The sequence below is a fragment of the Ambystoma mexicanum genome, chromosome 5q (assembly GCF_040938575.1).
Source record: "Ambystoma mexicanum isolate Mex_15411 chromosome 5q, UKY_AmexF1_1, whole genome shotgun sequence".
In the NCBI taxonomy this organism is placed as follows: Eukaryota; Metazoa; Chordata; class Amphibia; order Caudata; family Ambystomatidae; genus Ambystoma; species Ambystoma mexicanum.
Window position 1 is genome coordinate 782,451,700 of NC_090933.1, and position 72,089 is coordinate 782,523,788.

Consider the following 72,089-nt stretch of genomic DNA (forward strand, 5'->3'; position numbering starts at 1 on the left):
GCCCCTGCCATCCCCCACCCTCATATCAACTCTGCCCCAGGCTCCCATGACCAAAAATGCCATGGCAGGCATTTCAAAGAGAATGTCGGCTATGGAGGCAGCCCAGGCATTGGAGGAGAATGGGTGGGAACTGGTGGATGCCTCTTCCTTGATGGCTCAGATGCTGGAAGAATGCCTGCCTGGTCTGAGAGCGACCTCCAGGCACAATCGGACCATTTGCAATCCCCTCCAAAGTCCAAAGTCTCTTCTCTTCTAATGGCCCACTTCCAATGTCTCCCACTGCCACCATATTGTTGAGGCCAACCAACTGCATGCTTAGCTCCAGCTTACCTTGCCTGAGCTGCTGACCCTTCAGAAACAGTCCCTCTCCCATATACAGATGTTTGTGGGAAGGGAATCCACAACTCCCTTACCCCCTTGCATGCATTCACCCCTCCAGCCCCATCATTTGTATGATCATGTACTGTGCTTCAACGCTGCACCCACCATCCTTTGCTTGATCACAAAGGGACAAGTGACTCTTCCTTCTCCCTGTTGTTGAACCAGATATTTGTTTTTGGTTTCTTCTGAGCTGGTCCTTCTATGTACATTTGGTTTGTGTACACACTGCCTTCACCTTAGATTATATGTCCAACTCCCTTACCCCCAAACACTGGTATGTGTGGTGACCCCCACTTGGATACTGGAAGGTAATTGGGCTGTCTACCACTCACCACCCTTGGATACTGAATTATATGTGGACACCCTCTTGGATACTGGATTTCTTTTAATTTTACACCCATTCCCTTTTGGAGCTGCAGCAGCATCCCAAGTCTGAATAGTTACTGGTGTCATTTGATTACATGCGTTTTCACTGAAATTATAAGGAGAGGAGGCGTGCGGGGCGTCTATTTTCTGTTATTGTAATGCACTCACCTCTATCTAAAGATATCAATGATTTCTTGGTGCTGCACAAGGCCATCCATGTTTTCCCAATGGTGCCCAAGCCTGGTGCCCATCTGCAATGGCCATCCGCACCATCGTCCAACTCTTCATCGCCCTCTTCTCACATGGACACATTGTGGCTGATGACAGCCTGCAGTTTTATGGTCTTTCCATCGAAAGGGTTTCGTTCGAAACCATTTCCAACGAACATTTTCCATTGAATTTGTTTGCATCGAATGCATTTTTTTGCATTTTTTTGGGGGGTCCCATCTAACCCCCCCGTTTTTTACCCTTAGAACACCACCCCAACGAAAAATAACCTTTTCTCCATCCATATATGCATTCGATGCAAAATAATGTGGATTCGATGCAAATAAAATTTGATGTAAAATTTTCGTTGGAAAGGGTTTTGATGGACACCCTTTCGATGGAAAGACCAGATACCCCAGATACCCATCTTGCACTATGTGGAACATACAACATGGGGTATGGGGTGGGCACCACTCTATTGATTCATAATTAATGTTGTATTGATATATTAGTAATTCATATGATCAATATAATTCGTCGTAGGGTACAGGGAAAAAATCCTTAAGGCACAAGGGTATGAAGTACATGAAGACCAAACACACTCGTCTGGTTCTATAAACCAGTTGCACTATATATATATATATATATATATATATATTTCACAATAGTGTAAATTCTTATGATTCTTAGTAATCTGGGATCATAAATTGTACGTGCTTTTACAGTGACCCAGTGTTTTTTATTGGTTCTTCGTAAAAAGCAGTGCGGATCCAAAAGGTATCGTGAACGGCCAATTAATTTTGGACCCAACTCCATCTTCAGGGCTAAACACTGTAGGACATTTTCAGATAACATCCATAACACAGCAACCACATAAACAGCACAAATGTTTATATACATACCCAATGATTGTGAATAACGCAACACAAACAAAAAGACAAAAACATAAAGCCAAGAGACAAAAGTTGATAATTACATTTTTGAGTTGCTACATTCCTTTATCAACAAATAGGTAAATAAGAGGTCTCTTTTACCTGCCTGATTTAAAAGTAATGCACATCTCTAGAGATAAACAAAACCAGATATTATATGTATAATTCCATAACTGTACATGCTTAAAAATGGTCAGTCATACTTCAAATGCATCATCCAAGGCAGTACTGCCTCGTTTCACCCAAGTCAATCAAATCATGTTAGACGCACAGGAAGGCATGTACAATCTCTGGGATCTACATAGATCCGATGGAAAATACATAAACTCTTGAGGTCAGAATCCAATTATGTAATCCTTCTTCCTGTGAGATATCTTAACGTCATAAAATGGCTTACCTTAGGTCTCAAGATCTGCTCCAGGCGTGTAGAACACTGAATGTATCACGGCCGTGTGGCAAACACAGTCGCCTCCTAACCTGTTCAAGTTGTAAAGGCGGGCATTGGGACACGTGGCATCATTTCATATTGTCCCGAACGTCTCGCGCGGCCTGTGTAAACTGACTGTACGGGAACATCCGAACAGGCAAGCGTAGATTGTACATAGCAATGAAGTGTAATGACACAAGTGGCTTACATCATTCTCAGGGCCCCCGCAGCCCCCGCGGTGCGGGGGGGCCCACGGTGTGGGGGGCCCCACCAGCACATGGCTGGGAGGGGGCCCCATTAAAAAAAAAAAAATAAATAAAAAAAAATAAAATAAAAAAAAAAAAAAGTTTCTTTTGAAATTCACTCTGCATTCATAAAGAACATTTCTGTAACAGAAATAATTTCTTTATGAAGGCAGAGTGACTACAAAAAGAAACTTTCTTTTTGAAGTCTGAGGGCCCCCGTAACCCATGACATGGAAGACCCTAGTCTGGAGGCCTCCATGTCATGGGGTGGGGGGGGGGATGGGGAACCCTATGCCTTCAAAAATAAATTGTTTGTTTTTGAAGCCACTCAGCCATCATAAAGAAATTATTTTGATTATGGTTCGGTCCTTAACTGAAATAATTTCTTAATGAAGTTATAGTGACTTAAAAAAGAAACAATGGGGCTCATTCTGACCATGCCGGTCCGGAAACAACGGTGCTGGTAAGCTTACAGGCACTGTTGTTTCCGGACCGGCATATTACAGGTCTGCCTGGTGGGGCTGCCGTGCCCGACAGGTCTGCCCCTGCCAGGCACAGCAGCCACGGTAGGCAGACCTGTCACGGAAGCACCGGCACCGTTAACAATGGTGCAGGTGCTTCTGTGTCCCCATTCCCGTGGAGTCTGGGGTTTAATGAAATTACCAGCACCTGATTTCCCAGCCGCCGGACTTGAAATAGCACGGTGGCACCGGGAAGTCAGGCCATAGTAATTTTTTATGGGTCTGGCGGCAACCCGCCGGTAGCACCGGCACGGTTACCGCTGGACCCGTAATGAGCCCCAATTTCTTTTTTAAGTAATAGGGCCCCCCCTCAACTCCATGAGGTGTGCGTGTATGAGTCTATGGTGAAAGGGTGCACACTCAAATGTATAGCCGGCTGCCTGTGTGTGTATGGTGAAAGGGTGCACACTTAAATGTATGGGTGGCTGTGGGGGTGTGCCTGCATGGTGAAAGGGTGCACACATAAATGTATAGGTGGCTACCTGTGTGAGTGTATGGTGAAAGGGTGCACACTTAAATGTGTGGATGACTGGGTGTGTATAAGGTGAATGGTGTGTGTGCTTGTGTACAGGGGCACAAGAAAACCTTCATTTCGGGGGGGCTAACCCTTCAAATGTTGGGAGAGGCGCTAACTTCACATGCGGTGGGGAGGGGGAAACTTATTTGTGTGGGCGCATCCAAATTATTTACGCATTTTAATGAGACTATTCTAGTGCAGATTCAATGTTACAAGCAGTTAACTCTCTCCTATAAGTCTCCTGTTCCCTTTCTACCCTTCCAATCACTCCCCTGGCATGCAAGTACTAAACCCACATCACGATTTCAATCGCCTAAACAATGTGGAATTTGAATGCAGGTACTAACAGTGAAATGCTTTACGTTGGTAATTGCTGGGTTCTTGTTAACAGCAAAAACCAGGTGCCGTTTAAAATCTGTGTCCTGTTCGGTCTGGCAACTGCTCTAAAGGTTAGCCAAGTTGAGTCAATATAGCCCAAAATGTCAGGGGGGGTAGTGCTGAAGCCCAGTCAACTCAATGGTGTTGCGCTACTACTTGTGTTTAATGCCTTGCTTACTCCTAGCCCTATTCTTCCTCGTCCCAGTATATATATAGGAGGCAGTACGTGTGTTTGAGGCACTCTGCCTCATACAAAAGTACTGGGAAGAGGTAGAGGTACATGGAGGTAATGCCTGATTTAGCTACCTGTAATCTTCATCACTCCTAGTCCCACTGTTCCTCATCCCAGTACTTACCTATGAGGCAAAGAGCCTCATACGAAAGCTCTGGGACAAGGAAGAGGGACGCAGAGGTAATTCTGGGCCAAGGAGCTGATTGTGGAGGTTGGGGTGGTGGGTAGGAGGGAGAGTGGATGTGTGGGTGGGCAGGATTGTGTGATAAATCATAATGGTTGTCCATGTCCAGGCTAAGCAGGCATGATATGTGGTATTAGTGGCTAGAGAGGCATTTTGATTTAGCCAGTCTAGTCATTCCTCAGTTTGGTATGACTTTCTTTTAACTGGACATTTCTGATAAAGTAGTCCTGCTAACTTTAATTACCTGGCTAGATTGGCATTTGGGTGCTGCCAGTCTAGCCATTTCTTACTGTGGCATTGTATATTTTTCTGGGCATCTGTGATAAAATGATATGATGTGATTCAAGTCATTTATAATGCGCCTGTACACAAGTGTACACAAGAGAGGGATGATAGAGGACAAGACAAACGATCTCACTAGGCCTTGTGTCATTGTGAGAACGAGAAGTGCAAGGGAAAAGGGAGCAGGGAAGGGCAAGTGAGAGGGGAGGGGAAAACAGGGCAGCAATGCTCACAGTAAGTGCAGCCAGGGCAGAGCAGCTATTGGTTGTGCAAGGAGAACAATGGACTGCAGGGTTACAGTTACAGCCCCTAAGTGCATGGTAGGCCCGGAGGCAGTGCAAGGGTGACCAATCAAGAAAGAGCCTGGACTCAGAGAGACTCTGAGGGTAGCCAAGCAGCCAGTCAGTACAGCAGACAGGTAGGTCAGGTAGGTCAGCAGGGGGGGAGAGAGAGCGAAAGCAGCAGAGAAGAGGAAAGCTTTTAGCTGCTTCCGAAACTTCAGGTTGTCCGCCTCAAGTTTGAGAGGGGCAGGGAGGCCATTCCAGTTGGAGGCACCAGCAGAGGAGAGAGGTCTACCCCCACTCTCTGCCTGGAGAAATGTCTAAGCCTTAGAGAGTTGGAGGTAGCTGAGTGAAGGGTTAGAGAAAGAAGGTATTTTGGAAGAGAGCATTGGATTTAGTGTTGGCACTGGCCCCAGAAAGCCTTGTGGGCAATGCAAAGGTTCTTGAACTTGATCCTTGCAGCCAGTGGAGAGATTTCAGGGCTGGAGAAATACAATCCCAGGGCTTGAGGCCAAGGCTAAGTCTTGCAGTCCTGTTCTGGATTATTTGCAGATGACAGAGACTAGAGGAGGAGCAGCTGGTAGTGGGACTTCTTGGTGATGTCCGAGATGTTAGGAGAGAAAGAGAGTGTGGCGTTGAAGATGACACCAAGGTTTTTTGCCTCACAGGAAGGCAAAGGAAGAGGACCCAAGGTTGTCTGCTATAGTGAGAGAGGAAACACAGTGGCAAGGGTCCCAATGAGAAGGATCTCTGTCTTACTGGCATTAAGGCAGAGATTGTTGGAGGCGCACCAATCCTGAATCGTGGATAGACAGTCAGGAATGAGCAAGAGAGGAGAGGAGGATGAGGGGAGCCTGAAGGAAAGCTGAGTCCTCCGCACAACACTGAAAGTTAGAGGATAAGGTAGAGATCAGGGAGGCCAAAGTGGCCAAGTAGAGGTTGAAAAACCAGCTTGAGAGGATAGAGCCCTGGGGAATGCCACAGGTAGAGAGAGGTGGCGGAGAGAATGGGACCACGATCGACCTGGGAGCGGAGTGGCGGTCCAAGTGGAAGTAGGTCAGTCACTCTAGGGTCTGATCTGTGATGCCCAGGTTCTCACAGAGTCGATTGATCAGTATGGCGATGTTGACCCTGTCGAAAGCAGAGGAAAGATGAAGGATGAGAATAGAAGGAATGCTGGAATCAAGGTTAGAGAGCAGCACAGGTGTTAAGGAGAGCAGTTTCCATGCCTCTGGCAGCTCTGAAGCCAGACTGATGGTCATGGAGACAACCAACAGATTCAGTGTGGAGAGTAAGCTGGGAGATGGCAAGCTTTTCCAAGAGTATGCTCAGGAAAGGTGGAGATTGAGCGATAGTTTTCCAGCAGGTAGGATCAGCAGACTGCTTCTTGAGGAGTGGGTGCACAAGGGAGGGCTCAAAGGGAGAGGGGAACATTGCAGTGGCGAAAGAGTGATTACAGAAATCGGCCAAGGCTGGAGCGAGGGTGTCAATATGGGCTTTGATGGTTCTGGAGGAGCAGCGGAGCACCTGTTTGGACGACACTTTCATAGATCGGACTTGTCTAGAAACCTCGTCAGGTGTTGTCAGAGAGAAAGAGGAAAAAGGAGGAGGAGAGAAGAGATGGCCAAAATGGGCCGAGAGAGGAAGAGGACATAGAGGACAGGATGTCCTGAGATTTAGCAGAGAAATGAGAGGCCAGAGCTGTACAGAGGGCATGGGAGGGAACAGAAGAGGTATAGACCACAACAGGATTGACCAGTTCCTTGCAGATTTTAAAGAGTTTGGCCGTGTTGTTCGGGGCCATGGAGACACATGCTTTATTGTGTGCTCTCTTCTTGATGAGTGTTATTGCTATGACGGGCATTTTGCTGAAAACAGTCTAGGTATGTCTAAATGTGGCCTGGCATTCTGTACTATAATGTTATTACGTGTTTACACTGGTCTACATTGTGCAGCCAGTTGGAAGCATTAATGTTCCTGTGCACTGTTGGTGACTTGCATGTATTGGATTGTGTTACCCTACAAAACAATTGCAAACACTCTGGCTTTATAGCCAATTTATCTCAGAAAGTGTGCTGTATATTGCATTAAAACACATATTTATATCTTTTTCCTAGTGCAGTGTGCGGCATACCCCTTCAGCAGCACGTTCATGCGTATTGTGCAAGCGTGACAGTCTAGGCCGACCCAGAGTGTGGCGCAACCCGTGATTTGTTGCCGAGTTGGGGGGCCCCCTCAGCATGGCTCGCAGGGGGGCCCCCACATTTTGTGTTACGCCACTGCAAAGTGCATCTAATAAAGTGGATATATCCTTTGAAAGGAATGTTTCAATGGTAAAGATGTATTTAAACAAAATTACACATTCACAATAGTAGCCGAGCAAGGGTGATATTAACATAGGTTGCTTAAGCAAATGTAACAACGAATTGAATTCCATAATGTAGAGAATATGCACAGTGGATCATTCAATGAACTACTTCGGTCCATAACAAATGGCTCACAATAAGGTAATACTACCAGGCAGCCAAAAAGGCACTAAGAAGGGACTAAAATAATACAGTGTTTACACGTGAGTTATAATAGGAAACTCACGCGATGCACTTAGCGTCCCATGGATGTGGGTTCATCAGGAGTAAATCATTCAGTGCATTTCCTCTGTCCATAACCAAATGACTCACAATATGGTGATAATGTTGGGTGGTTAAACGGCCCATGGTCGGGGCTAAAATGATACATCCTGTACATGTGAATGTTAATGGGAAAATTGTGACTGACCCAGATATATCATATATAGCACATGTAGTTAATACCTTCATTGATGCCACCAGGGGCCATGGCATTAGGTCTTTCAATCAAGAAAGTTCCCCTTCGATCTAACCTTAATGTAAGATCTTCATGGGTGTCCTTTCTAATGATCACATCCACCACTTTAAGCAAATCTGAGATATATTGTGCTTCTTTTCGCATCATATCGTGCTTCTTTTCGCACCAGTGTCTGGCTACCGCCGAGTTCATGTTCTTGTTTCTGATGCATGAACGGTGCACATTCCATCTCAGTTGCGCTTGTCTTTTAGATTGTCCAATGTAATAAATACCACAGGGGCATTTGATTGCATAGATGACATTTGTGTTATTGCATGTTGCAAAGCTGTGGATTTTGATTTTCTCGCCTGACCCTGGGTGGTTAATAACGTTGCCCTTCGTGACAAACCCACAATTACTATAGTGCAGGCATGGAAAAATGCAGGTGCGGGATGAGATAGATCTTTTCTTTTCTGATCTGGTTTTTGCCAGTTGATCTCTGAAATTTGTTCCATGAACCACCCACATTTGCATATACAAGAAGCACCAATTTCAGAGACGGACTTGAGTCTGAAATGCATTGGCTTTTTATGATACCTTTTGGATTGACACTGCCTTTTATGAAGAAACAATTAAAAAAAAACACTAGGTCGCTGTAAAAGGACCTACAATTTATGATCCTGGATTACTAAGAATCATAGGAATTTGCACTATTGTGAAGTGTGTATATATATATATATATATATATATATATATATCTTCAGTGAAAAAAACTTTGTTAAAGGGACGTTATGGTTAAGTTGCGCTACTAAAAACCTATGAAATTCAGTGAAAAAACTTTGTTAAAGGGACATTATGGTTCCAAGTAAAACCGAAAAACCCTTGAAATACGCCAGTTATGGTAAGCTAAGCAACCATAACTCGCGCCACCACCGTGCACACCCAGGACATAAAAGATGACATCACAAATGTCATTGATGACATCACTGATGACATCACATGTCTGGCTCACTATTTTTTCTTTTGCTGACATATCTAGGCCACATGGTTTTCTTCAGTAAGTCAGAAACTAAGAATTTTTATTTTATTTGTAGACATATCCTTCTAGCAGGTTCTTACAGTAATTCCCTTAGAGTACAGTCACATCATATGAAACATATACATATGGGAAAACACAAGCTTGAAAGACAGCAATCCTTTTTGTGCATAAAGATAATCACTAGACTTATGAGCACTTTCTGATAGTTCTATTGTTTTTTTTATGGCTGTACTTTCCCTGTATATGGTCATATTTGTATACATTGTATTCGCACTACTTTCCTTAGGGTCCAATCACATCAAGTGATACATATACATAGGGTAAATAGCAGCTTTGAAACAGAGCAATCATTTATTTGCATGAAACTAATCAGTTAAGTTATGAATTGTTTCTGCTACTACTTGTGCTTTTTTGCTAACTTCACTTTCCATGTATATACCCATATTGGTATGTGTTCTTGTGTCTTTGTGTTTTGTATATAGTAATGCACTTATGTAATACATGGGTTTTATTAGCTACTTATTACATATTTCACAGTACACAAAAATCTATTAAGAAAACAATTATCATTTCATTATTCAACATATTAACATTACGGATATCATACCTTCATCTTGTACGCTGCACACAATGTTATGTTTCTGTATGAGTAGCTTAGTATACTAGATAGAACCCCATAATAGGATGCTATTTATATCAATGCATCGTTCAATGCACTTATTAGGGTATATTTCTTGCAATGATTCTTGACACTTTTTTCGCAACATAATAAGAATCCCTTCTACACATATTTCATGAGAAGTACATACACATGTGATGTCATCAGTGATGTCATCAATGACATTTGTGATGTCATCTTTGATGTCCTGGGTGTTAGTCTTAGCAGTGCACGGTGGTGGCGCGAGTTATGGTTGCTTAGCTTACCATAACTTGCGAATTTCAAGGGTTTTTCGGTTTTACTTGGAACCATAACGTCCCTTTAACAAAGTTTTTTCACTGAATTTCATAGGTTTTTAGTAGCGCAACTTAACCATAACGTCCCTTTAACAAAGTTTTTTTCACTGAATTTCATAGGTTTTTAGTAGCGCAACTTAACCATAACGTCCCTTTAACAAAGTTTTTTCACTGAATTTCATAGGTTTTTAGTAGCGCAACTTAACCATAACGTCCCTTTAACAAAGTTTTTTCACTGAATTTCATAGGTTTTTAGTAGCGCAACTTAACCATAACGTCCCTTTAACAAAGTTTTTTTCACTGAATTTCATAGGTTTTTAGTAGCGCAACTTAACCATAACGTCCCTTTAACAAAGTTTTTTCACTGAATTTCATAGTTTTTTAGTAGCACAACTTAACAATAATGACTTTGACTTTATATACATGTCATATGGAACTGACTAGATCTCTTCTTATGAACTTGATGTCCGCGAACTTATTTAATGTTCGCGGACATGTTACCACCTAAAAACTGTGGGGGGGGGGGTGGGGTATGTTTGATTGTTATATCATAATATAGGAACATTTAACAAATTCAAAAAGCAGCACACAAACACATTATATATAGTAATATATAAGAAATGTAACCCATATATGTAACACACTAACCATTCATTTAAATACAATATGTTCTGAAATGGAATATACCACAATAAGATAAATTGGCTTCCAACATAATTACCTCACAGACACAACAGAACTGAGAACAAGACCAGACCCACTGAATACATAGGACTTATCTTACCAGAAATAGTAAGTGTACTTCATTTTACTCATATATTTATGAACTTTCTGTATTAGATTAAAAAATATATTATCTTTTTTTTTTCTCACAGAAATGTCTAGTACTCTGGAATGGCTAGAGGACAATTTCCCACATGAAGAAATGTCACAAGATAGTGAAACTAATGGTAAACACTTTATAATTTAAACCATTTATTTATTATTTTTTTATATACATTTAACATATATATTATTTTTTTGTACAGAGCATACCAAAATAGAAAAAACTTCAGAAAACCCTGTTATGGATAACAGTCTTCACAATATAGAAGAAAAAATGGATGTATTGTTGGCTAATTTTAATAATTTAAAAACTTTTGTAGAAAATCATTTCAAACCAAAAACCTCGTACCATTGCCCCACATGTACTTGTCCCTCCTCACCATATCCCAGTCAATTATCCCCAAACCCTCTCCATAATCCAAAACGTTTTGATGATATTTCCATCCCTTCTTCACCTAATACCAATCATGTTGAAACCCCAAATTCTCCTGTTTTTGTTTCTGTTTCTGCCTCACCTTCTCTGTCATAAATTATTAATATATTTTAAATAAAGTTTAATTTTTATATTGTATTGTGAATAACTTCCGTTTTTTTTAAAAAAACAATAAAAGTGTCCGCGGACAGTGCGAGTGTTCTGAAATGTTCGTACATAAACGAAAATGGAGGTGTCCTGAAGAACACCACACCTGTTCGTACTGTTCGCTAGCAAGTTGAAACTGTTCTAAGAACACACGTGGTGTCCTGAAATGTTCGTAAAGAAACAAAAATTAAAGTGTTCTAAAGAACACTATATCTGTCCGTAATGTTCGCTATCAACTTAAAACTGTCCTAAGAACACAATTGGTGTCCTGAAATGTTTGTAAATAAACGAAAAGGATGTGTCCTGAACAACAGTACAACTGTTCGTAGTGTTCGCTAGCAACATGAAACTGTACTAAGAACACACGAGGTGTCCTGAATTGTTCGTAAACAAAGAAAAATTAAAGTGTCCTAAAGAACACTATACCTGTCCGATACTGTTCGCTAGCAAGTTCAAACTGTTCTAAGAACGCTATTGGTGTCCTGAAATGTTCGTACGTAAACGAAAATAGAGGTGTCCTGAAGAACACTATACCTGTTCGTAGTGTTCTCTACCCAATTGAAACTGTTCTAAGAACACATGCGGTCTCCTGAAATGTTCGTTTCACGTGTGACGCACTTTTAATTACTTCAGAACCCGAACAGTGTCCGTAGGACATCAGTGCGCATGCGCTAACCAATCTCCGTGCACTTGGCGTCCTGCGGACAGGCGCTTCCTTCGCGGACTAGTTCGCGAATGGATCATATGACCGCGCCCACGCTCATCGTGTGTCCTGAAATGCGGACACTGTTCGTGTCCCCGAACAATTTAAAAGTACATTTTCAGTTAATCCATAATATTTTTCAATAAAATCTCACCATGGCACAAGTCCCACATAGCAATCTTGAGTTTCTATATACCTTTTGAAACTTTCCGATCCTTTTTTTGTGTTCGATCTGTCCGCGGACAGTGCGCATGTCCGCGAACCGCGCACAAGCACCCCTATAAAAGACCACACTCAAGAGCTTATTCCCATTGTGTTTCTGGCTATTCTTCAGAACACAGTGATTTTTGCTGCCACCTGCAGACTACACCATCATCGAGATGGCATCCTTGGCTGCTGAACTGCCACTTGGTGCTGCACCTGCTTCAGCACCACCCCCACCCCCACCCCCTCCACCACCTTGGGTGTGGCGGTTATTTACCATTCATGGTAATGTTCCTAAGGCTCGTGCGAACCGTGTTACCTGCAATGAGTGCAAAATGATACTCAGTCGCGGGAAGCACGGTAAGTACAGCTTTGGGACCACTACTATGAAGCGACACCTGAGGTCATTTCACTCTGGGGCTATTTGCAGGGTTATACCTTGCGAAGAACGTAGCAGGTTGATTTCCTCTACTTCATCCTCTGTTTCTGATCCTGTCACCACAAGGACCACCTCTGTGGGACAGCGTCTTCCTCAAGCTGCCTCACAGGCCATACAGAATGCTGATGACCCTTACCTTTCGAGGGTCACAGTTGTATGTATGTACTGTGACACAGTACTCTGCAGGGGGGAGCGACTTCGGAGTGCTTTTGAGACTATCGTCTCAGAGCACGAGAAGACCTGCTCACTACCCAAATAAAACCCACTCTACATCTTCCTCTCTCAGCTCGCCCTTTCTTATCCCTGTGGTTGGTGTCCCCCCCTTCACCCTCCTTTACCCTCCTCTCCAAGTGTGTCGTGTCTGAAAAACCAAAAAAAATACAAAATTACAAAAATCAAAAAAAATAAGGCTCTTTTCAGATCCACCTTTCCCAGTTAAAAAATAGAAGTGAAAATAAATGAAGCAGGGCTCTTTGTATTTTTCAGAAGTCCGCAGACAGTTCGCGAACATTAAAGAAATTGGGTTGCTACTCGATCACAAACATTGTAATTTTCTCTGGAAAGAAGTGGTGGCTCTGAAAAGAGCCTTTGGGTGGTGTTTGTAAGTCAAAAATTGAAAATTCCTAACATCTACTTCAAAATCGTTGTTGTAATTCCAAAAAAGGTTGCAATGCACTTTGTACATTTCTCAGAATAATCTGATTGCCAGCATAAGTAAGATGGACTCCATCTCTGCGAAAAATGTATGTACTACAAAACATAATATTTTCATTGTAAAAAGAAGACATGCCAAAATCTCTTAGAAAGGCACAAACAGCCTTATTAACATTGCGCCTTGCTTTTTCCATTTGTGGACCAAATAAAGAAGAAAGAAGCCACATTTGTCTCTGCGCAATCCGTGAAAATATCACTTGAGAATTAGGAAACATGTCGATAACCTTCCTAAGTCCTTCTTTCATAGCAAATTGCAAAATAATTCCAGTCACATGTCCTAAACTGTTCCCTCCACAATGAATTACAATTATGTCTGGATGTTGCTCTGTCTCCAAAGTAGCACAGAGAGGTAGCAAGTCCAACCACTTCATTGCACGTACTCCATGCCAGTGTACTTCCACATGTGGGAATCCAAGATCTACAGCTACTCCACAGCTTTCTGCATGCACCTTCAACCAATGTATCCACGAATCTCCTAAAATCCAAACAATCTGTTTTCTGAAACACACAGCCATAGCTATCTTTTGTTCTCTCAGCAAAAAGAGTATCTGAGAAAATCTCTCCTGGCACAATACACCCACCAAACGCTCCTGACCAATCCCTTTCAGTGCTTATTCTCATTTGCATGACTTCTGAACCCAAAAATCCCCGGATGTAACTCCCGATGTCCGCGAACTACTGCCATATCCGCAGACATATCGTAACATGAACAGCCCTCTACCATTTCCACTACACTCTCTCTGCCATTCCCTCATTGGATGTACCTCAAAAATCACATGACCATACACCAATCACATTCAAGACCTCTACATCTAACTGCATCATCATAGATCAGCACTGCAAATGTACTCTGAATCTCTCTGAGTACAAGTGTCATATCATTGGCAAGCACCATCGACCAGAAATACTGTACAAGTCTTCAAGATTTCTACTTGCAGCTCCATGCATATCCATATGCATGAACACAAACTGCAGGTATGCATATTTTCTGTATAGTAGATGAACACATTTTCAAACAGACTTTTACCTTGTAAAATCTGTAAAATGAATTTACTGTACTTTTTCAATTTCCTAAAATCAACTATCACTTATAAACCTTTATATTATTTACTTTCTTTATACACACACACTAAAAACATTTTTTTAATTAAATATATAGACTACATATATTCAAACAAAATTGCATGCAAACACAATCTATGTTTAAAACTTTATAAAAATACTTATACAATTTCATATTTTTTGTTTTTATTTATTTATTTACTTAATTACTTTAAATTAGACATGACATTGAGGCGCTATTTCCTAGAACAGTTTACTTACAGAAATAGTGGTATTCACTAATATATTATAAATTTCACAAGACATAGTAAAGATATTTTTTTTGCTACAGTTAGTCATTCAATACAATTTGTTCATTAAGAACATATCATATGTACTGAACTGATGCAATGTATCTTATGTAAATAAATTAGTTTAATGGTTTTACAGAAGGCACTGAGGATTTCAATTAAAAAAATCAATATCTAAATTAAAAACAGTGCTATATACAAACAACGTTACTAATTTGAAGCTTTTACAATTGCAGTGAAGACCAGTTTCCTGAAAAGAAGCAGCCGAATTCGAAGAAGAAAGAAAAACTAAGAATTTACCTGTTAATTTAAAAAAAAAGTAAGTAAAATATCACCATAATATTTGTATTATCAATCAAATATACTATAACATTAATACGAGTTATTTTGGTTTCTAAAAATAGAGATTTTGTACCATTTTGTCCAAAAATGTCCATGTCTTAAACAGCGATTTACAGCCAGAATGGGCCACACATTTCTATTTTTGGACACACAAATTACCCAACTGAACCACTACAATTTTCATATTATAGAACAAACAAGTGTTTTAATTGTATACATTAGATTTACTATTTGTACTTTTCCACACCACTAGCTTACTTTTTTTTTGTCATCTGAACCCCAGTTTAGTAACACATAAATTCAAGAATACCTATCCCTACTAGTTTTAGTTCCCAATGCACAATCACACACCATTACATACATCTTTATCATCTTACTCAAACACTCATGCACACAGCACACATACATTCCAGAACACCCCAACCCATATCTTCTTTATTTTTTTCAACAGACCCTAAAGAATGCCTACCAAAAGTCAAGTCCGTAGAAAGCAACGCAAAAGTAGAGAAAATGAAAATAAAGGTGTCCAACATAAGCATCCATCTCTAGCAGAATTTGTAAAAAAAAGTAGAAACAAAACAGCTAATACAATCATTTAGTGAAACACAAGAAGTTTCAAGTACAACAACTTCGCTTCCTCTATCAAAATGTAAAACAAACCAAAAACAATTAACAGAAAATCAGCTATCAGTACAGATAAAACTACTTCTTCAAATTTTAATATAGTGCAAAGTAAGCATACCAAGAAAAGTATTTTAGCCAAAATATACCGTCACAAAGTCCTTCAAAATCTTATAAAAACAGGAGAGAAATCAGTTTCAAAGCTTAAAACCTATCGTAGGAAATTAATCTTAGAAGCATTGATGGACAGTGCAATTCTTCTCAAAAGACATTTATTTATTTTACTGTTAAACAAAATGAAACCACTAACAAAACTAATAACTAAATCACAAAAAAAGACTTCTCAATAAGCGAAATGACAACAGAAAGAACTTCTTAAGTATCTGCGGAGGTGAATGGAATCACACTACGAGCACAGGACCATATTTTAATGAAGAAGCGTACAAACAAAAGCAAACAAATACAATTGCCATAAATAGCAGTGGTCGAGGTTATGAAAAAGTGAATAATACCATAATGGAACAAGAAGTACTCCTTACAAAAATATGCCCTGAAAACTTAGAATTACCCCTCCATTCAACTGAATCAGAACATCTTATGTACAAATGGCCATGCACATCAATGTGTAACATTCCCAAACAATGTTTCAAATGTTTACGCCAATTCCTCAAATATGTAAAAAGCAAAGACAAAATCAAAATTAAATTACTGCAAAATATAGATACCTGTCCAGTGCGCAAGTACACAGGACTACAAGGACATTCATTGGCCTGCATTACAGGACCTACTTGTAAAACCACTTTCCATGATATCAAAAGGATATCAACACATCATTCAACTATAAGAAATCTAGTCTATAAACTGTACTATGCTAAAAGTCCTGCTTTAGCACTAGCAAACGTAAATAACATCCTTCTACATGGTACAGCAAAAGACCTACTTGAAGAAATTCACTATATCCAGAAAAAATATTTTGGAAGTGAAAGCCATTTACAGAATGAAATAGCTTTAAACCAATTAAGCAACAATTCTACACATGGCAACCTTTTGCTAAACACATACAAAAAAGAAATACTAAAATTTAAAAGTAGATCAGCTGAAGTACCAAACCATGTATGTGTATGTTGCCGTAGAATTTTTTATAAAAGTAACACAAAAACTGTGGACCTATCATACAAAATAGAAGACAATGAAGATTCTAAATGGTTTGAATTAGCTCTCTACCTTGTAGCAGAAAACAAATATGAAATAACTGAGCCCTTAATACTTTGCAGTTATTGCACTACAAAACTTGACAACAACCAAACTCCTTCACGTTCTATCACAAATAATTTGGAATTATACCCAGTACCAAAACCTCTACAACAACTTAATTTATATGAGAGCATCATAATTCAAACAGTACACCCATTTCAAGCAATAATACGCCTTCAACCAAAAACAGCAAAATTACCTCCCTCTGAATTGGTAAAAGGCATTCGTGGAAAAGTAGTTTATTTAACATTAAATCTAAAAGAAATTGTGCTTACTCTAGGAGTGCAACGTCCAATGCAGCAATCTTTAATTATATTAGTAAATGGAGTACCTACAAAAGACAAAAAAATATGGCAACAGCTGGTAGATTTATATAAAGTTAGACAAGCCTTCCAATATCTTAAAGAGAATAATGAATATTACAAAGAAATTAATATTGAAGAAAACTTGAAAGATACAACTGAAATAATTCAAGAAACACAAGAAGCTGGTCAATTTGAGCTACTAGATCCTGCTACAATATCAAATACTTTAGACCATTATACAATTCATCCTTTGCACTGTAATGACACCGTACAAGATGTACTGGAAACTTACCAAATGCGTCAAACAAAAGGATCGCAAATCAGTATATGGGAAAAAAGTATAGAAGCACATGCTTTTCCTCTACTCTTTCCTACTGGCAAAGGAGGAAGGTATGATGATAGACCTATTCAAATATCAGCTTCAGAATACCGCTCATTACAGATGTATTCTGAAGATCCCAGATTTAGACAAAATGTGGAATACATATTCCACCTACTCTTTGAAAGTGAACTAGCAACTTTATGTTACGGAGTTGCACACATATTAAAATAAGGATCACACTTTCAAAATATGACAGCTACACAATTATTAGAGAAAGTGCAACAAAAGGATGAGGTTTTACAATCAAATATTACAAATCTATTAGCAAATATGCGTGGTACTAAAGAGTACTGGTTTCGACGTCATGGGGATGTACAATGTATGATCAGAAACCTTGGCCCACCCACTTGGTTTGTTACATTAAGTTGTGCAGAATATGCATGGGAAGATTTACATGATTTCCTATGCATATCAAATAAAAACAAAACAAACATAGATATTCTAACACCTGGAGAACTTTGTTCTTTGGATCTTGTTAATGTTTCAAGATATTTTCACCATCGCTTCATAGCTATGCTTGATTTTATTTGTAATAAAACTGTTCCTCCCCTTGGAGAAGTGCAACACTTCTTTTGGAGAAAAGAATACCAAGCCAGAGGAGCACCACATATCCACTTGCTTTTATGGATTAAAGATGCTCCTAAATTTGGTCAAGACAGTGATGCCACTGTTTTACAGTTTATTGAAAAATATGTCACTTGTGAAATTCCATCAGAAGCCACAAATAGTGATCTTCATGCACAAATTTTATAATTTCAAAGACACAAATGTGGAAAATATTGTCGTCGCAAATACAAAAACAAAGGCAAATACTACACCAAATGCCGATTTGGTTTCCCTAGACCAGTTACAAATACAGGTCAAGTAAACAACCTCATGTCTTCAGTTAGACATAGTGTTAAAGGTAAGTCACCTAAAAATACATATTACATAAAAAGAAAAGAAGAAGAAAAATATATCAATGATTATAATGCAATCATTGCCCACTTATGGAATGCAAACATAGATGTGCAGTACATTGCAGACAATTCTACTGCAGTTGCACAATATGTCACAGCATACTTAACCAAAGCAGAAAAGACAGAGCTCCAAGACCTCTGGAATGACCTGTCATCAGATAAAACAGTATCTCAGAAATTATACAGCTTGGGCATAAAAATGCTCACCCATAGAGAATGTGGATCTTATGAAGCAGCTGATCGTTTAACTGGTACTTCATTGTATGGTAAATCTGAAAATATAGTATGGCGAAGTCTTGGTCCAGCTAAATCTAGAAAAAGAGTTCTAAAATCATATGAAGCTATAGAAACAATAGCCAAACATGATCCCAACAGCCAAGACATTTTAAAAAACAATTTATTGGACACATACGACCCAAACAGAAGTGATACTTTGGAAAACATGTGTCTATACCAAATAGCCCAAAACTACACATACAAAAATAATATGAAACCTGATGAAAAAAAGGTAAATATAGAGTGACAGACTGTGAAGGCAGCTTAGTTAAACTCACTAAACCAAATTTAATTAATCATATCAAATTGTCATTGAAGACTCCTCAACATAAAGAAGTATATTACATGTCCCTGCTACAACTCTTCAAACCATGGAGAAAGGAAGAACAATTACTAGATAACTATGACTCATATGAGGATGCTTTCAAAGCAAATGAAAGCACTATTACTGATGTAAACTTTACACAGTACAAAACAATGTTGCACAATGAACAGCAACATGAAGAAGAACTCCAAGCCCAACTAGATAAGGATACTCCTGACAGTAGTCAACCTTCTGTAACAGGAAGCCAAGAACCACTGGGAGAACCACTAATAACAAATGAGGCAGAATTAGCTATGATAGAAGTAGAAAACACCATGTGTCAGTATGAAGATAAGGAAGACTTAACTATACTACAATCAAAACTAAACAATGAGCAAAGTAGCATTTTTCAAGAAATAACAAAACAAATTGCACATGGTGTAAAACATGAAAATAAAGAATGTTCCTGCCATAATTATAAACCTATACTACTGTACGTCAGTGGTGAAGCTGGTTCTGGCAAAACATTCCTAATCAAAATCATTAGTAAGTTCCTTCAACAATTTACAAACAACAAACTGTCAGCTGTTGTCACTGCCCCCACAGGTTTAGCTGCCTACAACATAGTTGTTGTTACATTACACCGATTACTACTATTACCAGTAGAACACCAGAACAAATTAGACTATTACAAACTTTCTGCAGAAGCTGCAATGGAATTACTCAGAGTATTGAAACAAATGAAAATGCTACTAATAGATGAAGTGAGCATGGTCTCCAACCTGATGTTAGCTTTGATTCACCTCAGATTACAAGAAGTACTCAAAACAGACTATGAAGAGCTCTTTGCAGGAAACACATTATTGTTTTTGGAGATCTGCTTCAATTAACACCAGTAAAAGGTGAACCTATTTTTAAAACATTAGGGCACAAACTCTGCCTTAAAACTGTTGGCAGCATTGGAAATGTCAACCTTTGGCAACATTTCCAATACAGAGAATTAACAGAAAACATTCGCCAATCTGCAGATCTAACTTATGCCAACATTTTAAAAAGTTTGAGAGTTGGTATACTTTCTAAAGAAGCAGAAGCAACATTGAAAACCCGGCACATTAATGCACTTTATGGCGATAATGCATGTGCTACAGATGTTATGGAACAATTAGCCCACATAAATGTCAATTGTATGGCCTTAATGCCAACTCTTGCAAGCTGTCTCAAATTCAATGAAATAATGTTAAGTAAAGAAATGCAACCAATAATGGAAATTAGCGCCACAGACAAACTAGATGTACATGGTATGACACTACCCATGTGTGACCAAGCCACAACAATCTCAAACACAGCAGGCTTAGAAAAGATGTTAAAATTATCCTTAAATTGCAGAGTAATGCTTAAACGTAACCTTGACGTGGACCAAGGACTAGTTAATGGAGCACTGGGTACAGTTGTTGGCTTTCAAACATACCCACGTGACAACAAAATTCAGTTTGTCAATATACCCTTTGACAAACTTTCAGAAGTAAAACGGATAGGACGCTCAACAGCTAGATTCCTTCTCTTCAAAGATATGTATGTACGCAGAGAACAATTTTCTCTAACTCTTGCATACGCAGTCACGATTCATAAATCACAAGGTCTTACCCTAGACAAAGCAATGATAGATATTGGTAACACAGTCTTTAAAGAAGGCATGAGCTACGTAGCACTATCACGCTTACGTACACTTGACGGTCTATTTCTAATCAACTTTGATGCAAGTAAAGTAAACGCTGATATTCCTTGCATTTTAGAATATAATAGACTTCGCTCACTATACACTCCCCATCTAAACACATATTCTGTTCCACAAAAACTAAAACGTTGTAAAAGAAAACTAAATCAAACAGAAATGCAACAGGACGTCACTGCAAATCCTCCAAAGAGAGTAAAAGAAACTAATACTTCATCAAGTACCACAAACAAAAAAAAATCAATTAGAGAAAGTAAACCAGGTACTTCTTTAAAGAAGGAAGACAAACTCCAAAAAAAGCAGTTAGATACAGAACTACCTGGACCATTTAAATTCTCAAATATAGTTGGTGTAAATTGCTATGCAAATGTAGCAATGAATATTCTATTTCAATTACAACCAATTGTTGACAACATTTACTTACACAGTACAGACCCTTTGTGTTTGCAAATGTTAGTACTTCACAGAAATGCAGCAAACAATCCTGACAACACATATACAGGCTAATTCATAGAATTTCGCAGAAAAGTGTCGCAAGCGGCTGGCGCAGACTGTCCGCGTGCGATTGACTGCGCCAGGCACGTGCGCTAAAACCGATTTCCGCGCACAGCGTATTCATGGATTTCATGCTCCCAAACCAGCCGTGGCGCAGAGTATCGCAGCGACCCTGCAGCAGCGCCAGTAACGCCCCCAAGAACGCCCTTGCGCAAGGAAAAGCCATCAAAATCGCTAAATCATCGCAAAGGGCTGCGCTAACCCTGGACCAGTTTACAGGGCTGCCAAACAAGGAACGCAAAGCGGGTAACGTGCATATCAGGGGTACGCGTGAAGTTATACACGCGATTAGCCAGGGTACGTGTATTACAGGGGTACGCGGGAAGTTTAACACGCGATTGGCCAGGGTACGTGTATTACAGGGGTACGCGTGAAGTTATACACGCGATTAGCCAGGGTACGTGTATTACAGGGGTACGCGGGAAGTTTAACACGCGATTGGCCAGGGTACGTGTATTACTGGGGTACGCGGGAAGTTTAACACGCGATTAGCCAGGGTACGTGTATTACAGGGGTACGCGGGAAGTTTAACACGCGATTGGCCAGGGTACGTGTATTACAGGGGTATTCGGGAAGTTTAACACGCGATTGGCCAGGGTACGTGTATTACAGGGGTACGCGGGAAGTTTAACACGCGATTAGCCAGGGTAAGTGTATTACAGGGGTACGCGGGAAGTTTAACACGCGATTAGCCAGGGTACGTGTATTACAGGGGTACGCGGGAAGTTTAACACGCGATTGGCCAGGGTACGTGTATTACAGGGGTATGCGGGAAGTTTAACACGCGATTGGCCAGGGTACGTGTATTACAGGGGTATGCGGGAAGTTTAACACGCGATTGGCCAGGGTACGTGTATTACAGGGGTGCGTGGGAATCATCACACGCGATTAGGCTGGGTGGGTCCTCACAGGTGTTCCCTGTACACCCTCCACGGCCCCTGCAGGCAGCCTACAAAACAGGGGACTACCCTGCACACCTGCTCATGTCCCCCTGCACCCCCACCCCCCAGCAGTGCAGGGGCAGCCTCCACCAGGCCCCCACTCATGTCTCCCACCACCCCCACCCTCCCGCCACCAGGGGCAGCCTCCACCAGGCCCCCACTCATGTCCCCCTGCACCCCCACCCCCCAGCAGTGCATGGGCACCCTCCACCAGGCCCCCACCCATGTCTCCCACCACCCCCACCCCCCCGCCACCAGGGGCACTCTCCACCAAGCCCCCACCCATGTCTCCCACCACCCCCACCAGTGCAGGGGCACCCTCCACCAGGCCCCCACCCTTGTCTCCCAACACCCCCACCCACCAGCACTGTGGGGCACGTGGCCAGCAGGCAGTCAGGCAGCAGCAGATGGCAGGTGGGAGCGTGCTCAGGGCTCTGGGGGGCAGTAATTTGGCCTCCTGGCCAGGAGCGTGGTCTCTCGTGTGTGAACGCGTGGACAGCCTGATAGGGAGTGAAATCCCACACGTCAGCAAAGGCCCTTAGCGCGTAAACCCGTCAACAGCATATGCGCGCCTATAGTCACCTGCACGTGCAGGAAATTGTTGCGTGACACGTCCCAGTGTCAAAGCGTGTGATTGGTGAAAATGGATCTACACGCAGAAGTGACAAAGCGTGTGATTGGTGAAAATGGATCTACACGCAGAAGTGACAAAGCGTGTGAATGGTGAAAATGGATCTACACGCAGAAGTGACAAAGCGTGTGATTGGTGAAAATCGATCTACACGCAGGAGTGACAAAGCGTGTGATTGGTGAACGTACACGCCGCGTAAGTGACGCTGTACGTGTGGGCCTGTATATAAGGTACATGTAGAACACCATTTCCTTGTACGTGCTTTTCGTGGAGAGCGAGTGGGTGAATTCTGTACTTCTTGTCGTTTCACACGCGATTTACTTCACGGCGTTTCCAGTTCGTATTCCCTGTTACCTCTGACAGCTTTTTCTCTTTTTTCTCTTTTACTGGTTTACCTGGGCCTGTTCCCTCAAACAGTGTCCCCTTCTACTGTTGTCCTGTCTTCTCAGACAGCGTACACATCTTCTTTTGGCGGGGGTTTAGCCAGCCAAACGCGCTCATTCTTCACGCTCTTTTACCTGGCAGACGGTGAGTCACGCACGTATCCAACTTCTGTGCTTGCCCCGTGTGTAGCCTACCCCTTCAGAGGTCATTCTAGGCTGCGTGTGACACGCATACGTTCATTCTTGTGTTACTGGGTGCCACAGCGTAGTGCAGGTTTTTCTTTCTGCACACGTGGTCTAGGAGGGGTTGCGTGCACGTCATCTCCCTTTTTTGGGCCTCCTGTGCGTTGCGTGACCCGTCATCTTTCCCCAGGGGTTACAATCAGCCGTGCTAGAGCACTAGGGTACAATTACCATCTGGTACCCAACCCCTTTGACCCCCAATTGCCCAGGACAATTGTCTACAGCCACTCCCATACGCACATTAATATCAGTGCCATGGCTGGGAGGCGAGGATTCCGTAAGGGTGGCAAAGGTGGAAGAGCCACAAGTGGTGGCCGTGGTGGATCCGGTAGGGGACGTGGTCGTAACTTGCAGGGTGAGCCTGTCCCCCCATGTGTGGAGGACCAGTCAAGGGCACCCATCATCCCCCCCCTCCCCCCCTCCCGTTGAGGCTGAAGTGGCTGACACCATCCATGCTCAGCCCTTGTTGGACCAGCCCATTGTGGCACCAGACCTGGCTGACTCCATGGCTGACTTCCAGGTCAGCAGGGCTACGACACGTGCGCTGGTGCACGTTGATGCCATCATGCCACGTGGATCTGGGGCAGCAAGGTCATCTGCTGCACCAAGGAGGCAGGGCGGAGTGGCTGCAGGGGCAGCTGCGGCTCCATCCATCCCAGCCCTCACACACCCAGCCAGGACAGTGTCGGTCCTAGTCCATGCTGCTGACATTCCCCCTGACACCATCACACTAGAGCCAATGCCTGCACCAACTCCCATGCTGAGTGTGCAATCCCACACTCCTGATACAGAGTCCACCAGGGCTCCTGCCCCTAGTGTCCAGAGCGGCGCAGGACACTCAGGATCACCACCACCTTCCAAGCGGAAGAGGAAGAGTGCTCGTCCGGCACAGGCTGATGCCCCAGACACGGCTACACAGTCCGGCCCGTCCAGGAAGCCCAGCTTCACGGATGACGAACTGAATGCACTTGTCGAGTATGTGTCCGGACATGACAACGAGATGGTCATTGTTGCAGGATCCAAGACCACACCTGCACAACGCCAGGCACACTGGCAGACCGTTGCGGACATCGTAAGTGCCCTTGGAATCGTGAGGCGCACAGCCAATGATTGCTATAAGCGCTGGAATGACCTAAAGCGCAGGGCAAAGAGTAAGCTGGCCTCAAGTCATGCCGCAACTGGAGGTGGGTCTCCAGTAGTAGACATGGAACTCACTCCACATGAGTCAGTCGCTGGGACCTACGTCACGGAGGAACAGATCCAAGGCGTGGGAGATCTGGCTGATTACGAGGCATTGTCCGGTGAGTGCACATGCATGTGTGTGTCATCCATGTGCATGGTGTGTGTGTGAGGGCTTCTGTTTGGGTGCCAGGTGAGAGTGTGTGCGCCTCAGTCGTATGGGTCAGCCATGTGCTTCATGCAATACTTCCTGCGCAGCTGCATTTGGCCATAGCAGTATCCCTTCTGCCAACAGTAGACATCTAGCACAACTGCATGCCAGTTGCCCTTGAAGTGTCACCTTGACACAACATATTTGCTTATTTTTCACTGTTCATTCAGTCAGTTTGTTTGCATTCCACCACTTTCACTAGGCATGTCGCTGTCCACTAGTCACATGTCTGACATGGGTATGGTAAAGTGGAGTGACTTTGTTACCTGGATATCATTTGTACACACATGTCCCTGTGCAATTTGACCATTTCAGACTGGCAGCTCCAGGTGAAAAATCTGACCTGTTAGAATCAGAAAAGCTATTACATGCGGGAACTGGACTGAATGAATAGGTGCTGCCCTCCTCTCCATCTTCACTCAATAGCAATGGTACATGCCATCTGTGTGATGGCATGTGTGTTTCACCTGCCAATCACAGGCCAATGTGTGATGCCACTGCCAGGCAGCATGCAGAAAATTTGTTCATCTTCCATCTTGGTGTCATCAGTGTGTGCCATTTGCCTGCACCTCATACGCAGTGAGGGTGCATGCATGGGAGGGTTTTAGTCATGTGGGACATGTGTCAATCAAGTACTGGTTCTCTTGCTTCTCAGCCCTCAATGTGTGCCATGGTGCTAATGCCTGTTTCCATTACTTTGTTTTCATGTCTTTGCAGGGGAAGACGCACCTGATACTGCTGGGGTTGTGGAGATGGTGCAGACCCAGGAGGTGTCCCAGGGCCGACCAACCACCAGTGAGGGACGTGGTGTGGTGGTGGGGGAGAACCCACAAGTGCTGCAGGTCGTGCTCTCAAGGGGTGTCTCTGGCTGCACCTCCCCCGAGCTGTACTCAGGTGTTGATTCGGATGAGACCTACGTGCCGTCGCAGGTGAGTGTTCCAGGGAGGGATTCTGTTCTGTCTCACCCACCTGCACCAGGGTCAGTACCCTCCATGGGGATGTCAGTGTTGGCAGCTACGCCTTCGGTGGTTACGGATGCAGGGTCACACTCCGCGACATCTGATCCTGTTCCTGGGCCAGCAGATCAGAGGGGGAATGCAGTCCTGCAGCCTCAGGCAGTGCCGGCACAGCAAGGCGCAGTTCGCCTTGCCCCAGACAGGTGTGGTGCCCGCCGACGTGGTGGCCGTACGCCACCCGGCAATACCGCATGGGAGCAATCCATTTACGGTATGGCTACCCAACAGGCTGCATCATCCGAGATGATGGCTCAGGCCATGGATAGGGTGGCCACTTCCATTGTCCCCCCAGAAAGGCTGATGGAGCGACTAGAGCAGGCAACCGACTCCATCTGCCAGTCACACAGGGAGGACATGTTGGGGTCCAACAGGGACAGGCGGGCGGCACTGGCGACTCTGCAGGAGGCCATCTCCATTGAGTCCCAGGGCCACAGGGAAGCCCTGAGGCAGGAGCTCCTACACCTCAGGGCGACTCTTGTTGAGCTTGAGGCTTCAACACACCAAAGGACAGAACAGCAGCTGGAGCGTCTCACCCGTACGCTCACAGCTGAGATGCAGGCAACGAGGGCGGAGGTCCGGGCATCCCGTGAGTTGTTGCATGGGGACCTCCGCACACTCATCCTCCAGAACCAGACCTACCACACCCGCATGCTTGCAGCCATGGAGGAGCAGACTAGGGCCTTGCGTGGGCTGCCTCCCATAGTGCAACCACCTCCGGATGCAGCTGCACAGGGTGATAATAGCGACAGCAGTGATACTCCCACAATAGGGTAGCCGTGTGGGCCATGAGCCCATGGAGGTGTTTTATCTTCCCAGGATCCACGCAGGTGGGTTCTGGTGTGCATCCTGTCCTCGGACCTCCTGGGTGGCCTCCCCAACCCCCCCGGGCCCATCAATGGCCATTTTTGATTGTTTCTTATTTTTATTTTTATTTTGATTTCTTTTATTCCCAATTTTTTTGGGACGATCTGTTGGCTTCGATGTGTTGGCTTCGATGTGTTGGCTTCGATCTGTTGGCTTCGATGTGTTGGCTTCGATCTGTTGGCTTCGATGTGTTGGCTTCGATCTGTTGGCTTCGATCTGTTGGCTTCCGTGGTTCCTGTGGGCATACGCTGCATTGTGGCTGGGCACATGCAGGCTTGTAATGTATTTGGTTCAGATGCTTGGGTTTGAGTCACACACACCCCTCCTGCTTCCCGTTTCCATGGGCTTGCAAAGGGTGTGCCCAAGTGACAGTGAATTACACAGTGACGTTGGACTCCCATGAGCTGTGTGGCCAGTCTGTAGTCAATACTGTGTATACATTCATAGTGCATATTGCTGTTGTGTTGTACACTGCATGTTGCATTGATGTGTAACTCTTCTTCTGTGTCTACCTCCCAATTTGCAGGTCCCTTCCTCAAGTCCACACAAGGACCTCTAGTCTGGCGATGGGGACCATGTTGGCAGCAGTGCACCTACAACTCTACATGGCGCCAACACTGCACAGTTGGTAGTGGTGGGAGTGCAGGCATTTCCAGGTGGTGAGACTACTAATATGTAACATTTTTGATGTCATGTTAATGGTACTACGTGCTCAAGTATGTTGTTGGTCCGGCATTGCTGTGAGCATTTCAGGTGTTGCAGGTTTCTAATAGTGCCACTGTACATAGTGAGTGTGATGTCATGTTGTGGGGATTACTTTGTTTACCTGCAATTAGCATGACATGGCACGATGTGTCGTGTGGCAGTGCTGGGGTTGGGTTGGCTGACATGGCACTGTCCTCTTGTTGCATTTTGCAAGTGGGTATTCATTTTAGCTGCTTCAATGTGTAACTTCACAAAACTGCATTGGTGGTGTCTGTGTGGGTAGGGATGCACACATTGTGACACTTCCAGGTGAACAATCTCAGGCTGACATGGAATTCCCGGTTCATTCTCCAGACATTCAGGATCAGTGTCAGGTTGAGTCATCATTGATTGTCAGATGGAATGTGCCAGGGCAGTGTGCACTCCACAGGGGTGTGATTTCTATGTGAAGTAATTAGCCACTAGCTGTGTACGGGCTGCCTCCCCCCGTGCCCTTTCCCCTCCCATGCGCAGCGGCTGTGCATGTGGTTGGGGATGTGGGGCCACCACCATGTCCACGGCCAGGCCCCGGCGTGTTGCAACGTTGTGCAGGACACATGCTGCCACTATGATCCTGCACACTACTGGGGGAGCGTATAACAGCTGCCCGCCAGAACGGTCAAGGGAGCGAAAGCGTGACTTTAGCACTCCGAATGTGCGCTCCACTATGCCCCTGGTTGTAATGTGGGCTGTGTTAAATCTTACCTGGGGTGGCGTGGTGGGGTTCCGAATTGGCGTCATCATGTGGGGGCTGAGAGGGTAGGCACTGTCCCCTGTGGAGGTGGGGATTGGTATCATTGGTGAGGTTGTGACCTTGCTCAGTATCCAACATGCATGCATGTGCAGTGGCTTACATACTCACCAAGCAGCCATGTATCGCCATGCCGCCCAGCTTCTAGGTCCCGGCTTAGGGTGGACATTCGGTAAATGAAGCTGTGGTGGGTGGAGCCGGGATAGTTGGCATATACTGAGGTGATGATTCCCTTGGCATTACATGCTACCTGCACGTTGATGGAATGCCAGTGCTTGCGGTTCCTATAGATGTGCTCAGATGCCCTGGGGGGACGTAGAGCCACATGGGTGCAGTCGATGGCACCTAGCACTTTGGGGAATCGTGCCACTGTGTAAAAATCCAGGGCGGCAGCATGCCTTTCTGCAGGTGTTCTGGGCAGGTATATGTGCCTGCGGACTGATGGCCGTGCAGTCATGATGTTCAAGACCTGGTGTAGGCAGCGTGACTGGGTGGCCTGTGACACCCCACCCACTATGGCACTTGTCCGCTGAAATGATCCAGTGGCTAAGAAGTGCAGTACATTGAGGACCTTCTCCAGGGGGCTGAGTGCTTGGGAGCACAGGGTGGGTGATGTGAGGTCATCCTCCCACTCACTCACCAGGTCCAGTATGATGTGTGGTGGAAACCTGTACCTCCCATACACCTGGTCATCAGGCATCCCGAAAAGGCTGGTTCTGGGTGTGAATATTCTGGCCCTGACTATCCTCCTCCTCCTCCTTTGGTAGCCCACTGCCACTGCTGCTAGGAACGGTATGTTCATCCTGGCGTCTGAGCTTGTTATTGTTAAAGTCCGCAATTTATGCTTAGCGCGTGTTCTAGGCGAGCGTGTGACCCGCGCACCCCTGGAATCCAGTTCCCAGTCCAATAGCGTGTGGAAATTCACACGCACCACGGGATACAGCGTGTGACCTGCGCACCCCTGGAATCCAGTTCCCAGTCCAATAGCGTGTGGAAATTCACACGCACCACGGGATACAGCGTGTGACCCGCGCACCCCTGGAATCCAGTTCCCAGTCCAATAGCGTGTGGTAATTCACACGCACCACGGGATACAGCGTGTGACCCGCGCACCCCTGGAATCCAGTTCCCAGTCCAATAGCGTGTGGAAATTCACACGCACCACGGGATACAGCGTGTGACCCGCGCACCCCTGGAATCCAGTTCCCAGTCCAATAGCGTGTGGTAATTCACACGCACCACGGGATACAGCGTGTGACCCGCGCACCCCTGGAATCCAGTTCCCAGTCCAATAGCGTGCGGAAATTCACACGCACCACGTGATACAGGTTCGCTGACGTACTTGCGTGTGTAAGTGGCCGCGCACCCATTAAATACACGTACATAGGCCAATCGCGTGTACGCGCACTTTTGTCCAATTACACGCGATGACACTCTGACGTGCAGTATCTCCACGTGTGCCCCGTCATCACGTGCTGAGTGGGGAACACCCGTGCGGGTCACGTCACAGACGTGCTTACGCGCTGAGGGACTCTGGTCCAATAGAATCGCGTGTGCGTGCTGACGCGCTTACGCGCTAAGGGCCTTTCCTCGGATTTCACGCTGACGTGCAGGATTTTCACGTGCCAAATCACTCCGTATCAAGCTGGCAACGCGAAAACACACGGAAGCCCACGCTCCTGCCCAGAAGGCCGAGTTACTGCCCCCCCAGTGCCCCGAGCAGCCTCCCACGTGCCATCTGCTGCTGCCTGCCTGCCTGCCTGCCTGCTGCCACCGTGCCCTGCCATTTGGTGCCTGCACATCAGCCATCTGCAGGGGTCCAGTTGCTGTGTCCACCCCTGCTGGAACTGAAGACTCCCGACTGGTATTACATCGCTCCACAGCCCAGCCCCAGGACCCAGTTGCCCACCCACACCTGCCTCTGGGGTTGCCATGTCGGGCACTTCCACATCTGGCACCAGTGGCAACCCCAGGCCAGAGGGGCAGAGGGGCACCAGCTTCACTGTCACCGAAGTTGGTGTCCTGGTGGAGCATGTCCTGGGGCAGTATGATGCCCTCTTTGGATCGTCCCGCGCCAGCAAGGAAGGACGGCAGAGGATCTGGGCCGACTGTGTGGTTGCCATCAACGCGGAGGGGGTGGCAACCCGCGACGTCCTGAAGATCAAGAAGCGCTGGGAGGACTTGAGGTCCAGGACCCTTGTGAAGGCCCGGCGCCTCGTGGAGGGGGGCCGGGGCCGCATGAGTTCCATCCAGATGAGGGTCCTGGAACGCGTACGCCCAGCGCTCCACGCCCAGATCCTTGAGAGGGAGGCCCGTCTGGAGTTGAGCGGTAAGTGTCCATGCATTACTGTGTGAGACAGGGCATGTTGCGGTGTGCTGGTTCTATGATACTTGCCTGTATGTGTGCCATAGGCCATGTATGCATGTTTGTGTGCAGGGACATCATGGTAATGCATGTGCGACCAGTGATGTGTGATGCACATGGTTGTTGCATGTGTTGAAATGCCGCATGGGGAGCCCTATTCAGATTTTGAACATGAGAGCATGCCAGTCTCTGTACCTGGACATGGGTGGGGGTGAGGGATGGGTGCTGATGCCAGGTACATATATGGTAGCCATGTCTGTGTGCCTGACCTGCGTGTCTGTGACTTGTGCATGCCATGGATGCATGACACATGTGTGTGACAATGCAGAGATTCAGTAAAGCAGCCAAATTACCCTTGTATCCGCTGTGTTTGGTGTGTTTGGGGCCAGATGGATGTGACTGAGGTGAAGTGTGTGCATGTGATGGGCATGAGGCATGATGCATGTGAGTTACATATCATTGAATGTTTCAAGAGTCCATTGGACATGCATGGAAATGTCCATGGCATGCACCATGCCTGTTACTGTGTGTGTTTTGCCTGGACTGACCCATGTGTTGTGGAGGGACATGATGGAAGTGTACTTTGACAGTGGTGCTCATCTGCTATTGCTTCCTGTCTAGGGGACCATTGTACAGTGCCCTGATGCTTGTGTTCTTTGTCTCCCTCTACGCAGCGGCTAGTGAAGAAGAGGGCGGAGACGGCGCTGTGGAAAAAGGCGGCGGGGATGCCCCCACGGCTGCAGCGGAAGGGGTGGGTGAGCCCCCACAGGGGCCTGCTACGGTGGGAGACGGTGAGGAGCCATCCAGGTTGGTGGTTTGCACAGAGGAGGAGGAGGCCGCCACTGGGGCACACATGGGGCCTGGTGGGGGCATCCCTGCTGGTGCAAGTGGTGCAGTCCAGGGCCAGGGGCAGGAGGCAGCACAGGTCACCGTGGAGGGGCCTGTGCATGTCGCTGTCCCTGACCCTGTGAGTGCACCACCATGCACCAGCAGGGATGCCCCGTCCCAGGCCTGTCCGCAGGTAGAGGGGATGTCCATGTCACCTGACTCCCCTCCACCTGCGGACGTGGGAACCCCTGGCCGTGCGGAGAAGGTCCTGATTGGGGTCGCGATGCGCACGGCTGTGATTCGTGATGCCGTGCGTGCTTCCCGGGAGGAGCACGCACGTCATCACGAAGTGCACCGTGCCGACGTGGCCCAATTGGGATCGGCCATGTTCGGGGGTTTCCTGCATGTGTTGGCCAATGTGGCGGCCCTCTCCTCCTCTGTGCAGGCTATCCACCAGTCGTTCTCCTTGCCGTCTTCCAGCCCAGATGCCACCAGGGCCCCCTGTGGACCTGCCCCGACCAATGCAGCCAGCTCGGTGGGGATCCCATCCCTGCCACAGTCGGGAGTCAGAGATCCAGCAGGGGTGGACACCAGAGCAACTGGACCCCAGCAGATGGAGGATGTGACGGCATCATCGGGCAGGGCACGTGCACGACGGCGTCGGTGGTTTCCATCAGCCTGGATGCCGTCGTGCTGGCACAGGCAGTTGCGTCGGAGGCAGCAGCAGGCTCAACGTGGGAGGCATCATGGCTCGGGGCCATCAACATCAGGGGTGCAGGCATCGGCCGGAGGGCAGGAGAACCCTGGAATGGGAGTGGCTTCCGTGTGGGAGAGGTTGTGCCAGCGGATAGGTGCGGAGCGGCAGCGGGCAGAGGAGGAATGGCTCACGATGGTCAGGGCGGAGGACTCCATGCGGAGGGCGCTGAGGCGGGCTGAGTGCCTCGAGGGTCTTCGCAGGGAGTTTGAGCTTGACACTGCGTTATCCCTGCGGGACCTCGGGGCCAGGGAACATGCCCGCCTCCAAGCCATTGACCAGGAGTTCGATGATGCCCTGGCCCATGACAACAACCAGTGAGCCGTCCGAATAGCCCGCTGCCTTTGTATATAGTTGTATAGTTAGGGTTAGGTTTCCTTTGTTTTTTTGATATTTTTTTGGTTGCGATTGGACAATGCACCACTTTTTTGTATATAGTTCACTTTTTAGTTAGTAGTCAGTTAGGTTTAATTTGGTAGGGCTCATGGACCCAGGATGATCTTCTTAATTGGCTTATTTTAATTTTTCAGAATTTTTTCTTGGACATTCATCTTGTTTTGTTTGATTTGCTTTGTGTTTTTTCTTATTTCATTTCCATTCTACTTGCTGTTAAATACATATTATTTTTTTAATCTTCAATGTGTCGTATCATCTCATTGCTTTCAGGCATGTCATGTTGGGTGTTTTGTCATTCACTTGCAGCCATTGTGTGTGACAGACATGTGTTAAATTGCATTATTTAAATTGGGGGTGTAACATGTAATTGCCTTTGATATGTGGGTGGGTGTGATAGTTGGTTGGGCCTTTTGGCAGGGGAGGATGGGCATTACGGACATGATTGGGGAATGTTGGGACCCAGGTGCAGGGGGGCATGGATTGGACATGGGTGGGGGCCTGCTGGCAGGTGCCCCACAGTGCTGGGGGGGTGGGGGGGTGGGAGACATGAGTGGGGGCCTGGTGGAGGGTGACCCTGCACTGCTGGGGGGTGGGGGTGGTGGGAGACATGAGTGGGGGCCTGGTGGAGGCTGACCCTGCACTGCTGGGGGGTGGGGGTGGTGGGTGACATGAGTGGGGGCCTGGTGGAGGGTGACCCTGCACTGCTGGGGTGTGGGGGTGGTGGGAGACATGAGTGGGGGCCTGGTGGAGGCTGACCCTGGTGGCTGGGGGGTGGGGGTGGTGGGAGACATGAGTTGGACATGGGTGGGGGCCTGCTGGCAGGTGCCCCACAGTGCTGGGGGGTAGGGGGGGGGGTGGGGGACATGAGTTGGACATGGGTGGGGGCCTGCTGGCAGGTGCCCCACAGTGCTGGGGGGTGGGGGGGGTGGGGGACATGAGTTGGACATGGGTGGGGGCCTGCTGGCAGGTGCCCCACAGTGCTGGGGGGTGGGGGGGGTGGGGGACATGAGTTGGACATGGGTGGGGGCCTGCTGGCAGGTGCCCCACAGTGCTGGGGGGTGGGGGGGGTGGGGGACATGAGTTGGACATGGGTGGGGGCCTGCTGGCAGGTGCCCCACAGTGCTGGGGGGTGGGGGGGTGGGGGACATGAGTTGGACATGGGTGGGGGCCTGCTGGCAGGTGCCCCACAGTGCTGGGGGGTGGGGGTGGTGGGGGACATGAGTTGGACATGGGTGGGGGCCTGCTGGCAGGTGCCCCACAGTGCTGGGGGGTGGGGGTGGTGGGAGACATGAGTTGGACATGGGTGGGGGCCTGCTGGCAGGTGCCCCACAGTGCTGGGGGGTGGGGGTGGTGGGAGACATGAGTTGGACATGGGTGGGGGCCTGCTGGCAGGTGCCCCACAGTGCTGGGGGGTGGGGGGGGTGGGGGACATGAGTTGGACATGGGTGGGGGCCTGCTGGCAGGTGCCCCACAGTGCTGGGGGGTGGGGGTGGTGGGAGACATGAGTGGGGGCCTGGTGGAGGGTGACCCTGCACTGCTGGGGGGTGGGGGTGGTGGAGGGTGACCCTGCACTGCTGGGGTGTGGGGGTGGTGGGTGACATGAGTGGGGGCCTGGTGGAGGGTGACCCTGCACTGCTGGGGTGTGGGGGTGGTGGGTGACATGAGTGGGGGCCTGGTGGAGGGTGCCCCTGGTGGCTGGGGGGTGGGGGTGGTGGTAGACATGAGTGGGGGCCTGGTGGAGGGTGACCCTGCACTGCTGGGGTGTGGGGGTGGTGGGTGACATGAGTGGGGGCCTGGTGGAGGGTGACCCTGCACTGCTGGGGTGTGGGGGTGGTGGGTGACATGAGTGGGGGCCTGGTGGAGGGTGCCCCTGGTGGCTGGGGGGTGTGGGTGGTGGTAGACATGAGTGGGGGCCTGGTGGAGGGTGACGCTGCACTGCTGGGGTGTGGGGGTGGTGGGTGACATGAGTGGGGGCCTGGTGGAGGGTGACCCTGCACTGCTGGGGTGTGGGGGTGGTGGGTGACATGAGTGGGGGCCTGGTGGAGGGTGCCCCTGGTGGCTGGGGGGTGGGGGTGGTGGTAGACATGAGTGGGGGCCTGGTGGAGGGTGACCCTGCACTGCTGGGGGGTGGGGGTGGTGGGTGACATGAGTGGGGGCCTGGTGGAGGGTGACCCTGCACTGCTGGGGTGTGGGGGTGGTGGGTGACATGAGTGGGGGCCTGGTGGAGGGTGACCCTGCACTGCTGGGGTGTGGGGGTGGTGGGTGACATGAGTGGGGGCCTGGTGGAGGGTGCCCCTGGTGGCTGGGGGGTGGGGGTGGTGGTAGACATGAGCGGGGGCCTGGTGGAGGGTGATCCTGCACTGCTGGGGTGTGGGGGTGGTGGGTGACATGAGTGGGGGCCTGCTGGCAGGTGCCCCACAGTGCTGGGGGGGTGGGGGGGTGGGAGACATGAGTGGGGGCCTGGTGGAGGGTGACCCTGCACTGCTGGGGGGTGGGGGTGGTGGGAGACATGAGTGGGGGCCTGGTGGAGGCTGACCCTGCACTGCTGGGGGGTGGGGGTGGTGGGTGACATGAGTGGGGGCCTGGTGGAGGGTGACCCTGCACTGCTGGGGTGTGGGGGTGGTGGGAGACATGAGTGGGGGCCTGGTGGAGGCTGACCCTGGTGGCTGGGGGGTGGGGGGGGGTGGGGGACATGAGTTGGACATGGGTGGGGGCCTGCTGGCAGGTGCCCCACAGTGCTGGGGGGTGGGGGGGGGTGGGGGACATGAGTTGGACATGGGTGGGGGCCTGCTGGCAGGTGCCCCACAGTGCTGGGGGGTGGGGGTGCAAGGGGACATGAGTTGGTGTTCATTAGTTCAAGGAGACATGTGCCTTTGCTGGGGGGCATGCCCATGGTGGGTGGGCTGCCTGCGGGACATGACCAGGGATGCAGGGTAGTCCCCTGTGGTGTGGGCTGCCTGCAGGGGCCGTGGAGGGTGTACAGGGTACACCTGGGAGGACCCACACTGTCAAATCACATGTGGAACTTCACGCGCACCCCTGATATACACGCGCCCAGGCTATTCGCGTGTGGAACTTCCCGCGCACCCCTGGAATACACGCGCCCAGGCTGTTCGCGTGTGGAACTTCCCGCGCACCCCTGAAATACACGCGCCCAGGCTGTTCGCGTGTGGAACTTCCCCCGCACCCCTGAAATACACGCGCCTAGGCTGTTCGCGTGTGGAACTTCCCGCGCACCCCTGAAATACACGCGCCCAGGCTGTTCGCGTGTGGAACTTCCCGCGCACACCTGAAATACACGCGCCCAGGCTATTCACGTGTGGAACTTCCCGCGCACCCCTGAAATACACGCGCCCAGGCTATTCGCGTGTGGAACTTCCCGCGCACCCCTGAAATACACGCGCCCAGGCTGTTCGCGTGTGGAACTTCCCGCGCACCCCTGAAATACACGCGCCCAGGCTGTTCGCGTGTGGAACTTCCCCCGCACCCCTGGAATACACGCGCCTAGGCTATTCGCGTGTGGAACTTCCCGCGCACCCCTGAAATACACGCGCCTAGGCTATTCGCGTGTGGAACTTCCCCCGCACCCCTGAAATACACGCGCCTAGGCTATTCGCGTGTGGAACTTCCCGCGCACCCCTGAAATACACGCGCCCAGGCTGTTCGCGTGTGGAACTTCACGCGAACCCCTGATATACACGTAGCCCGCTCCCCCAGACCCGATCGCGTGTGAAACTTCACGCGAACCCCTGTGATGCACGTACCCTGCTGAAATCGCGTGTTAGACTTCCCGCGCACCCCGGTATACACGCACACGTATTTTTTGTCAGCGGGTGTCCGTGTTTGTGGGTACCCCTTTGCACGTCATTTTTCCTGGAGGGCCACAGTATGGGACATTCATCATGGCAGTATATAGGTGCGATTTGTTGGCGCACCTTTTGGCGCACATTTCTTACAGCCGCAGAGACGCTACCGCCTGCTTTCTTGTGGCGGTCGTGTTTGTGCCTGTGCGCTGGTTTGAGCGTGCGCTTTTTTCCCCTATTCTATTCCATGAATACGTGTTGTAGGCGAGCGTGTGGGCGTTCCGCGCACTTGTGCCCTGTACTTCCCCCGTGACGCCCACGTTTTGGCAAGTTGTTCCCCATTCCGAGTGTTACGCCCGTGTTCCGCCTACTTTTGTTGCGTGCGCCGCGCTATGTGCGATTTTCGCTGTGGCCTGTGCGATTTTCGCAGTGACCTGGCGCACGCTGTTAGATGGCCTGTGCGCCAACGTGCGCCGCGCACTTTTTATCGCACATCCGCTGGTTTTCTTGCGCACGGCCTTCCATGAATCGACGTGCGCTGCTTTTCGTGCGATTTTCGCAATTGCACTGCGATTTTCGCTATTCCACTGCGATTCGCACATTTTTGCCCACTTGCGCCGCGCTAATTATTCCATGAATCGGCCTCATAGTGTTTTTGGAATAAGACGACAATTGGACTACTGTGCTGGAATGGTGAAATGCACTATAAACTCACAGGAAGATCCACGAGAATTTCTAATGTACTTACTATTAGTACTGGAAAACAAAAACATACCTATAAATGAAATCTTGCAGATTTCATACATGTGGAAACATACATGCACTCTGTGCAACAATGTGACACAAGAAGAAATTCCCAAGGAACGCTTCATATATATATCAATACCAAATTGTGAATCCATTCCATTTCAGCAACTTGTACAAAATGCAAACCATGGTAGATTATGCTCTACCTGCAATTCAGATAATCACTCCACATTAGTAATACAAACACATAGTAAATATGTAATACTAATGCTTCTACGTTACAATGCAGATGGTACCAAAAACAACTGCAAGCTGACTGGATTCACACATAGTCAAATATCACTTGGTAAGAAAACCTTCACAACAATAGGTATAATCTACCACGCAGGAGCCACAACCAATTCAGGGCACTACACGGCATATATAAAAAAGAAATGTGGATGGTTTGAATGTAATGATAGTACCATTACTCTAAAGCAGAGATTACCAGCAAATCTAACAAACGCTTATTTGATGTTCTTAAAACCAAAATTTGATAAATAAACTGTATTTAAACCTTTAAGTAAATTTGTGTTAAAAAAATATAAACTGTTAGAATACTCCAAAAGCTATCTAACTGCTCAAAGATTCTACAACAACTAATCAGATAAATGAATACCACTAAATGAGACCAAAAAATACACAGTTAGAATACGCCAATTGGTATCTAACTGTCCCAAAATTATAAATTTGTGTTAAAATAATATAAACTGTTAGAATACTCCAAAAGCTATCTAACAGCTCAAAGATTCTACAACAACTAATCAGATAAATGAATACCACTAAATTAGGCCAAAAAATACACAGTTAGAATACGCCAATTGGTATCTAACTGTCCCAAAATTTAACAATATCCAAATAGATAAATCAAAACCACTAAAATATATTAAAAAAATAGACAGTTAGAATACGCCAATTGGTATCTAACTGCTCCAAAATTTTATAATATCAAAACAAATGAAGAATCTGTTACTGCTCCAAAAAAAATACAACAAAGCAAAGTATAAAGCATTAGCCAGAAACAAAACGTGAACATTGACAACAAACAAACAAATAAACTGTAGCATAACAGAAAAAGGTATTTTTTTTAATCCAACATGGATTTTTTTTTTCTCCCACAGACCCAATGATTTTAGCAACAAATACAGAAACTGAGCAAATTGCACAGTACTCTGATTTGTACTCTACTAAATATGAGGGTCGAAAAAAAATAAAAGTATATTGCTTATAGAATGTAATAAGTCATTACAAAATACTAATACTAACATGCTATTTTCTTTTATCACAGAAATGAAGAAGAAAAACATGGACTCCCATTACTAGACCAAACAGTAAGTATACAATAATAAGGACAACCATAGCAGCATATCACATCCATAGTATCTAATACATTCCTTATACATTTGTTTTTCACCCAAAGTTATAAGCAAATATGCTGCGGTGGTTGTTGCCAGGGCATAGAGTCTGGCCATGCACCCAAGACTCTATGCCCTGGCAACAACCACCGCAGCATATCACATCCATAGAGTCAAACATTTCAACTATGATCTATGGGAAACTTTTAATGTCCGCGAACAATGTGAGTGTTCTTCGAACACTTTGAACTTGCCAGCGAACAATACGGACACCGTTTTCAGGACACCCCCTACGAACATTTCAGAACAACGCGATCGTTGTTAAGTTGAAAGTGTTCTAAGAACTAACAATACGGACAGCGTCCTAAGGACACCCCCTACGAACATTCCAGGACACCAGGAGTGTTCTCAAAAACATCTTCAGAACACCCCCATTTTGTTTATTTGCGAACATTTCAGGACACCGCGGGTGTTCTTAGAACACATTCAACTTGACAGAGAACAATACGGACAGCGTCCTCAGGACACCCCCTACGAACACTCCCTGGACACCGCAAGTGTTCTTAGAAGCGTCTTCAGAACACCACCATCTTGTTTATTTGCGAACATTTCAGGACACCGCGAGTGTTCTTAGGACACAACTTGACAGAGAGCAATACGGACAGCGTCCTCAGGACACCCCCTACGAACACTCCCTGGACACCGCAAGTGTTCTTAGAAGCGTCTTCAGAACACCCCCATTTTGTTTATTTGCAAACATTTCAGGACACCGCAAGTGTTTTTAGAACAGTTTCACTTTGCTTGCGAACAAAACGGACACATATTGAGTCCTTACAACACCCCCCAGTCAGTTTATCTAGAACATTTCAGAACACCCGTGATGTCCGCAAACAAATCAAACACAAAAAGAACGTCTAACACATAAAAAACACAACTTTCATCCTATCTCATACACTCCCACCCTCCCCAAACACTCCTACACACCAACACACTCTACAAAATACACATTTTGAACAAAGTTTCACCGCGCTGTCTGCGGACGTCCGCGAATCCAAGATGGCGGGCGCTACCGAAAAATCTGACGCGCTTCACGCTCCACGGCGTCCAATCAGCGAACACGTTGCATGTCCGCGAACATCACGCAAGACGATTGGCCAATCAGGACACTGTCCGCAGAGCGAACAGGGAAGTGTGTCCGCGAACCGAACACAGATATCAGTAATTTTTTTTTACCTACTTTTTGATCAGTTTAAAAAAAACTACTGGACGGATTTTCACCAAATTTGCAAAAGCACGCTTTCGGGACCAAGCCGCTGCTCCTGGTCCGAATTTGGTGGAAATCCGTCCAGCGGTTTGGGCTGTAGGCGCGAGCAAATTTTTTTTCCCATTCAGTCTATGGGGAAAAAAAAAGTTTTGGGACCCCCCTATAACTTTGCCCCCCCTGGACGAATCCTCACCAAACGAATCAGAGTGACCCAAAAACTTTTTTTGCAAAGTTTGGTGAGGATCCGTCCAGGGAGAGCGAAGTTATAAGCCACCCAAAAAGTGCTCTTCCTATGGAAACAGCAACTTAACCATAACTACATGGCCACTACCGTGGCCATGTAATTTATATTACATGGACGCCTTTCCAGTCATTGCAGGAGGCAAAGAAAGTCGCTTATACAATCACTGCTGGGCCTAATACATCCCCTCGCCAGTTTTTACAAGACTTAAAAAGAGCATTTTCTCGCTTTGATGTATCTTTTGTGCCCAATTCCAATGAGTTTAAAACTGCCTACTTCTATGGGCTGCAGAAAGACATCATATCCCAATTGGTCTGTGAATTTGACCGTGACAAGTTCCTGGAATGGATTGTGCACCATAGCACAAAACTATATGAGGTACTCTATTGTCAGGGTAGAGAAAGTGATAAAATGAGAGATACTAGACCTAAATCTAAAGAACCTCAGCAACAGTGATGGAAATCAGGTCAGCCAAAATGTCCCTTACGTTTGCTCAAAGTCCAAGTAAAAATAATTTGGCACCTGAACAGAGGGGTAATCAACAAAGGTCATCACACACTGCACCAATGTTCCAATCACATGATCCTAGTAATAGGGAGAGTTACATCAGCCCAGGTACTTAGCCTGCCCGGGGCCTATCTCCTATCGACCTGGTATGTCAGGTATGAACAATAACCAGAGACAAAATCAGGAGCAAAGAAATGATGGTCCTTATCAGACATTGGTATATATATGGTAATCAGGATAGACCCCGATATGTGGATCGATTTGCTGATAATGGGAATCAACATAGGGGCCAGTACCCACAACCTGAGAAACAAGACATGAGACAGAACATGAACTACACTTCACGTCAGTACAATGATTCCCCACCAGGGGAATACAACCAAAGGATGGGTGCACCCCGCTCCCCTCCGCAAATGAATCAAGAGTTCAGGAACCATCCCAATAGAAATCATTCTCCTGAGAGGTATCAGAATAGATCCAATCAGGGAGAAAACAACCAATATCGATCTAGGCCACAGAGAGAGGATTCTAGAGAGATGGAAAGATTCCAGTGCCTCGAGGCCAAAGTGAAAATGTTGGCTGAGCAAATAGGAAAGCTCTGCACAACACAAAAACAGTCATCAAAGAAGGGGGCAGATGGCCATAGCAATGATCGGGGGGCTTCTGAAAAGTGACTAAGTACTTATGATACGTGCAGCGACGAAAAGACAGTTTGCTCTGATGTAATTTTGCATAATGACTCTGAGATGCCTAATGATTTAAAAGTGAAAATACCAGTACATGAACATGTAACAGAAAATGCAAATACTTCTAAAAGAGAGGTACGGTTTAACCTAGAACCTAATCAAACATTGGCGATATGTACAAATGAAATAGGAAAACCTGAAAATCCAAAAGAACAAAGAGACAGGTTTAAGAAAAATGACTCATGCATGGGGAATACCAGTGACCCGGGAGTAAGTGGCGATGCTATAGCTCGTTCCCTGGGCAATCCAAACAATGACCAAACACAGGCAGGAAAAAGAAATGCTTAAAAGGAGGGTACAGGTCAATCACCTGAAGAATTCTTTGAACCACATATTTCTGAAGAGGTTAAAAGGGCTGGTACCATACTGAATAATCACAAATGCACAGAATAAGACAATGACAAATTGCCAAGTGATGTTGTTATACATGTTCAGTTGGAGGGTTGTAGTGTGACCTCTGATGATACCTGGATGGATGGGCGAACGGTGGTCACACTCCAAAAACCCTCTGAACATGGGGAAATTAATAAAGTCTCTCACACAGGAATGAGCAAAAAGGAGGGCAAAATGTTTTTCCATTTACCGATGTGCTTAGCCAAAAGTGAAAAAGGCCTGAGAAAGGTGAGCCCTGAAATCAGTAAGAATTCGCATTTCTTATGTGTGTTAGAGGAAGTTGAAGACAGGTATTATGCTCCCATCAATGTGGAAGAAAAATGCCATACATTTGCAATGATTGACACTGGCGCACAGACCACAATTATGTCTAAAGAATTAGTAAAGAGTATCAATCAAGGGAGATCCCCACAGAATCAGATCACAGTAAAGGCGCCACCGAGGTTGACATAAAGATAGGTAAACACAGAATGAAACAGGAGGTATTGGTCACATTCCATTTCTAATGGGAACAGATTGCCTGAAAAGATTATCTCCGCTCATAGATGGGGTGAATGGAGTACTGTGGTCCTTAACCAAAAAACCATTGAGACCTAAGAAACTAAAATCACAAAACAGCAATATAAATGAATGTCACACCGTTGCAAAAACAAATGATGCAGTGGAGGTGTATCTCCAGAATAGTTGCATACCTAGCGTCACTGTTATATTAATGTGTCAAGACAAGATGCAGAATGAAAATAAAAAATTACCTGTACACATATACTTAGAACCAAGGAAAGAATGGCAAACTGCCATAGATGAGCACACCTTACGTTTTTATTTAAAAGAAAAGACATGCAAACAGAATACTGCTCCTAGAGCAGGTTGAGAAAAACACATTACCACTCTTGCTGAAATACACATGGAAGATGAACAACCATGGGTTCATGTTGGGATAAATGTCTATTCTAAAACAATAAAAGCCACTTTAGCGCTTGAACAGGAAAGGAGCTTAATTAATGAGAAATTCTTGCAAAAAATAATGGAAAGGGAGGAGATCCCGAAATTTAGGATTAAAAACCAGTATGTCTCTGGTTTGGACGATCCAGACTTTGAAAACCGAATTGCAGGTAGATGCATGCTGCAAATTAGCATTGGACAAAAAACAATTTACCATAATGTTTGGATAGTGTGTGTAACACAAAATGACTTTTAGATGGGCAATGACATCATGCACAGAATGTGTATGGTGCTAGATTTCCTTAATCAAAAGATATGGTCACGCATAGGTGGGCCGACACCTGAATTTGAAGACAAAAGAAGGGCTTATCATTGCGCACAGCTGGTCCCTTATGCAATTGAATTACAAATGAGGAAAGATACTGTTATCCCTGCATTCACAAAGCAGTTTGCAATAAGACTGAAATGCAAAAATGGACAGCAGATGAAAGATTCTGATGCATTTGTATGTCTGAATGAATCCATAAAACAGCAAGGCCTGGATTATGAATACATTCCATTGGTAGATGTGGGTGAAGAGTCTGTAAAAATTATGGTGAATAATAAAGGTTATCAGAATATTCATTTAGAGGAAAACCCCCCAGTAGGAATGGCCATACAAAAATCACATTACACAGCTGATCTAAATAACATGGTGATTGGAAATATCCCTGAAAAGTATGTAGATGCTAAGGGTGAATTGCCAGAATACCTGGACTCTCAACCCAAAGGGATATTTAAAATTCATTCTGTGTACCATTATGATTCAAGCGAGACAGTGTGCTGTCATCAAGAGGACTGCATAACATTTAACTTAAATGAAAATGAAATAGAAAATCAGCCCATTGAAGTTGAAGCTGATATGCCAAAACATTTAAATGTGGCAGCTTTACAAAGAGACACAGCCACACAATTAGAGGAAAGCGCCGAGATTCCCATGCCGGAACATTTTCCAGAATTCTCCAAAATGGTAGAGGAGCAGATTTTATTAGCGGATGCATGTGACAGCGAGGAGGATAGGAATGAATTGAGGAAGATATTTATGGAGTTTAAAGATGTATTTGGAAAAGATGTTTATGATTGCGTGCTAGCTAATTTACATGTGGCCACACTTCCGGAAGGGTGTAGCAGAAGCCCAGTATTTGTACGCCAGTATAGACTACCGCTGGCATGTTTAGAATCATTGGCAGAGATTATTAAAAATTTGGAGTCGCAGGGAATTATCAGGCCCATTCATAGCACATCCAATACACCTATTTTAGGTGTGTTAAAACCAAACGGTCAATGGCGACTGTGTGCAGATTTGAGAGAGTTAAATAAAAGAGTGCCAGTATCCAGATGGCCACTGCCATTCATTGATCAGGGTGTTCACCACATTAGATCTCACCTCTGGATATTGGGGTGTGCCATTGGCAGAGGAGATACAGAATTTATTTTCCTTTTCACATGATAAGACTCAATACGCATTGGTTAGAACTCCATTCGGGTACGTCAATAGTGGGAGTGAATTTGGCATATTTTTGAGGAAGGCTATGCCTGATGCAGCAGAAAGAGGAACCATAATTTATGTGGATGATGTCCTGATAAAAAATGAAAGTTTGAAAAGCCATTTTGATGAAATAAGACATGTTCTTGGCCAATTGCAGAAAGCAGGTGCCAAAGTATCTTTACAAAAAGCACAATGGTGCAAGAAAAAGATGCCTTTTCTAGGCCATGAAGTGACTGAACATGGACTAAATCCACAAAAGAAGAAAATAGAGGCCATACAGAAACTAAAAGATCCTAAAAATGTGAAAGGGGTAAAACGTTTATTAGGAATGACAGGCTATAACAGAAAGGTCATTGAAAATTATGCTGAAATCACTCAACCATTGACTAAACTGCTTAAACTGAATATACCCTGGAAATTGGAAAAGGAGCAGTCTGAGGCAGTGGCTAAATTAAAGGAATGTCTTGTAAAAGCACCATGTTTAGCATATCCCATAAAGAACAGGGATTTCTTTATAGAAATAGGTTTCTCTGAACATTGTATGTCAGCAGTGTTATCACAAAAACATGATTTGAATCACAAAACCATTGCATATGCAAGTACGGCATTTTCCCAAGTTGAAATTAAATTCAATGAATGTGAAAAGGCCCTATTAACCACTGTGTGGGCGCTACAACATTTCCGCCCCATTGTTTAGGGAGAAAAGGTGATTATTGAGACAAATCATCAACCTTTGCAATTTTTAGAGAGTAAAAGAATTAGGTCAGATAATCTAGCGCAGTCCAGAATCACTTCATGGACGCTAGCATTACAGGGTTTTCCTGTAGAAGTGAGATATGGCCAACATAAAAAAAGCCCAATCGCTCAAGGTTTAGCAGATGTACATGACTGTGCAGCTGAACCAGTATCAAATGAAATAGCAGTGGAACCTAATTGGCAGGAATTTGAACAATCACTACACAAAGCTTTTGATGAAAAAATATGCAAAGACTTGCCAACTGTATATGTTGATGGTTGTGCCTTTCACATTGAAAATGACAGTGATAAACAATTAGTGTCAGGAATAGGGAATGTCTGGTTGAAGTGTGAAGGTATCCCGAGTATAGGGATGAGAATTGGCGCTAGGAGCAGTCAGGTAGCGGAATTGGCAGCCATTTATAAAGCAATTGCTACTGCAGTTGATAATAAATTCAGTGAAATTGTCCTGGTGACTGATTCTGATCACGCACGAAATAGCTTTGTGGAATATTTACCTGGCTGGAAAGCGAGAGGCATGATTACATACAATAAAAAGCCACTTAAACATGGAAAAATGATACAAGCCATAGACAAATTGGTGTCAGAAAATGATTTAACAATATACTGCAGGAAAATTCGTGGGCATTTGAAAACTCCAGGAGAGGATAAGGAGGGAAATGATAAGGCAGATCACCTGGCTAAAATTGGGGCTGTGATGGGAGAATTGCTACCTATTGAACATTTACTGGGTGAAATACAAATTGATGCAGTAACAAGCTCTAAAGCACCAAAGGAGACAGATCAACCAGTGTTACAGTGGAGTTATGATACACCAGACCAAGATCTGATTGAGGCACAAAAGAATGATCGAATTTTGGGAATCTATTATAATCATTTGATAGATCCTGAACAAAACCCTTTAACAGAAAATGATTGTATGGGAAAAGAAGAGTTGAGGGTGCTATTAAAGAATAAAAAACGAATAAGACTACAAGATGGACTCATGATTAGAGAGTCCATAACAGGACAAATACAGTGGGTGGTACCCCTTTCATTCAGAGGGTTAATGCTACACCATGCGCATGATGCTATAACTGCAGGCCACAGAGGCTCACAGAAAACAATGGAAATACTAAAAGATTATGCTTATTGGCCACATATGTCCCAAGATGTAGAATTATATACTAGAGGATGTCTAGTATGTGCCCAATTTAAACCTGCTTCACCAATGCAGAGAGCTCCATTAATGAAAAGAGGCCTAACTCTTCCATGGTCAGATTTGCAAATAGACTATGTAGGGCCTGTAAAGAGGTCGAGCAGGGGGAACCGGTATATTTTAAGTGTGGTATGTTTGATGTCGAAATGGATTGAGTATATTCCTGCACCAGATTGTAGTGCGCAAACAGCAGCCACATTGCTGGTGAACCATGTGTTTTCAAGGTTTGGGTTGACACAAAGAATAGAATCAGACAGAGGAAGTCATTTTACAAGTGCTCTAATGAGTAAGGTATGGCAAATACTGGGTGTGAAGAGAAAGCTACATATCGCATATCGGGCGGCGTCTTCAGGTGGAATTGAACACAGCAATAGGTCTGTTTTGGACATTTTAAAGAAATTTGTGGCAGAAGCAGATTCCAGCTGGGATTTACGCTTACCTTTGGTTCTGATGGCAATCAGATCAACTCCTGACAAAGCAACAGGTATTAGCCCTCATGAAGTTTTAACAGGTAGGAAAATGGTGTTACCACAACACCTGCTATAGAGGACACATGAGCAAACACTTGTGAGTGCATCTACAGTTCATGAATATATTGATGAACTGAGGAAGCATTTACAACATGCATTTGCTTTTGTACAGAAACATTTAGAAAGAGCTGCTGACAGTGCAAAGTCATATTATGATAAAAAGATGTCAGTAAAGGAATATTGTGTGGGCGATCAGGTGTATAAATTTAATTTTGGAAAAGGTAAACAGAAAAATTCCAAATTTCTAGCAGCCTCGCAGGGGCCATATCGAATTATAGATAAGGTCTCTCCTGTGGTCTATAAAATTTTGAAGACTGAAGGTGAAACAGCAACAGAGCAGTTTTTTCACGTGAATCAAATTAAACCGTGTCACCCAAAACATGAGATTAAACAACTTGAGCGTGGAGAAGCAGATAAAGTCCCTTGAACATAAAAAGGTAAAGTGAATGGGTCTAGTCAATAGTAGTGGCAGAGAAGTTAAATAAAGATGGTTGATTATGATAATGGCACATAAACACTGTAATATATGTAAATATATATATTAAAAAAATGGAAGCTAAAATTTATGGAATTGGTGTGAAAATGTATTAAATATTGAATGCTGTTTTATGTATGTTTGTTTTCTCTTTAACCTATGTTTAATTTCAGAAGGCGAGAGAAAAGGGTCGAAATGTTTTGCAAAGCACGTTTTATTTTCGGCAAAAGGGTGAAGTTAGTATTGTGCTATATACTTATGTGTTTCTTTTCTATTTGATTTAGAATATTAACATATTTGTACTTGGAGGACACGGACCAGAGGACACGGGAGGCGATGGAATTTTGGAGTCCCCTGGAAGAAGATCAAATGATGCCTGCCTCTGGGTGGAGGTGAAGACAAAATAACCGGAATGCCAAAGAAAAGATGACTTCTATGGAAAAAGGATCCAAGAGTGCCAAGATGGAAGAGCACCCGAATGAACCAAATGATGTGTCATCGCCGGTCAGGACATGTCAGAGGCAGACAAGTGTCCCGGAGTATGGAGTTCCACGTATTTATTATTTTAATTAATTATTTTAATCTGGTATGTTAATTATTTATTTTAACTATTTGGTTTATTTTATTGTTTTGTGATTAACTTCAAGTATAAAATTAAAACACTGGACTATGGACACTTCCATTGGGAAGAGAAATGTAAATTATTTTATAAGAACTGATGGACTCAGAGATGAATTTTGATATTATGATGATTGAACAGTGATTTTTCAATTTTTCATTTTTCACATGTGAATATTCATTTTGTTGGATTGCTACATTTTAAAAGAAGAGAGGGGGCAAGTTGGATTTCTTCCAATTGTGGCTTGGACCACTGCCAAAATTCTCAGAAAAAAGGAGGGGATATGTAGGATTATTTAGCGTGTTTTGGGAGCACAGCACCATTGCATGGGATTAATGTATTGCTATAATGTGGTACACAAGCCATGTGTTGCCAATGTGACATGGACATGTAAATGAAGATAGGTTACTCAGTCAAAAACACAGCAATTTTTATCACATTTACAAACACATTTTTTTTTCTTCTCTCTCACCTGAAATGCCTCTGTTGCAGGAGACACAGAGGATTAATGAACTAATATAATTAACAGTACTAACATGATTCTAATCAAATAACATCATAATGTGTTCTCCAATGCAAAATGAGGTGGAAAAAAGAGGCTCTGAAAGTCATTTTAAACGTGCACTTGGATTCATTTTTTTTTTCTTCTCTGTTCACTGTGTTAGCTGGATGCGAAATCTGCATGCCAGGAAATGAGTAGATACAGTTTCTAAACCGTATAAGCCAAGCCATTGTTGAAAGAGGAGGATAGATTATTGTGTATTGTGATTGGTGACACGTCACCTTAAGGGCTGTAACAAAGGTTTCCTGAAGAATCTCGGGGAGAGAGAAAGGCAGTGGATATTTTGACACAGCTTGGGTGAGAAGCCTGAGGGGAGTTGCTGTGGGGCTGCATGATTGAGGGGCGTTCTTCCAGTGTACTGCTGACTTTCACAGGCTGGAGATTCCAGTCAATTGGCACCGGTTTGAGGACCAAAGAGTGCAGATTGGAACTGCATGTCGCCGCCGGGTGTTACAAAGGGAAGTGCCGAGCCATTTAAAGAAGGCGACCTGTCCAGAGAGTTCGCGTGCTGATCTGCTACAATTTTGCTGGTAATTACACAAAGCGAGAATGCGGTGTGTGAATGAAAGTTATTTCAGTCAGGCAGCATAGCGATAGCTGCTTTCTAATGTTGCTATTCAGAAATGCAAGTCAACTGATGCACTGTTCTTTTTATTGTTGCGAAGAATCTAATGAAATGCCATGTATTTTGCAATTGCTTCTCTTATGTTTATTCTAGAAAAGACTGCCTCGCAAAATTGGTAATGTATGATTTTGAAATGAAATTGATGTAAATCACAACCCATGTAAAGGCTTCTATTTGCTTCTGTTTTTCTCTGGTACAGTTAGCCCATATCACCTGATAAAAGGGGAGGTTATTAGGTAATATATGTCAAGCATCCCAGGTGGAAAAAGTTATGTTATGAGTAATTATAAATAGCTGTGTGTGTGGTTCCACTCAGTGTATGTGTGTGACTTCTGAGTGGAACACAATCTGATAGTCTGTTGGACGTACATGAGTCAGCAGAGAAAGAGGCCTCTGGAAATAGTTTCACTAATGTAAATAAATTAGTGATTATACCACATGTTATTGTGAATACTTTATGGAAGCATAGCTCACTGGTGTAGATAAATCAGTGATAACAGCCATATGTGGCACTCCATATGAAAATGTCATGTTCTTGAATAATGTAGAAGCCTGAGGCCTCTAGATATCACAAGAACAGTCTAAACAAAATAAAGGGGTTTTGCATGTTGGGGCCACAAATAAAACAAAGAAATTATGGCCATCACTATACCACAACGAAATGCATACCAAATAAATGTATCTGTGTACTGAAATAATCCATAGCCACAATACCACCATAATATCAAACCCAATCTGAATGCAAGGGGTGATTGTTGCTAAATTACTTTTATTCTTGGTGGTAAGAAAATACTGCTAGGCCCCAAATCTACACAAAATACCCTACAGTCTATGCCCTGGCCACAAGCACCGCAGCATATCACACTCATAGTGGTTTATAACTTTGGGTCAAAAACAAATTTATAAGGAACATTGTTATAAACCAGTATGGGTGTGATATGCTGCGATGGTTGTATTTATCATGTTATACTTACTATTTGGTTTAGTAACGGGAGTCCATGTTTTTCTTGTTCATTTCTGTGATAAAAGAAAATAGCATGTTAATATTAGTATTTTATAAAGACTTATTACATTGTACAATCAACATTTTCTTCTTTTTTTACCCTCATATTTAGTACATGACAAACCAGAGTACTGTGCAATTTGCTCAGTTTCTGTGTTTGTTGCTAAAATCATTGGGTCTGTGGGAGAAAAAAAATCCATGTTGGATTAAAAAAAAAAAACGTTTTCTGTTATGCTACAGTTTATTTGTTTGTTTGTTTTCAGTGTTTACTTGTTGTTTCTGGCTAATGCTTTATACATTGGATTGTTCCAGTTTTTGGGAGCAGTAAGATATTAGGTATTTGTTTGGATATTGTAAAGTTTTGGAGCAGTTATATACCAGTAGGCGTATTCTAACTGTTTATTTTTTGATATAATTTCGTGGTATTGATTTATCTGTTTGGATATTTCTAAATTTTGGGACAGTTAGATACCAATTGGCATATTCTAACTGTCTGTTTTTTTCTCTATTTGAGTGGTATTAATTTATCTGATTAGTTGCTGTCGCATCTTTGGGCAGTTAGATAGCTTTTGGAATATTGTGACAGTTTATATTTTTTTACTACAAGTGTACTTAAGGTTTAAGTACAGTTTAGTTATCACATTTTGGTTTTAAGAACATTAAATAAGCATTTGTAAGATTTGCTGGTAATCTCTGCTTTAGAGTAATGGTACTATCATTACATTCAAACCATCCACATTTCTTTTTTATATATGCAGTGTAGTGCCCTGAATTGTTTGTGGCTCCTGCGTGGTAGATTATACCTATTGTTGTGAAGGTTTTCCTACCAAGTGATATTTGACCATGTGTGAATCCAGTCAGCTTGCAGTTGTTTTTGGTACCATCTGTATTGTAACATAGAAGCATTAGTATTACGTATTTACTATGTGTTTGTATTACTAACGTGGAGCAATTATCTGAATTTCAGGTTGAACATAATCTACCATGGTTTGCATTTTGTACAAGTTGCTGAAATGGAACGGATTCACAATTAGGTATTGATATAGGCACAAAGCGTTCATTGGGGATTTGTTCTTGTGTCACATTGTTGCAGACAGTGCATGTATGTTTCCACATGTATGAAATCTGGAAGATTTAATTTATAGGTATGTTTTTGTTTTCCAGTACTAATAGTAAGTACATTAGACATTCTTGCGGATCTTCCCGTGAGTTTATAGTGAATTTCACCATTCCAGCACAGTGTCCAATTGTTGTCTTATTGCATGAACACTATACGGGTTGTCAGGATTGTTTGTTGCGTTTCTGTGAAGTACTAACATTTGCAAACACAATGGGTCTGTACTTGGTAAGTAAATGTTGTCAACAATTGGTGGTAATTGAAATAGAATATTAATTGCTACATTTGCGTAGCAATTTACACCAACTATATTTGAGAGTTTAAATGGACCAGGTAGTTCTGTATCTAACTGCTTTTTTTGGAGTTTGTCTTCCTTCTTTGAAGAAGTACCTGGTTCACTTTCCCTAATTGATTCTTTTTTGCTTGTGGTACTTGATGAAGTATTACTTTCTTTTACTCTCTTTGGAGGATTTGCAGTGACATCCTGTTGCATTTCTGTTGGATTTATTTTTCTTTTATAACGTTTTACTTTTTGTGGAACAGAATATGTGTTTAGATGGTGGGTGTATAGTGAGCGAAGTCTATTGTATTCTAAAATGCAAGGAATATCAGCGTTTATTTTACTTGCATCAAAGTTGATTAGAAATAGACCGTCAAGTGTACGTAATCGTGATAGTGCTACTTAGCTCATGCCTTCTTTAAAGACTGTGTTACCAATGTCTATCATTGCTTTGTCTAGGGTAAGACCTTGTGATTTATGAATGGTGACTGCCTATGCAAGAGTTAAAGAAAATTGTTCTCTGCGTACATACATGTCTTGAAGAGAAGGAATCGAGCTGTTGAGCGTCCTATTCTTTTTACTTCTGAAAGTTTGTCAAAGAGAATATTGACAAACTGAATTTTGTTGTCACGTGGGTATTTTTGAAAGCCAACAACTGTACCCAGTGCTCCATTAACTAGTCCTTGGTCCACGCCAAGATTACGTTTCAACATTACTCTGCAATTTAAGGATAATTGTAATATATTTTCCAAGCCTGCTGTGTTTGAGATTGATTTTTCTAAAATATTTAGTCTTGTTGTGGCTTGGTCACACATGGGTAGTGTCATTCCATCTACATCTAGTTTGTCTGTGGCGCTAATTTCCATTATTGGTTGCATTTCTTTACTTAACATTATTTCATTGAATTTGAAACAGCTTGCAAGAGTTGTCATTATTGACATTGTTGTGGGCTAATTGTTCCATAACATCTGCAGCACATGCTTTATCACCATAAAGTGCATGAATGTGCCGGGTTTTCAATATTGCTTCTGCTTCTTTAGAAAGTATACCAACTCTGATACTTTTTAAGATGTTGGCATAAGTGAGATCTGCAGATTGGCACATGTTTTCTGTTAATTCTCTGTATTGGAAATGTTGCCAAAGGTTGACATTTCCAATGCTGCCAAAAGTTTTACGGAAGAGTTTGTGACCTAATGTTTTAAAAATAGGCTCACCTTTTACTGGTGTCAATTGAAGAAGATCTCCGAAAACAATAATGTGTTTTCCTGCAAAGAGCTCTTCATAGTTTGTTTTGAGTACTTCTTGTAATCTGAGGTGAATCAAAGCCAACATTAGGTTGGACACCATGCTCACTTCATCTATTAGTAGCATTTTAATTTGTTTCAAAACTCTGCGTAGTTCCATTGCAGCTTCTGCAGAAAGTTTGTAATAATCTAATTTGTTTTGTTGTTCTACTGGCAGGGGTAGTAATCGGTGTTAAGTGACACCACCTATGTTGTAGGCAGCTAAACCTGTGGAGGCAGTGACAACAGCTGACAGTTTGTTGTTTGTCAATTGTTGAAGGAACTTACTGATGATTTTGATTAGGACTGTTTTGCCAGAACCAGCTTCACCACTGACATACAATAGTATAGGTTTGTAATTTTGACAGGTGCATTCTTTGTTTTCATGTTGTACACCATGCACAATTTCTTTGGTTACATCTTGAAAAATGCTACGTTGCTCATTGTTTAGCTTTGATTGTAGTATAGTTAAGTCTTCTTTATCTTCATACTGACACATGGTGTTTTCTACTTCTATCATAGGTAATTCTGCCTCATTTGTTATTAGTGGGTCTCCCAGTGGTTCTTGGCTTCCTGTGACAGAAGGTTGACTACTGTCAGGAGTGTCCTTATATAGTTGGGCCTGGAGTTCTTCTTCATGTTGCTGTTCATTGTGCAACATTGTTTTGTACTGTGCAAAGTTTACATCAGTTATACTGCTTTCATTTGCTTTGAAAGCGTCTTCATATGAGTCATAGTTATCTAGTATTTATTCTTCTTTTCTCCATGGTTTAAAGAGTTGTAGCAGGGACATGTAATATACTTCTTTATGTTGAGGAGTCTTTAATGACAATTTGATATGATTAATTAAATTTGGTTTGGTGAGTTTTACTAAGCTGCCTTCACAGTTTGTCACTTTGTATTTATGGTTTTGTTCATCAGGTTTTATATTATTTTTGTATGTGTAGTTTTGGGATATGTGGTATAGACACATGGTTTCCAGAGTGGTACTCCTGTTTGGGTAGTATGTGTCCAATAAATTGTTTTTTAAAATGCCTTGGCTGTTGGGATCATGTTTGGCTATTGTTTCTATATCTTCGTATGATTTTGAACTCTTTTTCTAGATTTAGCTGGACCAAGACTTAGCCATACTATATTTGCAGATTTACCATACAATGAAGTACCAGTTAATCGATCAGCTGCTTCATAGGATCCACATTCTCTATGGGACAGCATTTTTATGCCCAAGCTGTATAATTTCTGAGACACTGTTTTATCTGATGACAGGTCATTCCAGACGTCTTGGAGCTCTGTCTTTTCTGCTTTAGTTAAGTATGCTGTGACATATCGTGCAACTGCAGTGGAATTGTCTGCAATGTACTGCACATCTATGTTTGCATTCCATAAGTTGGCAATGATTGCATTGTAATCATTGATATATTTTTCTTCTTCTTTTCTTTTTATGCAATATGTATTTTTAGGTGTCTTACCTTTAACACTATGTCTAACTGAAGGCATGAGGTTGTTCACTTGACCTGTATTTGTAACTGGTTTAGGGAAACCAAATCGGCATTTGGTGTAGTATTTCCCTTTGTTTTTGTATTTGCGACAACAATATTTGCCACATTTGTGTCTTTGGAATTGTAAAATCTTTGCATGAAGATCACTTTTTGTGGATTCTGATGGAATTTCACAAGTGACATATTTTTCAATAAACTGTAAAACAGTGGCATCACTGTCTTGACCAAATTTAGGAGCATCTTTAATCCATAAAAGCATGTGGACATGTGGTGCTCCTCTGGCTTGGTATTCTTTTCTCCACTTCTCCAAGGGGAGGAACAGATTTATTACAAATAAAATGTAGCATAGCAATGAAGCGATGATGAAAATATCTTGAAACATTAACAGGATCCTGAGAACAAAGTTCTCCAGGTGTTAGTATATCTATGTTTGTTTTGTTTTCGTTTGATATGCGTAGGAAAGCATGTAAATCCTCCCATGCATATTCTGCACAACTCAATGTAACAAACCCAGTGGGTGGGCCAAGGTTTCTGATCATACAACGTACATCTCCATGACGTCGAAACCATTACTCTTTAGTACCAAGCATATTTGCTAATAGATTTGTAAGATTTGCTTGTAAAACCTCATCTTTTTGTTGAACTTTTTGTAATAATTGTGTAGCTGTCATATTTTGAAAGTGTGATCCTGATTTTAATATGTGTGCAACTCCGTAACATAAAGTTGCTAGTTCACTTTCAAAGAGTAGTTGGAATATGTATTCCACATTTTGTCGAAATCTGGGATCTTCAGAATACATTCGTAATGAGCGATATTCTGATGCTGATATTTGAATAGGTCTATCATCGTATCTTCCTCATTTGCCAGTCGGAAAGAGTAGAGGAAAAGCACGTGCTTCTATAATTTTTTTTCCCATATGCTGATTGGTGATCCTTTTGTTTGACGCATTTGATCTTTTCCAGTGCATCTTCTATGGTGTCATTAGAGTGCAATGGATGAATTGTATAATGGTCTAAAGTGTTTGATATTGTAGCAGGATCTAGGAGCTCAAATTGACCAGCTTCTTGTGTCTCTTATTATTTCAGTTGTATCTTTCAAGTTTTCTTCAATATTAATTTCTTTGTAATATTTATTATTCTCTTTAAGATATTGCAGGGCTTCCCTAACTTTATGTAAATCTACCAGTTGTTGCCAAATTTTTTTGTCTTTTGTAGGTACTCCATTTACCAAGATAATTAAAGATTGTTGCATTGGACGTTGCACTCCTAGAGTGTGCACATTTTCTTTTAGATCTAATAGTAAATACACTACTTTTCCACAAATACCTTTGACTAATTCAGAGGGAGGTAATTTTGCAGTTTTTGGTTGAAGGTGTATTATTGCTTGAAATGGGTGCACTGCTTGAATTATTATGCTCTCATATAAATTAAGTTGTTGAAGGGGTTTTGGTAGTGGATATAATTCCAAGTTATTTGTGATAGCACGTGAAGGAGTTTGGTTGTTGTCAAGTTTTGTAGTGCAATAACTGCCTAGTATTATGGGGTCAGTTATTTCATATTTGTTTTCTGCTATAAGGTAGAGAGCTAATTCAAACCATTTAGAATCTTCATTGTCTTCTATTTTGTATGATAGGTCTACAGTTTTTGTGTTACTTTTATAAAAAGTTCTGCGGCAACATACACACAAGTGGTTTGGTACTTCAGCTGAAGTACTTTCAAATTTTAGTATTTCTTTTTTGTATGTGTGTAGTGAAAGGTTGCCATGTGCAGAATTGTTACGAAGTTGGTTTACAGCTAATTCATCTTGTAAGTGGGTTTCACTTCCAAAATATTTTGTCTGGATATAGTCTATTTCTTTTAGTAGGTCTTTTGCTGTACCATGTAGAAGAATGTTATTTAAATTGGCTAGTGCTAAAGCAGGACTTTTAGCATAGTACAGTTTATAAACTAGATTTCTTATACTTGCATGATGTGTTGATATCCTTTTGATATCATGGAAGGTTGTTTTGCAAGTAGGTGCTGTAATGCAGGCCAATGAATGTCCTTGTAGTCCTGTATACTTGCGTACTGGACAAATATCCATATTTTGAAGTAGTTTCATTTTGGTTTTGTCTTTGCTTTTCACATATTGATTGAGGAATTGGCGTAAAGACTTGAACATTTTTTTGGGAATTACACATTGACGTGCATGGCCATTTGTACACTAGATGTTCTGATTCAGTTGAATGGAGGGGTAAATCTACGTTTTCAGGGCATATTTTTGTAAGGAGTACTTCTTGTTCCATTATGGTATTATTAACTTTTTCATAACCTCAACCACTGCTATGTATGGCAATCTTATTTGTTTGCTTTTGTTTGTACGCTTCTTCATTAAAGTATGGTTCTGTGCTTGTAGTGTGACTCCATTCACCTCCACAGATATTTAAGAAGTTATTTCTGTTGACGTTTCGTTTATTGAGAAGTCTTTTTTGTAATTTAGTTATTAGTTTTGTTAGTGGTTTCATTCTGTTTAACACTAAAATAAATAACTTTCTTTTGAGAAGAATTGCACTGTCTATCAACGCTTCTAAGATTACTTTTCTACGATAGGTTTGAAGTGTTGAACCTGGTTTCTCTCCTGTTTTCATAAGATTTTGAAGGACTTTGTGACGGAACATTTTGGCTAAAATACTTTTCTTGGTATGCTTACTTTGTACTACATCAAGTTTATAGAAGAAGTTTTATTTGTAGTGATAGTTGATTTTCTGTTAATTGTTTTTTGGTTTGTTTTACTTTTTGATAGAGGAGGCAAAGTTTTTGTACTAGAAACTTCTTCTGTTTCACTACTTGACTGTATTAGCTGTTGTGTTTCAACTTTTTTTGCGAATTCTGCTATAGATGGATGTTTATGTTGGAGAGTTTTCTTTTCATTTGCTCTACTTCTGCGTTCCTTTCTACGGAGTTGCTTTTTGGTAGGCATTCTTTAGGGTCTGTTGAAAAAAATACAGAAGGTATGGGTTGGGGTGTTCTGCAATGCATGTGTGTTGTGTGCATGAGTGTTTGAGTAAGATGATAAAGATATATGTAATGGTGTGTGATTGTGCATTGGGACGTACAACTACTAGGGATGGGTATTTTTGAATTAATGTGTTACTAAACTGGGGTTCAGATGACAGAAAAAAGTAAGCCAGTGGTTTGGAGAAGTATAAATAGTATATCTAAAGCTATACAATTAAAACAGTTGTTTGTTCTACAACATCTAAATTCTAGCGGCTGAGCTGGGTAATTTGTGTGTCGAAAAATAGGAATTTGTCGGCCATTCTGCCAGTAAATCACTGTTTAAGACGGGGGGATTTTTGGTCAGAATGGTGCAGAATCTCTATTTTTAGGCACAGAAATAGCATGAATTAACCTTACAGTGTGTTTGAGTAATGTTTCAAATATTATGGTAACATTCTACTTACTTTGTTTCTAAAATGAGCAGTTTGCTTCTTAGTTGTTCTTTGTACTTCAAATTCGGCTGCTTCTTTTCTGGAGAATGGTCTTCACTGCAATTGTAAAAGAAAGAAATTAGTAATTTGGTTTGTATATAGCACTTTTAATTTAGACATAGATTTTTTAAATTGAAATGCTCTGCGCCTTCCTCAAAACCATTAAAACTATCTTATGACTAACTGTAGGAAAGAAAATATCTGTACTATGGCTTGTGAAATTCATAATGTACCACTGTATACCACTATTCCTGTAACTAAGCTTTTCCACGTAATAGTGAGTCAATGTCATAGCCTGCTTGTCCTATATAAATGTAAGTAATTATATAAATTGAAAAAATTTAAACCAATTATGTGTTTGTACAAATATTATTGTTTGAGATTTGATCATAGAGTGTGCATGTAATTTTGTTTGATTATATGTAGTCTATATATTTTATTTAAAAAATGTTAGTTTAACAATATTTGCGTGTGTGTGTATGAAGAAATTAAACGGTATAAAGGGTTGTAAGTCACAGTTCATTTTAGGACAATGAAAAAATGATCGTAGATTCATTTTACAGATTATACAAGGTAAAAGTCAGTAAGAAAATGTGTTCATGTACTGTATAGAAAATATGCATACCTGTAGTTTGTGTTCATGCATATGTATATGGACGAAGCTGCAAGTAGAAATCTTGGAGACTTGTATAGTATTTCTCGTAGATCGTGCTTGCCAATGGTATGAGACTTGTACTCCGAGAGATTCACCATACATTTGCAGTGCTGATCTATGATGATGCAGTTACATGTAGAGGTCTTGGATTTGATTGGTGGATGGTCATGTGATTTCTTAGCTACATCCAATGAGGGAATGACACAGAGAGTGAAGTGGAAATGGTAGAAGGGCTGTCCATGTTACGATATGTTCGCGGACATGGCGGTAGTTCTAGAACACCGCGTATTACATCCGGGGAATTTGGGGTGGGGAGGCATGCAAATGAGATTGAATGTAGCAAGGGATTGGTCAGTAACGTTTAGTGAGTGTGTTGTGCTAGGAGAGGTTTTCTCAGATATTCTTTTTGCTGAGAGAAGAACAGATAGCTATGGCTGAGTGTTTAAGAAAACAGATTGTGTGGATTTTGGGAGACTCGTGGATACATTGGTTGAAGGTGCATGCAGAAAGCTGTGGAGTATCTATAGATCTTGGATTCCCACATGTGGAAGTGCACTGGCCTGGAGTGCGTGGAATGAAGTGGTTGGACTTGCTACCTTTCTGTGCAACTTTGAAGATAGAGCAACATTCAGGCATAATTGTAATTCATTGTGGAGGGAACAGTTTAGGGCATGTGTCTGGAATTTCTTTGCAATTTGCAATGAAAGAAGGACTTCAGAAGATCATGGACATGTTTCCAAACTCCAAAGTAATTTTTTCACGGGTTGCGCAGAGACAAATGTGGCTTCGTTCTTTCTCATGTGGTCCACAAATGGAGAAAGCAAGGCATAATGTCAATAAGGCTGTTTGTGCCTTCTTAAGAGATTTTGGCATGTCCTCTTTTCACAATGAAAATATTATGTTTCGTAGTACATACATTTTGCGCAGAGATGGAGTCCATCTTACTTATGCTGGCAATCAGATTTTTCTGAGAAATGTACAAAATGCATTGCAACCTTTTTTAGAAATACAGCATCCATTTTGAAGTAGGTGTTAAGTATTTATAATTTTTGACATACAAACACTTCCCAAAGGCTCTTTTCAGAGCCACCACCTGCTCCCAGAGAAAAATGCAATGGTTACAATAGGGTAGCACCCCAATTTTTTTTGTTTGTGAACTGTCCGTAGACTTTTAAGATATACAAAGGGCCCTGCTTTATTTATCTTCACTTCTATTTTTTAACTGTGAAAGGCGGCTCTGAAAAGAGCCTTATTTATTTTTATTTTTGTTATTTTGTTTTTTTTTTGGTTTTTTATACACAACACACTAGGAGAGGAAGGGAAAGGAGGGTAAATGGGGGGACACCAACCACAGGGATAAGAAAGGGCGAGCTGAGAGAGGAAGATGTAGAGTGGGTTTTATTTGGGTAGTGAGCAGGTCTTCTCGTGCTCTGAGACGATAGTCTCAAAAGCACTCCGAAGTCGCTCCCCCCCTGCAGAGTACTGTATCACAGTACATACATACAACTGTGACCCTCGAAAGGTAAGGGTCATCAGAATTCTGTATGGCCTGCGAGGCAGCTTGAGGAAGACGCTGTCCCACAGAGGTGTTCATTGTGGTGACAGGATCAGAAACGGCAGATGAAGTAGAGGCAATCAACCTACTACGCTCTTCGCAAGGTACAACCTGGCGAATGGCCCCAGTGTGGAATGAGTTCAGGTGTCACTTCATGGTTGTGGTCCCAAAGCTATACCCACCATGCCTCCCACGACTGAGTACCATTTTGCACTCATTGCAGATGACACGGTTCGCACAAGCCTTAGGACCATTCCCATGAACGGTAAACAACCGGCACACCCAAGATTCACACCGAGGGCGGGTAGTAGGGATTTCCTCTACCTCATTCTCGTCATCCTCTTCTTCCTCCTCTGTATCCTCACTCCTGTTCCCCTCTTCAGGCCCTTGGGGAGATGGTGGTGGTGGAGCGGGTGGGTTTTAGGACAGGGGTTCCAAGTAAAACCGAAAAAGCCCTGAAATTCGCCAGTTATGGTAAGATACGCAACCATAACTCGCGCCACCACCGTGCACTGCTAAACCTAACACCCAGGACATCAAAGTTAACATCACAAATGTCATTGATGACATCACTGATGACATCACATGTCTGACACCCCCTTTTTTCCTTTTCTGACATATCTAGGCCACATGATTTTCTTCAGTAACAGTCAGGAACTAAAAATTGTAAATGTACTATATTTGTAGACTTATCCTTCAAGTATGTTCTTACTATAATTCCCTTATGGTCCACTCATATCATATGAAACATATACATAGGGGAAGACACAACCTTGAAAGACAGCAATCCTATTTGTGCATTAAAATTATCAGTAGAGTTATCAGCACTTTCTGATAGTTTTGATGCTTTTTTATTACTGTACTTTCCCTGTATATGCTCATATTTGTATATGTTGTACTCACACTATTTTCCTTAGGATCCAGACACATCATGTGATATATATAGATAGGGTAAGTAACAGCTTTGAAACAGAGCAATCATTTCTCTGCATAAAGGTAATCAGTTAGGTTATGAACACTTTCTGCTACTATTGCTGTTTCTTTTTCCTACTTCAATTCCCTTGTATATGTTCATATTTGTATCTGGTATTGTCTCTTTGTGATTTGTCTATAATAATGCGATTATGTAGTAAGTGGGTTTTATTACCTACTTATCACAAGTTTCACTGCACGCAAAACTGTACTATGAAAACAGTTATCATTTCACTATTCAACATGGCAAGGCTATGAATATTGCACCTCCACCATGTATGCTGCACACAATGCCTATGTTTCTACATGAGTACCTTAGTATACTGGATTGAAGTTAATAATATAATGCTATTTATATCAATGCATAGCTTAATGCACTGATTAGCACTTGATATTTATTCCAATAATCCTTGACACTTTTTTTATTAACATTACACTAAGAATCCCTTGTACAGACTTTTCATGAAAGGTAAATGCACATGCGATGTCATCAGTGATATCATCAATGACATTTGTGATGTCATCTTTGATGTACTGGGTGTTAGGCTTAGCAGTGCACGGTGGTGGCGCGGGTTATGGTTGCTTAGCTTACCATAACTGCCGAATTTCAGGGGTTTTTCGGTTTTACTTGGAACCATAACGTCCCTTTAACAAAGTTTTTTCACTGAATTTCATAGGTTTTAGTTGCGCAACTTAACCATAACGTCCCGTTAACAAAGTTTTTTTTACTGAATTTCCTAGGTTTTTAGTAGCGCAAGTTAACCATAAACCCCCTTTAACAAACTTTTTTCATTAGCACACAGACAATATACAAAGATGGAGTGTAAAAAGCAATTTCTCAGGGATGGAAAATGCCAATATAATGTAAGTAACCCTTTAGATTATTTTATACCGGAATATAATAACAATAGCGTGGCGTTAAAGCCCGGTTAAGTTGTACTTGTTCGTTCAATGTGGCATATTATTTTGTACCGTGCACTATCACCGCCGAAGTGGTCCCCTGGCGCTCAGACGGCTCTGAAAAAGTCAGAGGAGAGAGGGTGGGTTAGTGGGAATAAGTTAACATACTCCGTTGCACTATCCTTGCTAGCAAATAGTTTCACGCCCTAATAAATAAAATGAATATTTTGAATGAAGATCGGCTCGTGAGACTAATTTATGTTTTTAAAACGCCCTAATAAATAAAATTAATATTTTTAATGAAGATCGGCTTGTGAGACTAATTTATGTTTTTAAAACGCCCTAATAAATAAAATGAATATTTTTAATGAAGATCGGCTCGTGAGACTAATTTATGTTTTTAAAACAGGTACATCCTTCCCTACTGTCAATGCCATGATTTTTAGACCCCGGCCGACGGATTCTTCAACTGCCAGGTTCAGCTACTTCTAAACAACTTCATGACCCTCACCATCTTATGGGACAATCGCCAAGTACCAATATGCCCTTATGCGGTACTAGCGGCTAGAAGCAACATACCAACCATTATGGTGGTCTAATACCTCGTTGTTGGAACAGCCTTCCGATTATCAGTGCGACCATAGTGCTTCTTTTATCATAAACCAACACCCTGTGTACCGCAAAGGAACAGCGCGTGACTCAAGATGAACTTTTGCAGATCAACAGCAAAGACAAATGCAAATCGCTGAATATTCTCTAAACATTTGATGTCAAATAAAAGTACTTTACGAAATGTACAATCTTGCTGTTTGCTTTTAAATCACAATTTTATATTCCAAATTGTGGCGCGCTGTGTTGTGAGATGATCTGTGTTGTTTTCCGGATTCTGTGTAAAGTCGCGTAGGACTGGAGACGACTGGGCGTGTTTGGCTACGCACCCTGTGACGTCACGGAGAGAGACGGGGAATATGAATGCTTTGATAATGTCAGGCTTAGGGGCGGGAGATATGATTCAGTGTCGCAAAAGCAGGTCAGCCAGGTCGATGGGGCAAGTGATAGGATTATCACATAATGTCGGCGCACAGCAGCCTGATTTATCGTTTGTTTAGTGGACAAAAAGTCAGGTAAGGGCCATAGGAAATTGTAATGTCAACAGACATAAGGAGGGTTCTTAGAACACTTTCAACCTGACAACGAACAATACGAACAGCGTTCTCAGACCACCCCCATTTTGTTTAATTGCAAACATTACCTCCACGTCCACTCTTCCTCGTCCCAGTACTTACTTCATGAGGCCCCTGCCTCCGACACAGGACCTCCTTCTATTTCTTTAAATTCCTATAACTCCTCCCCCAAATCCACATCACTCAGTTTCATATTACCAAGCCGGAGCATGGGACCTTCCCGCAGGGAGTGTGAGGAGGGTCGTCAGTACTGTGACGAAGAACAGTGGGACTAGGAGTAATGAAGATTACCGGTAAGTAATCAGAGCATTTCAGGACACCGCTAGTGTTCTTAGAACACATTCAACTTGCCAGAGTACAATACGGACAGCGTCCTCAGGACACCCCCATTTTGTTTATGTACGAACATTTAAGGACACCGCGAGTGTTCTTAGCTCAATTTGAGCTTGCTTGCGAACAAAACGGACACATACTCCGTCCTCAGAACACCCCACCATTTAGTTTATATAGAACATTTCAGAACAGCCGTGTTGTCCGCAGACAAATCGAACACAACAAAAGTGTCTAGCACATAAAAAAAACAGAACATTGACCCTATCTCAGACTCCCCCACCCTCCCCAAACACTCTTACACACCAACACACTCCACTAAATACAATTTTTAATCCAAGTTTCACCGTGCTGTCCGCGAATGCAAGATGGCGGGCGCCACAGAAAATCTGACGCGCTTCACGCACCACGCCGTCCAATCAGCGAACACGTTGCATGTCCGCGGTCATCACGCAAGCCGCTCGGCCAATCAGGGCACTGTCTGCGGAGCGAACAGGGAAGTCCGTCCACGGAGCGAACGGAGATATCACTAATTTTTTTGCCTTACATTTTGGTCATTTTAAAAAAAACTACTTGGTGGATTTACACCAAATTTGCAAAAGCACGCTTTCGGGACCAAGCCCCCGCTCCTGCCGCATTTGGTGTAAATCCATCCAGCGGTTTGGGCTGTAGGCGTGCACAAATTTTTTTCCCATTATGTCTATGGGAAAAAACAAAAGTTTTGGGACCCCCCTATAACTTTGCCCCCCCTGGACCAAGCCTCTCCAAACTTTGCAAAGAAATTCATAGTGGGCCATATACTTTTCTTGCAAAGTTTGGCGAGGATTCGTCCAGAGGGAGCGAAGTTATAAGCCACCCAAAAAATGCTCTTCCTATGGAAACACCAACTTAACCATAACTACATGGACGCTACTGCGTCCATGTAATATATATAGTGCAGTATGCACCATCTGGCAAAATGTGGCAGATTTTATTGTCTTACTTTGATACCATGCCTTCCTTACAAATAACCAGACACAAGTGACCACAGTTCAAGGGTGTTTATTGAACTTTAACAAAGGTGTTATAAACGCCTATCTAATCCTAAATCTACGGATGGGAGCAAGCTACGACCATCAAATAATAATAATGTAGTCCTAGTGGATTCTCGTCAAAATAAAAGGAGCCTATATTAAAAGATCTATTTCCAATCCTTACCACTAAGTACAAATAGTGTGGGGTAATTTTCATGAAAAAGAAAATGTTCACACAAAGATAAATCAGGATGTTTAGACCGTTGGCCTTCCTTCACCATGAGACAAGGTGGTTGACTTGAGCATAGCACACTCTCTGGCTTCTTCGGCACGAGGACACAGTTCTATTACCAACATCAGGGCCTTCTCTGCCTCTTAAGTTATCTAAGTCTATTGATTCAGATGGCCTGATGTATCAAAACAAACAAAAAGTTCCCTTACAAGTACTCAAGTCGGGCGATTCACTCTTTACCCTGGATCCCCCACAGCCAAGCTAAGATTCCTTTTATACCACAATCTTTACTTTGGACCCCCCTCTTTCAGGCTCAGATCCTCCTCTCCAATGCCTATAGAATATTTTTTCTCTTGTGACTGACGGTTCACCCGGATACCCCTCAGTCGGGCTCAGATCCCTTTTACACAACTAGCTTCCCTCAGCTGAGCTCGGACTGATTGCAGTTCGTATTAGCTATCAAAGACTTTTGAATGTGCACAGGGTTTAGCTTGACCCATGCCAGGACCACTTAGATTTCACAGTTCACAATTTTACACTCTCAGTTGGATACCTAACGGAGACCTTCGAATGAGCACCCATGTGGTGCCGGACAACTCTGTATATTTTATCTATATTGGCTTCAAAACTTCAGTCACTCCTTGGATGTTCAATTATATTTGCATCGCTTATCACATACACCTCACACTCTGTTCTTTGTAGATTTGTTCATACAATGTTTCCACTTGCAACCTTGGTTCTAACACAGACTGGACTGCCATCAGTCTCCCCGACTCACCGGCTGTGCTTACTTTGCTGGTGCTGCTTTGTTGTAGGAACCAAGGACAGTACCATGGTGGTGATTGCTCCTCCCCACCTTTTGTATCGAGGCGGGAGGACCCCGGGTACCTTCGACACACAATGCTCCTGTCTTCGGTGTTAATTCCCGGTCTTATGTTTCTTGTTCTCGAGGGCTCGTGAAAGTAGTGGTTCTTCTTAAGGGTACTTCCCTCCTTGCAACCCTCTCTGGCTTGCCGTCTTTCTTGCTGTCATATTAAACTGCCATCCTGGAACTGCTGCTTCCTCGTGTGGTTTGCCTTGCTCGGAGTGTGCTTTTATGCTCCGCCTTTAATCTGTGTGGGGAAGTGTGATGGAAGTCAGGTGTGTGTAATTATCAGTAATTGTCTGACTCTGCCTGACCCTTGTGCTGGGACATGTCAGGTATACAGCTAGGGTGTTAGTTCGTTTTCTCTCATTGCGAGCTGTCTGTGAGAAAGTGTTTGTGTTGGAAATGGGGGGGGGTTGAGTTCCTAGTTATCCTAAATGGTAGGATGGGGAAAAGGTGTTACAGGGAAGGAGATACCACATCTCACCATCCGAAATCCCACTCCCCAAAGACCCCCTCATCCAGTTGATCCTACCACACTAGTCCACCTCCAGGAACTGGATCTAAAAGTGATGGTTGTGTCCTGGCCACTTGGATGACAGATCCCTGGGGACAAGCGGGTGAGACACCTTCTGGTTTCTCACATAGTGCATGGAACCATCACCAGTCCTGTGAAGGCATCTGAAGTGGAGGCATCTGAAGTGGTTATTTAGGAAAATAAATGCCTACTCAATAAGTTTGAGGTTCTGAGTATCACTGACTGGGTCCATTTGGTACATAGACTCCCTTGGTTTGTGAAAGAGTGAGGATGGTGGTGATGGTCAATTATGTGCTTGTGTGAATGTTAATGCGAATGCTACCCGTTTCAGGAATTTCACTAGGACATACATGTCAGTGGTTGTTGACATTCAACGTGAATGTGCACATTTGTTTCAGACGAGACTCGTTTTTTTGTCATGGAGGGGTCCTTGTTCAGTTAAACATGTCAGTCCCTTTAGAATTGTGTTAAATGGGGGCTCATGGTACAACAGGGATATAACGTATCATTATGCTACAAGGGCCAAAAGCTACCCCCTCCTCCTGTATTTCAAATAAGTAGTTTATAACTTGTGGACAATGCAGAGGGTTTTGAACTTTATCCTCGCAGCCACTGGGAGCCAGTGTAGAGATTTCAGTCCTGGAGAGATACGGTCCCTGGGCTTGAGGCCAAGGACAAGTCTCGCAGTTCTGTTCTGGATGAGTTGCAGAGGGCGGAGAGTGGAGGCAGGCAGATTAAGATAGAGGCTGTTACAGTAATCCAGCTTCGAGAGAACCAGGGCTCGGGAGACAGTGAGCTTCTGGGGGAAGGAGAGGAAGGGAAGAATACCTCTGAGGAGGTGCAGCTGGTAGTGTGACTTCTTAGCGACGTAGCGACGTTAGAAATATGAGGAGAGAAGGAGAGTGTGGAGTCGAAGATGACCCCAAGGTTTTTTGCCTTGCAGGTAGGAGCAGGGAGGGGGCCAAGGGAGGCTGGCCAGAGAGCTGCAGGGAAGGAGGGAGTGGGTGTACCGATGAGTAGAATCTCAGTCTTACTGGCATTAAGGCAGAGGTCATTGGCGGCACACCATTCCTGGATAGCAGACAGACAGTCAGAGATGAGGGAAGGAGAGGGGGAGGCTGAGGGTAGCCTGAAAATGAGCTGGGTATCGTCCGCATAGCACTGGAAATTAGGGCAGAGAGCGGCGATGCGGTGGGCAAAGAGTGCCAGATACTGGTTGAACAGCCAGGGAGAGAGATTAGATCCCTGGGGGACACCACAGGTGGAGAAAAAGATGTCGGAGAGGAAGGACACCAGTTGGACCTGGGAGGGTCGATTTGAAAGGAAAGAGGTCAGCCACGCCAGAGCCTGACCAGTGATACCCAGGTTTTCACGGAGACGGTTGAGCAGGATGGCATGGTTGACAGTCTCAAAGGCAGAGGAGAGATCGAGCAGAATGAGAACACACGGAGTGATGGAATCAAGGTTCAAGAGCAGGTCTTCACGGATGTTCAGGAGAGCAGTTTCCGTGCTTCTGGCAGCTCTGAAGCCAGATTGATGGTCATGAAGACTACCAACAGATTCAGCATGGAGGTTAAGCTGGGAGATGGCCAGTTTCTCCAGGAGCTTGCCCAGGAAGGGAGTGATGGAGATAGGGCGATAGTTAGCCGGGCAGGAGGGGTCGGAAGAGGGTTTCTTGAGAAGAGGGTGCACAAGGGAGTGCTTGAGGGGGGAAGGGAAAACTCCAGAGGCGAAGGAGTGGTTGCAAAAGTCAGCCAGGGCAGGAGCCAGGGAGTCGATGTGGTCCTTGATAGTTTTGGAGGAACAGGGGTGAACCTGTTTAGACGAGACTTTCATAGATCGGACTTGTCTGGAAACCTCGTCAGCAGAGAAAAGTAGAAAGGCAGAGAAAGAGGGAGGAGGGGTGACTGCAGAAGGGCCAGAGGAAGAGCCGGGAAGGGATGGAGGGGGGTGAAAGGAGGAGAGCGAGGACAGGATGTCCTGAGTTTTAGAGATGAAGTGAGAGGCCAGTGCAGTGCAGAGGGCCTGGGAGAGGACAGGAGAGGTAGAGACTGCAACAGGGTTGGCCAGCTCCTTGCAGATTTTAAAGAGTTCGGCGGAGTTGTTAGATGCCGCAGAGATGCAGGCTTGGATAAGGGCTCTCTTCTTGGTGAGAACGGAGAGCCGGTACTGCCTTTGGAGCAGGCGGCAGGCCAGTTTGTCAGAGGATGAACATGAAGCACGCCATTTCCTCTCTGCAACCCTGCACTTGCGTTTTAGGGTGACGAGATCCGAGTCATACCAGGAGTTACATTTGGCCTTGGGCTTCAGGCAGATTCTCATGACGGGGGCAAGGATATCAAGAGTAGCAGATATAGCAGAGTGGAGCATAGAGAGGGCAGTGTCAGGGTGGGAGTCAGCCGAAGGGACAGGGGGGGGCGAGGAGGTAGCAGCGAAAGCCTCAACTGACACACGCTTCATGGGTTGGATGACCGAGAAGGTGGGTGGCAGTGAAGAGGGTGGCTTTGCCTGTGGGGTAGGGAGGGTGAGGTGGGAGGATAGGAGAAAGTGATCACTCCAGGAGAGAGGAGTGGAGAGAGGGACGGAGAGGGGAAGGTCAGAAGAGATCAGAGCATCAAGAGTGTGCCCAGCAGAGTGAGTAGGCCCAGAGGGGAGAATAGAGAGTGAGAGAGAGTCGCAGAGGTCACGAAAGAGACCAGTGGGGGGACTGGAGGCATCAAGGTGCATGTTGAAGTCGCCAAGAAAGAGGAGTTGAGTGGTTGAGGACAGGAGTGAGGAGGAGAGGTCAGCCCACTCAGAGATGAAGGAGGAAATTTGACCAGGTGGCCGATAGATAGTAGCCACGGTAAGGGAATGGCTAGGAGAGAGAGAGGGTCGGCAGACAAGACATTCAAAAGAGGAGTAGGTCTGCGTAGGAGTGACAGTTGCAGGAATCCACTCAGGGAAGATAAGGGCAACACCACCCCCTGCACGGTTAGGCCTGGGCATGGAGAGGATCTTGTAACCGTCAGGTAGGAGTGTGTCAAAGCTGGTGGCAGAGCTGGCTGTGAACCATGTCTCAGTGAGACAGAGGACGTCGAGGTCCAGTTCCTCAAGAAGGTGACAAATATCAGAGGAGTGCTTGATGGCAGAGCGAGAATTTAGAGTGGCAATGTGGAGAAGGTTGCCATCCTTGAAGAACTTCCGGGGGGGGTACAGATCAGAGGTACGCCCTGTGGAGGTGTTGAAGAAGGAGGTGAAGAAGGAGCACGAGAGGGGGCAGGGAGAGAGGGTAGAGGCAAGGTAGCCAAGGACAGAGGAGGGGGGACAGCAGGAGAGGAAAGGAAGTTGATGAGGCGTGGGAAGCGTCTATCAAAGAGGTGAAGGTTGGCCTGAGGGCCTTGGGCCAAGACGATCCCATTAGCGTAGACATTAATGATGGCCTTAGAGGAGCGGAAGGGGGCCAAGAGGACATCCCAACGGGTGCCACCATTAATGGGAGAGGAGGAGAAAGGAGAGAGCACAGAGACCATATGAAGGGTCCATAGGTCAGGCGAAGGCACGAAAAAGAGGATGTCAGTGAAGTTTCCTTAGAGCAGGCACTAGTGTAGGTGTCAGCGATAGGGAGGCCTGGGTTGGAGACCAGGATGTCCTTTTTAAACTTTTTCCTACCAGATTTAGTGAGGAGAGCAGGATAGTCAATGGAGAAGCAGTTAGAGAAGATAGGCGAGACAGAGAGCACCATGGAGTAGGGGGGGGGGAGAGACAGACGAAACGAGAGCACGCAGACAGGAAGTGAGCGGCAAGCACAAGTTACCACAATTAAAGCAAACAAACAGTAAAGCGTATTAGGTACCGGGCCACCTAAGTTTGAGAATCCTGCGAGGCGAGAAAAAACACCCTAGTTTACCACAGTTCAGAGCAAACAGTAATGCATATTAGGTACTGGGCCACCTAAGTTTGAGAATCCTGCGAGGGGAGAAAAAACACCCTAGTTTACCACAGTTCAGAGCAAACAGTAATGCGTATTAGGTACTGGGCCACCTAAGTTTGAGAATCCTGCGAGGGGAGAAAAAACACCCTAGTTTACCACAGTTCAGAGCAAACAGTAATGCGTATTAGGTACTGGGCCACCTAAGTTTGAGAATCCTGCGAGGGGAGAAAAAACACCCTAGTTTGCCACAGTTCAGAGCAAACAGTAATGCGTATTAAGTACTGGGCCACCTAAGTTTGAGAATCCTGCGAGGGGAGAAAAAAACACCCTAGTTTACCACAGTTCAGAGCAAACAGTAATGCGTATTAGGTACTGGGCCACCTAAGTTTGAGAATCCTGCGAGGGGAGAAAGAAACACCCTAGTTTACCACAGTTCAGAGCAAACAGTAATGCGTATTAGGTACTGGGCCACCTAAGTTTGAGAATCCTGCGAGGGGAGAAAAACACCCTAGTGTTTGTGAATACAGTGAGGCAAGGCCCCATGCGAATGTAACCAGGAGTAGGAGGGGTGGGCCGGGGAACGGAGAACAGGTGGAACTGGTGCCTGGCGTCCCCTGCGGACACCTGCAGACACACAGGGAGCCGCACTGTAGGAGTCGCCCTTGGCCTGGGGCCCTTAGCCGCGGGGGCTGCCGGGCAGAGGGCTGCCCAGGAGGGGGGAGGTTATAGGCAGAGGGAGAGGAAGGGGGGTATGGGCGGGCAGGGAGGCGGGGAGGGAGAGGAGGACCAGGAAGTGGGATGGGGGAGCAGGAGCAGGCCAAACACCGCGCTCAGAGCGCGAAAGCAATTATACAATATTTTTTCAAAATCACTCACGGAGGCCCAGGCAGGGCATCCCAGGCCTGCTGTTCCCCTCGGGCCACCGGCGACCGCTCTCCACGCTCAGCTGAAGAAAGAAGCGAGCGGGGGGAACGGCCGTCGAGTAGGCCAGAGGGGAAGCAGGCACACAGCCAATCAGAGGGGGGGTGGGCGGACAGGGAGGCGGGGAGGGAGAGGAGGACCAGGAAGTGGGAGGGGGGAGCAGGAGCAGGCCAAACACCGCGCTCAGAGCGCAAAAGCAATTATACAATATTTTTTCAAAATCACTCACGGAGGCCCAGGCAGGGCTTGCCAGGCCTGCTGTTCCCCTTGGGCCACCGGCGACCGCTCTCCACGCTCAGCTGAAGAAAGAAGTGAGCGGGGGGAACGGCCGTCGAGTAGGCCAGAGGGGAAGCAGGCACACAGCCAATCAGAGGGGGGGTGGGCGGGCAGGGAGGCAGGGAGGGAGAGGAGGACCAGGAAGTGGGAGGGGGGAGCAGGAGCAGGCCAAACACCGCGCTCAGAGCGCGAAAGCAATTATACAATATTTTTTCAAAATCACTCACGGAGGCCCAGGCAGGGCTTCCCAGGCCTGCTGTTCCCCTCGGGCCACCGGCGACCGCTCTCCACGCTCAGCTGAAGAAAGAAGCGAGCGGGGGGAACGGCCGTCGAGTAGGCCAGGCACACAGCCAATCAGAGGGGGGGTGGGCGGGCAGGGAGGCGGGGAGGAAGAGGAGGACCAGGAAGTGGGAGGGGGGAGCAGGAGTAGGCCAAACACCGCGCTCAGAGCGCGAAAGCAATTATACAATATTTTTTCAAAATCACTCACGGAGGCCCAAGCAGGGCTTCCCAGGCCTGCTGTTCCCCTCGGGCCACCGGCGACCGCTCTCCACGCTCTCCACGCTCAGCTGAAGAAAGTGGCTGCGAGGATAAAGTTCAAAACCCTCTGCATTGTCCACAAGGCCTTCTGGGGCCTGGGTCCTAAATACCTTCAACTCTCTCTTCCCAAATATCTTCCTTCCCGAGCCCTTCGCTCATCCGCCTCCAACTCCCTCAGGGTCAGCCGCTTCTCGAAGCAATGAGCTGGGGGTAGATCTCTCTCCGCGGCAGGGGCCTCCCTCTGGAACAGCCTTCCTGCCTCCCTGAAACTTGAGGAGAACCATCTCCGGTTCTGGAAGCACCTCAAAACCTTCCTCTTTGCTTCTGCTTTCTCTCTCCTTCTCCCCTGCTGAACAGCTAATAGTCCTCACTGAAACTGCACTGATTCTGCAACTGGACCACTCTTAACGGCCTCGGTCCTGGGCCCAGCCACTCTTCACTTGCACTGATGCCTTTGAACCCCTCTGCACTGCGGGACTGTCTCTGTATCCCTACAGCCCCCCCTTTCCCAGCACTTGTTCTGCACTTACCTTGCACTTGCCACCAGCTGGCCCTATTTATTTATTACTTTACGCCACTTACCTTGTACTGCACTTCCCCCCCTCCCCTTCC